At 43.9% G+C, this 72,089-nt stretch overlaps 1 protein-coding gene and 1 pseudogene across 2 annotated transcripts; both read right to left on the reverse strand.

Moving 5' to 3' along the window:
- Positions 1–10,478: 10,478 nt before the first annotated feature.
- On the reverse strand, positions 10,479–21,499 carry DBX2 (developing brain homeobox 2). The gene is given in 5 exon segments (XM_088456490.1): positions 10,479–10,588; positions 10,591–10,774; positions 11,681–11,868; positions 13,953–14,048; positions 21,172–21,499. Coding segments are annotated over 5 exon segments (906 nt in total).
- A 9,394-nt stretch (positions 21,500–30,893) lies between these two features.
- Positions 30,894–42,127, reverse strand: LOC148538075 (uncharacterized; annotated as a pseudogene). Its single transcript, XR_015872592.1, has 5 exons — positions 41,717–42,127; positions 38,315–38,352; positions 37,373–37,511; positions 34,899–35,099; positions 30,894–31,877 (listed from the first exon to the last, which is right to left on the reverse strand). The product of XR_015872592.1 is annotated as an uncharacterized LOC148538075 (transcript).
- Between the last annotated feature and the right edge of the window lie 29,962 nt (positions 42,128–72,089).

A 72,089-nucleotide genomic window follows, 5' to 3' on the forward strand; every position in this document is an offset into this window, starting at 1 on the left:
AATATGATGGCTTCACATGAAATTACTTATCATATGTATCAGTGATCTATATAAACAAAACTAAATACTATGGATGTTTCCTCCTCCATATGTTTGTATATTATATTGTGTTTAGATATGGATCCTATGTGTTAATTAAACTAGCCATACAGATGTTTGGAAACTTGCTAAAACACTTGCCTATATAGACCTGGTTATTTGGACTCTATGGAAACTTACCTCTAAGTCAGTGGTCCCCAAGCTTTCTTGACTCACGGCACCCTAGAGTATCAGCATTTTTTTCAGGGCACTCCTAGGTTCACTTTTGTTTGCCCACTTATTTTATGATTGGCAACCACCAGCTCTGGTTATTCCTATCACATGGAACATAAATAATTAGATTTGGTACTGGACCACCAACTCGTGGCAACCCTGCAAGTGCTCTTTGGCACCCAGGTTGCCACAGCACCCAGTTTGAGAGCCACTGCTCATAGGAGTTGCCAGTTGGGCAATGAAACACAAGAGATCTTTATTATGCACCCGCTTCTTGTTGTCACAACCCGGTCCTGTTCCCCTGCCACTGGTTGACATACCACTTCTGCTGCTGCCGAACTGCTTCCATGGCATTGTGCCCTTGTATTTCACCTACAAGATGTATATGCTTCATAATTTACGGCCTACTAGGCCTCAATCCACATCGGAGCCCGACCTGGAGTACTGCTGTGACAAGTCTCGATCATCTGACTACAGCACAGCCAATTGTAAGACAGCATGAGCTTCCTTGAATCACCTGATACCGCTCAGCCTACCCCAGCCAACCGAGGGATATATCATCCAGCCTCTGGCACCCAGAATTTGCCAGTACAACGTCTAGCTCAGTTCCCACTGAGCCTAGGCTACACGGAGTTCCTGGACTACTTTCCGTAAAGTAGTGAGTTCCTGTAAAGTGCAGTTTTGCCATATTGTAGTACTTCTGCTGCCTAACATAGTCTTCACTGGGCGAAGCTTTCCTGCATCCTGTACTAGTTTCCCTACTAGTATCTCTCCTAGTAACTGGTGAGCATTGCTTGAGACTGTGTGTTTGCCTGCTGTGAGTCTAATCATCAACTATGTGGTTCACCTGAAGATGGGCGGTAGAACTGCGCTCTCGTTGACCAGGGGGTGGTGTGTTGTGGTTTCGGGGTGCTGCACCTTTGTGTGGGAGTACCTTTCCCGCACTGAAAATGTATGGGGGTAGGGGGGGTAAGGTGCGCTCTTCCTGCTAGTAATGGTGATGACTTGTGTGTATTTGTGAGTGGTGTTAATTAGAATGTTTCTTCTGGTGGTGGTGATGTTTTGGGAGTGAGGAGGGTGTGATTGGGTATGGAGTGTAGTTTGGAGTAATGTGAAAAGGGGAATGGAATAGGATCAAAATGAGGCCAGCGAGACACAGTAATTTTGGGCAAAATCTTTTATTGAGTAGTCACAATGCTGCTCTGTTAAGATCCCGGGCAGGTGGGTGGGGTTCAGTGATGAGTGGTGATGAGACTGGGGAGGTAGGTGGACCCTTTTAGGGGGCTCCTTCCCGTGCGGTTCAGTGACCTTGCACGTCACCCCTGCTGGACCTATGGTCGACAGTCTAGGAAGTCTCGGGGGGTGGGGGGATTTGCAGAGTGGGTTGGAACACCTGTGCGGCGTCCCGCGTGTTGGTGTGAGTCTTGGCAGTACTTACCTACCGGTAGGTTTTTTGTTGTGGTGATGTAGGTCGACGTTGCGGCTGTTGCAGATTGGTTGGAAGCTGCAGGTTTGTTGGTGAGCTGGATCAGCGTGTTGCTGGTGTGCTGCAAGTGCACGGCTGTTCTGATTGGTCTGCGGAGGTCAGCGACCATAGTATGCAGCTGAAATTGGCTCTTGGTCGTGCCGCTGGTGGTGCGGAGCCAGAGGTGTGGATGGGTGAGCTGCTGGGAGGCTTGGTTGCAGCGTGTGTGCTGAGATCACCCCTGGGGGGTGGTCTGCCCGGGATACTGATTCAAAAAAAGCCAGGGAGGAGGCGGGATATGGAAAGTGTGACCGGGGTGGAGCTGGTCTCTGGCGATGTTGGCTGGGCGGACTTGCGGCCGGATGTGCGGGATGCTCTTATCACTGACGGTCCCTCGTGGAAATGGGGATCGACGGTGGAGACACCCCTGGCCAGGAGTGAGTTGCTGAGCACGCCTGGGAGCAGGGGGGGAGAGGGGCTGGTCCGGGGTGGAGCCGGTCACTGGAGGTGTGAGCGGTGCGGACCAGCAGGCGGGTGGGCTGAGAGCTTTCTGCACTGGTGGTCCCTGGTGGGGATGGGGATCTTTAGTGGAGGTCAGCCTGGATCGGTGTCGGGTTTGATGTGAGGGTCCCCAACACGTTTCGGCACAGGTGCCTTCTTCAAGGAGGTGTGAGAGGATCAATGCTTCTGAGGTTCTTATGTAGGGCACTTCCGGGGGTGGGGGTGTGATCAGATGACTCATGGGGCCAATGGTGTGTTTGAAAGGTAATGTGGTGCAGGTGTGTGCAGGGACTTGCTGAATGGTGATGCGGTGCAGGTGTGTGCAGGAACTAGCTGGAGTGATGAATTTAATTTCAGCTGCATACTACGGTCGCTGACCTCCGCAGACCAATCAGAACAGCCGTGCACTTGCAGCACACCAGCAACACGCTGATCCAGCTCACCAACAAACCTGCAGCTTCCAACCAATCTGCAACGGCCGCAACGTCGACCTACATCACCACAACAAAAAACCTACCGGTAGGTAAGTACTGCCAAGACTCACACCAACACGCGGGACCCCGCACAGGTGTTCCAACCCACTCTGCAAATCCCCCCACCCCCCGAGACTTCCTAGACTGTCGACCATAGGTCCAGCAGGGGTGACGTGCAAGGTCACTGAACCGCACGGGAAGGAGCCCCCTAAAAGGGTCCACCTACCTCCCCAGTCTCATCACCACTCATCACTGAACCCCACCCACCTGCCCGGGATCTTAACAGAGCAGCATTGTGACTACTCAATGAAAGATTTTGCCCAAAATTACTGTGTCTCGCTGGCCTCATTTTGATCCTATTCCATTCCCCTTTTCACATTACTCCAAACTACACTCCATACCCAATCACACCCTCCTCACTCCCAAAACATCACCACAACCAGAAGAAACATTCTAATTAACACCACTCACAAACACACACAAGTCATCACCATTACTATGTGGTTCACCTGCACTTCCACTCTGCTACTAAGGACCATATTAAATTTGGAGCGAAAAGCCGTTATCGGCGATACTTTATCGTCGATGACATCATTTTCACATTTTTCACTTATCCCCATATTCAATTTCCCCTACTTTTCGCCGGTTCGAACCCAGCGATAAAGTATCACCAATGAATAGGTGGCGAGAACAAGTGCAGAATTGGGGTTTTGGAGTGCAGACTTCCAAAAACCACCCAGAACCCCTATGACAGTCCCCCAAAGGTATTCTGTGCCAAAAAAAAATAAAAAAAAGGACCACAGGTCACCTCAAAAAAGGTACTTTCATTTTGGGGGAATAATAAAAGTTGGGGGATAAACTTCTAAACTAGCTAAATAGACTCAGGGGGGGTCCCCAAGTATGTGGCAGGTGTTTTTTTGATTGCAGGTGGTTGTGGCAGGTGGATTTTTCAAGATTTTTAAAACTTCAAATTAGCCACTTTAAAATATGCTAGTACCCATTTTCATGTACCCCGAATTTGATGGGACAACTTATTTTTCCCCAAAAAAGTTGCTAAATGCTATCCTTCACCACTTTCCCAAAGATGCTATACAGCACCTATTGAGACCATTTAAAAACCCCCACATACCTTTATCAGGGCTATTCCGAGGTACCCATTGTGATCCCCCATGTCAGAGCATCTTTTGGGGGGTGTCAGGCTGATTTCCTCAAAAATAACAGGGCTTTTCGCCGGGTCCCGTTTTTGCCAATTTCAAATTGAATACGGGGAATAGCGGGGACGAGCGCGATAACTTTTTGACGGCAAAACCTCCGATGACAGGGAAAAGTCCGGCAATGGACTTTTCGCTCCAAATTGAATATGCCCCTAAGAATCCTTAAACCGTGCCAGTGCAATTAACCTGTGGACTCCCAGTTATGTTTTAGTATTGTATTCATCTGTGACCTGACTGTGCAGTTTTGTTCCTGAAAGCTGTACAGACTCCTGCATCATTTCCAGACCTGTGTCTACTATACGTCTGGCTACACAGGTAATTTGTCTGCACCTAGTTCCTTATTCTGCTACAAGCCTGTGCTCATCATTCCCTAGCAGCATAAATAATTACAGATTGTTCCTCATTCTGGTTCTGCTTCACATCCCAGCACAACCTGTATAGCTGGTTCTGCTCCACATCCCAACACATCCGAAATAGCTGGTTCTACTTTGCGTCCTAGCACATTCTAAATAGCTGGTTCTGCTTGCATCCCAGCACAACCTGTATAGCTGGTTCTGCTCCACATCCCAGCACAACCTGTATAGCTGATTCTGTTCTGCATCCCAGCACATCCGAAATAGCTGGTTCTACTCTGCATCCTAGCACATTCTGAATAGCTGGTTCTTCTCGCATCCCAGCACAACCTGCATGGCTGGTTCTGCTCCGCATCCCAGCACATCTCGAAGAGCTAGTTCTGCTCCGCATCCCAGCACTACCTGTATAGCTGGTTCTTCTACGCATCCCAGCACATCCTGAATAGCTGGTTCTGCCACGCATCCCTGCATATCCTGTATAGCTGGTTCTGCTCCGCATACCAGCACATCCTGAGCAGCTGATTCTGCTCCTTACCTGTTTAACCAATCCACAGACTACACAGGTAATTCCAGTCCATTCCTGCTTCCTGGTTCCATTCCTGATTATCCACTACCATTCATTCCGGTGTTTGGTCTGCATTCTGGTTCTGCTTCCATCTGAGTGTGCCAGATCTTGGACTACAGCGACAGCCCACTACTAGCCTGGTTAATACCCTACCAAGCCTGCCACTTTTTACGGATTACAGTTATCAAGTAAGAAGAGTGTTGTTTATCTTAACTACAGTGCAATCCAGTATTCTGCCTGGCTAATCTACTGCCACACTCTCCTCTGCTACATACATCATTCTATCACCAACAGTGAGGTCTTTTATTATTAAGGTGGTCACGATCCGGCATTCTCTATGCTGAGACCCGGGTTTGATTCCTGATCAGAGAAGCATACCAGACTCTATCTGTATTTCATGCCAGGTGTTCAGGCTTGCCAGCTTCACCTACACTCCCCCAGACTCCTATACAAACAAACACAAGCCTGACAGTTGTGTCCCTACATATATACTTTCTAACCTTATAATTGGGTCTATTCAGTGTATCAGGTTCAAGTGCAAATATTTGCCGTGTCTGGACTTGTTTGCTAAGGACACAGCGAGTATTGGTAATATACACATTACATCATCTGGTGCACATTGTTTCCATGCCCAACTGTGCAGAATGTGTCTATTTATATAGTTCTACTCCATCTATATCTGGACACTAATGAGACCCACATTATTTACTATCCAGAACTCTTAACAGAGACATAAATCTTTGACTTACCAACTGCTAGTCCATTATTACACACTGCATCTATTTACTAATGTAACTGTTTTGCATTTTTGGTATCATCCTTGAGATCCACAGCTAATTTTTTTTATAATTGTTGCCTAATCAAGAGTATCCTTTTTGTCTCTATATAGGTTAGCACCCTCCTTATTGAATGCTGCTGATTAGGCTCATATACTTATATTATGTAGAACTCGCAATGTATTGTCCTGCACCTACAGGAGAATAGTTTTTTGTATATCCAATAATGATCACATCATCTTTACTAGGCTTTTAGTCATTTTAAAATAATTGTATACACTAACTTTCGTAACTTGCTGGGGTTTTTTTCTTCTTAAACGCGACTTTAAACTATGTACATCTAGGAGACCGAGATCAGGGTTGGAATGCAGTGACGGAAGGTAGGTGTACAGCTACAGCCAAAGTACAAAAAGAGTGTCCCATGGGAATGTAGACTAAAACTGTAACCGAAAAGTCTCCCAAGGCATATTCCTCGAGGGGACTGAGTTGCTGGTGCTCTGAACCAGGTGTAACTGTAAAGATGATAAATGCTGACTGCGTAGAATTAGTGGGATCACTGTGAAAAACACCCATTGATGCAAAACCCCTAAAACTGATGCAGCATTGCTTTAAAAGTGATTTTACACTGCAGACCACATTTGTTTTAAACACATAAAGAATGCTTGTTATTCATTTAGATAAGGAGAAGCCTGTACATATATTTTTAAGAGCTGACGTTAACTAAAATTTCCTACAGGTTCCAATTATTATCTGCTCAATTTTGCATTTTGTGAATGCACACTGACACCATGCACTCATTCAGAATTCAGCCTTTTCAGATCCAGGTAGACAAGGGGAGGGAGTTGCAACCATTGGGAAGGGAGTCGCAGCCAAGGGGAGGGTCACAGCTGGAGATTTGCATAGGCTACTGGCTAAATCTGTCGAAAAAAAATGCAAAATGTATCTACGATTACATTTTGCAAGTCCATATGCATCTGACTCTGTGTAAGTCCCCATGTGTGAGATTATCTCTACTGTCTTTTAGCCATATTCTGACTGCACTAACAGTTCCTAGCGATGCTGAAGGTGATCTCGTTGCTCTGAGAGGCAGAATGATAGGATTTCCTTGTCAATTAAGCCAGCTGTGAGTATGGACATTAATCTTGCCATCCAGTACTCATGATGAGTGGCAGCTTAAATTTTTTTATGATTAAAATAACCCTTATCATTATTAATTATTATTATTGTTTATTTATATAGCTCTACCATGAAGTGCAGAGAATATTTGTTATTTATATCATTCCATGCCCCCTCAGGAGGGTGCGAGCAAAAATGTGCGAGAAACCTGTGGTTGGGACGATCTAACCAGTACTTTAGTGGGGTTTAGACATTTTACACAGCTAAACCAGGTCAATAACGCATGAAGAGAGTACTAATTAATTAGCACTCAGAACAATTGAATTGCAAAACTGGGCGCTCATTAATTATCACCTCTCGCGCAACAATTAATTCGGCCCCCATAATCTCAGTACTTTACATTCATAATATCGACATGCAAGAGATCAGTAAGCTGGTGTTAGTAAACTGACAGAATTAAAATGCAGCTTCAAGCATTTTAACAGTGTTGCCAGTATAAGTGTAAACATGCTGATTTACCAGCATGTTTACAGTTATACTGCTGACACTATTAAAATGCCGACATACCGGTGCCAATCTCCTGCTTGTCAACACTATGAAATGAACAAAGCGTATGTATCCCTGATGCCCTTAGAAAAATGTCTAATTTTTTCAAAACTCAGATAACTGGAACTTCTTCATGAATGACATCATTATTGTTTTAGCAAGGTAAAATACACATTTAAAAAAACTCCTTTTTTAATATTTAAATATAAAGCAATCAAATCAGTTGATAAAGTAAAATACATCCTAAAATATTCAGATTGGTAGGTTAATGTAACACATCTATAAAAATATTCACTGATCTAGAAATATTAGTTCAATTGAAATATGTTCATATATATATATATAATTATATATGGGTGGAGCCACGGGGAAACGCGTCAGACAGTGTCACCTTCTCATTGGAGCGATCCATTTGGATTTGGACACACAGCAATTTCAGTATGGGCCACTGCGGCTTATGAGGTAACAGGACTCTACCTCTTGTGCCCACTTGTCACGCCAGTCCAGTCTGCTCAGCTACAGCAGCAAGCCAGCTCACTACACCGGAGGACTTCAGCTGCACAGAGAGCACAATCACCTCTCGCTCACAGGCTTCCTTCTACGGGATTCCGTCTAGCCTGCTAAACACGCTATACCTGCTCCCAGGTTATCGGACCCCAGCGGATGGTGAGCATACAGCGATTACTGTATCATCTTGATTACATGAGATTCCACTCAGCGTGACATTCTATATTACCATCTAACAGCCACACGATTTTGGGATAATATTGCCTCACTTATTAAGCATAAAGAGGAGACCTCTGTTTACGGAGGGCCAAAACTTGGGACTCCAGCTTATTAATACATATTTACCATCTTTCCACGTGGGCTTGAATATTGATTATTGCTTTGTGTATCATTTTGTATCTATATTCAATTAGACACGGACTGATCGCTCCTATCTTTAAATGTATATATCTTTATTTTGATATTAAAATTTCCTGACTTCAGGATTAATTATTATATATATCTTATGTATCTTTTTTAATACCCATTTTGAATTGGGTGTTATAAGCGCTGTGCTATATATTTTCAGTTTTTTGTATTCCTTGGGAATTATAGGAGGCTTGACACCCCTCCTCACAGACGCTATTAATCTGTTGTAATTTAAAGCGCCATTTCTGAGAGTTTTCTTTTTGTTATAATTATAGAAATACACTGAGCAGCCGTGACATTCAAACCACCTGCCTAATATTGTGATGGTGGCCCTCGTACTGCCAAAGCAGTTGCAAGGTGAGGCCTCCCTGCAAACTTGTTTTACCTGCATATCCCACAGATGCTTGATCGGATTGAGATCTAGGGAGTTTGGAGGCCTAGACAGCACCTTAAAAACTTTGTCATGTTCCTCAAACCATTACTGAACAATATTTGCAGTGTGTAATGGAGCATTATTCTGATGAAAAAGGCCACTACCATCAGGTAATACCGTTGCCATGAAGGGGTGCACTTGGTCTGCAACAATGTTTAGATAGGTATTACCTTTCAAAGTAACATCCATATGAATTGCAGTACCTAAGGTTTCCCAGCAGAACATTGCTCAGAGCATCACGCTGCCTCTGCCAGCTTACTTTCTTCCCATAGTGTACCCTGGTGCCATCTCTTCATGTCTTCCCCAGGAAAACAACACACATGCCTTACATGTGATGTAAAAGAAAATGTGGGCCTGATTCATTAAGGATCACTATTGCGATTGCAGCTCCATAATCGGACACAGGTCTGCTGCAAAAATATGCTAATGAATGCTATCGCAATGCAGTCACACTGCCAGCATAGAGACGCCCACTACCGCTATCTCAAATCCGTAATACCTTGCAGTCCTGCGCATACATCGGTAACATTAAGTACCATGGGCCCCTCACGCAGAATGACAGCAGCCCTGACCATAGAAATTGCTAACCTCATTGCATGCAGTAAGCACTCAAGCTGCATATGCCATCGCAATGGCTAATTTATGCACGTTCATGTAACAACGTTTCTCCATCCACTCCCCCGTCACCACCCCCAAACGCTGACTTCCTGTCACTCACTCTGCGATGGCTTACCGTGCTCTGCATAATCACAGCGCGATCACAGTGTAGCCTTCACGCACGTGCATTGCGATGTATGCGCAGTACACAACAATCGGCCAACTGTGTGCACTGTTGCAGTTGCGATCGTTAATTAACCAGGCCCTGTGATTCATTTGACCAGGCTCCATGGTCCAGTTCTGATGCCTACTTGCCTATTGTAGGCACTTTCAGCAGTGGACAGGAGTCAGCATGGGCACTGTGACCTGTCTGAGGTTACGAAACCCCATACTCAGCAAGCTGTGATACACTGTTTGTTCAAACACCTTTCTATCATAGCCAGCATTAACATTTATAGCAATTTGTGCTACAGTAGTTCTTCTGTGAGATCGGACCAAACAGACTAGCCTTCGCTCCCCACACTCATCAATGAGCCTTGGGTACCCGTGATCGTGGTACTTTCTTGAACCACTTTTGGTAGGTACTAGCACTTCATACCGAGAAACCCCAAAAGGTCTGCTGTTTTGGAGATGTTCTGACCCAGTCGTTTAGCCATCTGAGATCCTTACTCTTGCCCATATTTCTGCTTCCAAAACATCAACTTAAAGAACTGAGTGTTTACTTGCTGCCTAATGCATCCCATCCCTTCACAGGTGCCAATAGGATGAGATAATCAATGTTATTCACTTCACCTGTCATTTTACTATTATGGCGTGCATGCGTGTGTTGGGTTCCCATGTGTCTCAATTTTCCCAGGACATTTCCTTTTTTTACTACTGAACATCTGTAACTTTGACAAGACACCAATACTTTTGACATGCCTGGGTGCTAGAGGTGTGGTTCCTGGTTTGGGCATGGCTACATCTCCTACCTATGGTGTGCTCTTCCGTGGAGTAATGTCATGAGCACCAGGGGGGAGGGAGGCATTAGCGTGGCATTGTGGGGGCATTGTTACAACTTCCCTGCACTTCTGGGCTCCTACAGAGGCCCAGGTAATATGTAACTGCACTCCCCTTCCCTCTCTGCGACCCTGAATTTGGAATGTAAATATTCCAATAATGTAGGTTCTGGTTATTGCTGGATTAATTGGTTGGAAGTAAACCATGCAATGTTGTTATAACTGATTTCCATTTCAGAAACATCAGATCATTAGGTATGCTTAGCACTACACATTAAACAACCTTCCTATTCAACAGCTGCAGTTTGCCTCCATGGCAATTTATGTCTGTATCGGATTGTTCCATGCAGTGCAATGTGAATGGCTGTACTAATGTACTGGCGTCTCCTTTCTCCTGTTTGTGTGCAGCATGTCAGATGAATTATTTCCACTACAACAAATAGGGGTGCTTGGTGATATCTGTGATAATTTCGGTTCTACATGTCCTTCCATTAAACAGCGATTTGAAAGAACTTCCTTTTCTTTTGAGTTTCTCCATTTCATTCTTCTGTTCTGAAACCAGATTTTAACCTGTTGAAATACAGTGTAATAATAATTATTTTAAGCAGCATTAAATTAAAGGATGCTAAAAGCTAATCTAGTTTCAACTCAAAAACAAAATGTAAACTTCTGCAGGTATTTCCTCTAGAGGTGCATTATAAGAGACACTGGGGGTGCTGGCTGGAGAGACACTGGAGAGACAGAGGGAGCTGATTGGAGAGACAGAGGATGTGCTGTCTGGAGAGACAGGGGAGTTGGATGGAAAGACAGAGGGGACTGGCTGAAGAGATACTGGGGGTACTTGCTGGAAAGACACTGGGGGCTGGTTTGAGAGACATTGGGGGCTGTTTGGAGAAACATTGGGGGCTGACTGGAGAGACAGTGGGGGGCTGACTGTAGAGACAGTGGGGGCTAGCAGGAGAGAGTGGGGGCTGACAGAACAGACACTGGGGGCTGGCAGGAGAGATACTGAGGCTGGCTTGAGAGACAGAAGGGGGGGTTGCCAGGAGGGACAGTGGGGGCTGACTGTAGAGACACAGGGGACTGACTGTAGAGACAGAAGGGGGCTGACTGTAGAGACAAAGGGGGTGGCTGGAGAGACAGTGGGGTGCTGGCTGGAGAAAGAGGGGAGCTGGCTGGAGAGACACTGGGGGTTTCTGGCTGGAGAGACACTGGGAGCTGGTTGGAGAGATATTGGTGCTGGCTGGAGAGACAGAAAGGGCTGACTAGAACTAGAGAGACACTGGGGGGCTGGAGCAAGCCAGAGTCACTGAGGGGAGGGACACCACCATCTATATTGAGGCTCCAGGCATTTTAAATGAACTTACGCCCCTGCTCTGAATGTGGACCAGCCCTTTTTTGCTCACAAGTCATTGAATTTTAATTTTTATGATATACCCTAATATTTACTATCTGCATTTACTGTATATACTCTACCTGAGATTCCTTTAACATAAGGTTAACGGCAAGTTTCTTTCTGTCAGCTTTGCTTATGTACTTTTGTTTCTGAAACATCTTCTCAAGTGCTTTCCTCTGATCATCAGAAAAGACTGCACGTCTAAGGATCACTCGTCGCGTCTTGGAGTTTGATTCCCTTGGTAACAGAGGCATTTCTCTTCTGTCTCCTTTTTGCAAATAAATCATGAATTATTGCTTTGGACAGTTAATAAGCCAATCATTTTAAAGTGTACCCTAAACTCAGAAATAGCCATTGTATAGTATACACCAATATGTAACAGAATGAGCCCAATTCACTAGGAACCAATGACAGGTCCTTGGACTATGATAAAAGTAAAAAGTTGAGTCTGCAGTCATTTGAGTTACTGTGACATCATTGGACCAGGCCCTGTATATGAATCAAAAAAGCTGTCAGTCAAGCTGTACAGGTTTTATGTTAAGTAAATACCAATAGTTATGATGACTAGAAAGGCCCCAGAGTGCACAAGTACAAGACAGAATATAAATAAATGTGAAATAGTGGATTTACATGCCCTTTAACAATAATCACTATTGTGTCATCACTATTTAATAATGGAAATATTACAATCCAATTATTTATCTCAAAATATGATGTTTCAAATATTAGAATAAGAACACGTGTACCCTCTATTGCAGTTAACTGTGCAGCTTAATTACTCAAACTAGGTCAATGACTTGGGATATATTTTCTTATAGTCTAACACTTTGCAACATTTAATTACAATATGGGATGTAGAGGAGTTTCTGAATAAACAGAGATATTCTGACAAATACAAATGTGTAGATTGAGCACTACTACAGTATAGAACAAAATATTAGTCCAGAAGTCCTTAACATCCTTTATAAATGGCTCCTTATAGTCACAATGAGATGTGTCTCCTTAATCTGTACAACAATATTGGTTTGACTTTTGTGGAAGACCACCTTGGAGTGAGGAAAAGGTTTAGTCATGGTTTTCATTTTTCTATTGTCATTCAATACCTCCTTGTTAAATGGACAATTAATAGAACACTTTCAAAACTGTGCATCAGTCCGAGCTAATAAACAATCCTGCCAGTTGATAATGTGACCTATGTATTCAACCAGTTTCTCTATATACTCATCTCATGCTTTTAATCCCTTTTCAGGTAGTAGAGGTTACAGGAGAAGATGAGCTTAAAAGAGTCTATAAAAGTCATTTTCATTCACTGCTTTATTTTTCAGTCAAGTGTTTAAATGGTGTTCAGAGGTCCCGCTGGAATGTGACACAGGATAAAAGATTGCATATAGATCCCTGCTTTATGGTTGTACAAAAGGGCAAATGACCCTTGCAAAGGCCTTTTCAGCATGAAATTGTTCCTAAAGTTCATCTGCACGGTGAAAAATTGTGGTTAAGTCGCGTGTGGATGAGTAAAGAGAAAGTGCAGATTGGTCACGGTACTGTCAACCATTCTAATGCAACCCAAGCCCTGTAAGATGCTCTGTGGGAAAGTGTCAGCCCCCTCAAGAGGTGCCCATAAGCTTGCAGCTCATTAAACTGCCACTATTTACTGCCTCACTTGTCACAAATCATTCCCTTTAACAACGCTTCCCCATTCAGGAAAGCCTGCAATATTAGCATGTAGTGTACTGAAAGGGCTGAAAGTTACTATACCAACTAAACACTCTGAATTCAGTTTTGCTCTACAAAAGACAAGTATCTAAGGGTCCTCATCCTATTATATATTTGTATTGGAATGATGATGGACACTATTTGCTTGTGGAAATAAAATCACTAGTAATTAATATGTGTGTTTGTTATAATTCTGCTATATTAGTTTATTTTATTTTTCTAACTTTTGTATTATAAACCATACAAATATTTGAATACAATTTCAGAATGTGAAACCATGACTACTGTTAAAAAAGGAATATGTTTTATATCATTTTCTATATTTGCATCTTACGCAGTGGAAGAACATTAAGCATTGTGTCAATAATAAAGAATACAAGAGTTCCACTTATTTCGGTAACAAGGAAGCTATTAGCCTCTTGTCTGACTGGTTCAGTTTCCACTGGGGCATTTTCAATTGTTCAGAGCTACTATCTAGGATAAATCTTCAGAATGGACACTGAATAAGACTGCTGTGATTTTTCTTAGGAATTAGCTCCTCGTCATTGCATCACCAATTAGCTTTCTAGGACCCATTAAATCCTGCTGCTCTGGTTTACAAAATAACTGAAGCATTACTGATGAAGGCTAAAGACTTACTTGGAAAAGCAGTGGGGGAGGCAAGGTGTTGACAGGACCCACCGCAGCAAGCTGGGTAGAATGGCAGGGGCTGGAGAAATAAGTATTTTGAAACACCTGCAAAAAATATACATAGATATACTATTATTACATTTATTTAAACAACACCTACATCTGCTGTAGCACTTTACAATTGTATTACATTCGTTATCCTTTAATCCGTCAATGAATTACAATGTATAATGAACAGAACATAATTACATAGTTAGACTAATTATAGCAAAAAATACATGATGTAAACAGCAAAGGCTCTAAGAATAATACTTACTAGTCGAAGTTTATTCTTTTCAAACAAATTTGGTTAAGAAATGAATGTAAATGATAATTTTGCACAATAAAGGTACATATATACTGTTACTATATACTAGTATAAATGAGCAGAATGTATGTAATGTGTAGTTATAATGGCCAGGGCAGACACAGCACTTTTCAAAAGTGTACCCACAAATCACATCATTGTGTCTGCATTTTCAGCGGGTTATTCTACTGTTCCTCCAAATTTTCAGATGCCTGCCCTCTCCTAGACACGCATGCAGAAATTATATTTCCATGATTATTCTTTTACTTATTACTGTCTGTTTGTACTATTTATTTGTTACACATGATCTTTTATCTTTAAAATAATGATATAGGGGGAGATTTATCAAATCTTGGAGAGAGATTGCAGAGACTTAAAGTACCAGCCAATCAGTTTCTGTCATTTTTCTAGCACAGCCTGTAAAATTACATTAAGTCACAATCTTATATGTAGAAAGCATAGTTGTTCTATAAGTGGCAAATAATAAATATACATAGAAACAAGGGATAGCATAATACAAGATAGAATAAGTAACTCCATATATAGGACAAAACAGAAAGTGAAAAGGTTGTCCACTTATCGGCCCAATCGGCTCATAATCAGCTGATCAGGCCAATAATTGAACACTGCATTGCCGTGACTGATCAGTTATTATTGGTCTGTCAGACATGAAAAATCGTTCAGCATATCCGATAAATACGATAATTGGTCAGCCGCATCTGGCAGTGTATGCACCTCCACTGCTGACCGGCCAACAGTTCCCCTGTATCTTCACAGGGGAAAAACGGGGAACTGTTTCCACAACATATCTCACAGTGTATGATCATGATATCTGATGGGTTTCAGGCTGTCAGATAAAATGTCTGTCAGTCTGAAAGACATTTTATCTCACAGTGAATACCCAACATAAATAGATTCTGTGATTGTGCTAATGGACAGAAGACTCAGTGGACTCTGGTGGTAGCGCCTCTTCCTAGAGTAAATCAAAAAATATCCCATACTACATGAAATATTAATATAATTAACTATCAGGGGCCAACATGCAGCAGGCACATAGTAAGGACAATCTAGAAGCAACCAAGGCAGTGTTTGTGATTGTTAGTGTATTTTAAATAAAGATGTTAGTTTTATTTCTCGTGTTCTTACATTCTTTCTTACAATTGTAATTTCACTGATATTTGATCAAATTAGCAACAATCAATTTGCTGGATCAAGAATATATATCAATGTAGATAACATTAAATGAATCAGAAATACATTCTAAACATTGTTAATGTGGTAAATGATTATACTAGTTGCAAACGTCTGGATTTTAAAGGTATATCTACATAGGTGTATAGAGGCCCATTTCCAGCAACCATCACTCCAGTGTTCTAATGGTACATTGTGTTTGCTAACCACGTTAGAAGACTAATGGATAATTAGAAAGCCCTTGAAAACCCTTGTGCAATTATGTTAGTATAGCTGAAAATGGGTTTGCTCATTAGAGAAGCTATAAAACTGCCCTTCCTTTGAGCTAGTTGAGTATCTGGAGCATCACATTTGTGGGTTCGATTATACTCTCCAAATGGCTAGAAAAAGAGCACTTTCATGTGAAACTCAGCAGTCTATTCTTGTTCTTAGAAATTAAAGCTATTCCATGCGAGAAGTTGCCAAGAAACTGAACATTTCCTATAATGGTGTGTACTACTCCCTTCAGAGAACAGCACAAACAGGCTCTAACCAGAGAAGAAAGAGAAGTGGTAGGTTCCGGTGCACAACTGTGCAAGAAGGCAAGTACATTAGAGTCTATAGTTTGAGAAATAGATGCCTCACAAGTCCTCAACTGGCAGCTTCATTAAATGGTACCCGCAAAACGTCAGTGTCAACGTCTACAGTGAAGAGGCGACTCCGTGATGCTGGCCTTCTAAGCAGATTGGCCAAGAAAAAGCCATATCTGAGACTGGCCAATAAAAGGAAAAGATTAATATGGGCAAAAGAACACAGATATTGGACAGAGGAAGATTGGAAAAAAGTGTTATGCACAGACGAATCGAAGTTTGAGGTGTTTGGATCACACAGAAGAACATTTGTGAGACGCAGAACAAGTGAAAAGATGCTGGAAGAGTTCCTAACGCCATCTGTCAAGCATGGTGGAGGTAATGTGGTGGTCTGGGGCTGCTTTGGTGCTGGTAAAGTGGGAGATTTGTACATGCTAAAAGGTATTTTGAATAAGGATGGCTATCACTCCATTTTGCAACGTCATGCCATACCCTGTGGACAGCGCTTGATTGGAGCCAATTTCCTCCTCCAACAGGACAATGACCCAAAGCACACCTCCAAATTATGCAAGAACTATTTAGGGAAGAAGCAGGCAGCTGGTATTCTGTCTGTAATGGAGTGGCCAGCACAGTCACCAGAACTCAACACTATTGAGCTGTTGTGGGAGCAGCTTGACCGTATGGTACGGAAGAAGTGCCCATCAAGCCAATCCAACTTGTGGGAGGTGCTTCAGGAAGCGTGTGGTGAAATTTCTTCAAATTACCTCAACAAATTAACAGCTAGAATGCCAAAGGTCTGCAATGCTGTAATTGCTGCAAAAGGAGCATTCTTTGACGAAAGCAAAGTTTGAAGGACAAAATTATTATTTCAAATAAAAATCATTATTTCTAACTTTGCCAATGTCTTGGCTATATGTTCTATTCATTTTGCAACTCATTTGATAAATAAAAGTCAGTTTTCATGTAAAACACAAAATTGTCTGGGTGACCCCAAACTTTTGAACGGTAGTGTATATACATACATACATACATACATACATACAGAATGGCAATTATGTCCATTCAGAAGACTGGATAGGTTTAAGACTGTCATTATGTATTGAAAGGATGTTTCAATTATTTATTTCTATATTTTCATATTATAATTCATGAAATTCACACACTTGAGTAACACCTGATAATCTATTATATGAATGTATTTAGGTTACTTAATTGCATTTTCTTGTTTAGTTTATTAATGTAATGTATATTCAGTCTGTGTCAATAAAGGTTATTAATGGATTATTAATGTTTCCTGTTTCCTACTTAAGTGAAAAATTACTATAAGTATGTCCCCGTATAAATTGCATAGTAATTGCCATTTGGTATCAACCTGAACAATGGTACTGGCAGTACTGTATCTGAAACCTTGTCGCTCAATGCATAATGATGTTGATTATATTATAGAGCAATGGTGTGGATTTGAACAAGAAGTCTTAGTTATAGCCTGCAGCTGTGTTTATAGTGGTCAAAACTTCATCTGTTGGCCAGGCCATAAATTGAGGATATTTTAGAACAGCACTGATATTGCTAAGAAACTCGTTACTCCCCATCCTCCCCTTCTTAAAAAATGACCTGCATTTGTATAATTATCTCTGTGACTTCCACCTCTAATACCATCCCCCCAAAGACAAGCATTGTCTAATTTCGACACTCCATGGAATTGTTGTATAGCTATGTGTTATACATAGTACAGTAATCATGACGAGGCTGAGAATGTGGCTTGGAAGTGACAAAAGAAAGGTTTAAAAAAATCATTCATATGAATGTGTTTTTTGTTTGGGGAAAAAAATCAGATAAGCTTTTTATAGGGATTTCTACAAAAATATGTTATGTTTATTAGATACTCCTTGAGAAAGTATATAATGTTTAAAGCCCTAAATTCTCCCTTAATTATTACCTCTGTAGTTGTAAGCAAAGTGTTCTTAGAACACCTTGTAGACTAAATACTGTACAGTGTCTCCACACTGGTAGGCATGGGCTACAAACAAGCATGCAGTAGGTGACGGACAGTATTCACAGTATTCATATAGTGTTTTGTCTTAATCCCATCATGGAAAACCTGCACCTGTTGAATAAGGCCAGTTGTGTTGTTACAACACCATAATTGCAGAACTGTAACTAGGTATTTGGCATAAGCTTCATGTTCCAGCCATTTACTCCAAGAAACACCAATTCCACTAAATCCCCTATATGCACATACAAAGAAAATTTTAGCATGTGACATTACTTTGCCATCTGCTGTGTGACCATGCAGTTTCATTATTATACCCTTGTTTGAAATCAGATATTTTAGTTCAAAATAGAATTATATTGGAAGTGGTACCCAAAATATGCAGATATGTTATTTGTTTTTAGTGTGCTTAGATTCAAATATATTATTTTATAATGGAAAAGCTACAAAAACACCAATGAGAAAAAAATACCCTTTCATTTAAAATTATAAGTTAGGAATAAGTTTGGTGTAAAAGGTCATTAAAGTCAACTCCAAAATGCCCTTCCCACTAACAGCATCACATTTATTTTGCAATTAAATAATTTTAATTTTGATGCAGACATGACCTTTATATATGTCTCATAAGTACATCTTGATACAATGTAAAGATTATCATTACTCACAACAATTAAATTATTTAAAAAAAAACAACTAACTCCCATGAATTTAGTTATGTCTGATGGCAGGCTTCTGAACACAGATAAACACAAAAAGCCTCTAACCAAACAAACAAAATTTTTTTTTCTTTTCTCTGGAATACATTGAATTTGTGACACACAAGTGAAATATGTATGAAATTCTAAAATACATTTTGCATACAATTCATGCATTAATAATAAAATATGAACTGTTTTATTGTAATATTTAAATTTCATATAACAACTATATTGTGTCGGTTCCAAAATGTGGACAGTTTCTTATTATTAGCTACATAATCTCTAGAATGTTTGAAAGCATAAAACTTGTTGTGCACTGTAAATGAAACATTTATAATTGGCTACATTTCTGTTTCTTTTTTTTAACAGTTTTCTTAATTAAATAAATTGTGGTTATATAGACAAGTACCAAAGAACACAACTACACATGATATGTTTATAAATTTAAATCAATTATATAGTTTTAATAAAATTATAGCATCTAACCACCTAACTAAATATTGTGTTTTATAATGTCTGAAAACACATTTTCATATAAATGTAAAAAAACTTTCACCTTTTACCACGAACATTTCTTTAAAAATATTTAGTATCTATAGATCAAATCAATGTTAATAAACGCTAAGAGTCACATCGGAGGCCTAAGGTTATTATCTTGCAATTAGATGTGAGTAACATATTGACTCTGAATGTAATACTAATATATATAATTATATATATATATATGTGTGTGTGTGTACAGCACAGCATGCCATGTCTACACTACATAAATACTGAGTAGACTGGTTTTTTTTTATAGCACTATATCAGAAATGGTCAGGTAGTATAAATAAATGACATCAGAAATGGTCAGGTAGTATAAATAAATGACATCAGAAATGGACATGTAGTATAAATAAATGACCTCAGAAATGGTCAGATAGTATAAATAAATGACATAAGAAATGGTCAGGTAGTATAAATAAATGATATTAGAAATGGTCAGGTAGTATAAATAAATGACATCAGAAATGGTCAGATGGTATAAATAAATGACATCAGAAATGGTCAGGTAGTATAAATAAATGACATCAGAAATGGTCAGGTGGTATAAATTAATGACATCAGAAATGGTCAGGTAGTATAAATAAATGACATAAGGAATGGTCAGGTAGTATAAATAAATGACATCAGAAATGGTCAGGTAGTATAAATAAATGACATAAGGAATGGTCAGGTAGTATAAATAAATGACATCAGAAATGGTCAGGTAGTATAAATAAATGACATCAGAAATGGTCAGATGGTATAAATAAATGACATCAGAAATGGTCAGATGGTATAAATAAATTACATCAGAAATGGTCAGGTAGTATAAATAAATGACATCAGAAATGGTCAGGTAGTATAAATAAATGACATCAGAAATGGTCAGGTAGTATAAATAAATGACATCAGAAATGGTCAGGTGGTATAAATAAATGACATCAGAAATGGTCAGGTAGTATAAATAAATGACATCAGAAATGGTCAGATGGTATAAATAAATGACATCAGGAATGGTCAGGTAGTATAAATAAATGACATCAGAAATGGTCAGATGGTATAAATAAATGACATCAGGAATGGTCAGGTAGTATAAATAAATGACATCAGGAATGGTCAGGTAGTATAAATAAATGACATCAGGAATGGTCAGGTAGTATAAATAAATGACATCAGAAATGGTCAGGTAGTATAAATAAATGACATACATAAATAGTAATGAATAACTTGCAGCTACTGCTCTCATATGAAAGTTTCTTGGTGCCTGTCCACAAGCACACAATTATCATTACAGAACAGATGGTCTATGCCAGATGTTACATTGGCTTGTTTCCTGAAGATGATAAATCATTGTCTCATTAATTACTCAATCAAATTATTGTTTAATTATGTGTGAATTACTTTGTTATTAGCACTAAATGAATAAACGTATAATCATTGGAACTCTCAGTAGTGGATTAAATATATATTTCTCAGGTCTTCTATGAAGTATAATTATCTACCTCCATCAATATCGAAGACCTTTAATAAGCTATTTATATTTGTCTGTCTCATTAAAATAATACGATACAATCATAGATTATTGCAATTGATTTGTCAATCTCCTGCAAAGCAGAAGCAATTATTAATTTGAACAGATATATACAGATAGATAACCAAAACATAATAAACAGCATTAAACCATAGTACTGTACAGGATTATACTATATTGAGTTCTTGCACACATCAGTATTATGTATATGGCAGATTGTGTTTTGTATACAAACTTTGCCATCCAGTTACCTGTGGGTGGGTGTATGTACTCAGCATCAGTTGGTTATATGGGCTGATGCAGGTAAGTATCATTCCCTTGCAGTTAGCTGGTGGCGGTAGTGAGAGGAGTCAGTACATGGGCTGTGGCACCTACCTGCTCTGTGCTGGAAGTCGGCCCCTGTGTGTGGCGGAAAACGAACAGCCGGGCTAACCAGATGTACAGCCCATGTTACAGGATATGTACCTCCCGAGGGGCTGATTTGTTCCGCTGCCGGACACAGATTGACTGCTGGCCAAGTGCTGCCTGCCACAGGCACATATTGCACAGCAGGCTGCTCCTCATCCCTCAGCAGGTCATCTATCAGGAAACTTCTCCCCAGACCCCCACAGCCAGGAGGTACCGAGGTATGGTGGAGGGAAGCAGGATGCCTCTCCAGGTCCCATCTCACAGCAGGAGGAGATACAGCTGCTCCAGACATCATCCTAAGCACCAGGCACAACTTAGGCAAAGTTTCCTGCAGTTGTTATCTACTTTGCCTTGTAGAGCTGCAATGCTGGGGAGCACAGGCAGGCTGGATAAGTCAGAGAGTAAAGAAATGTCATTGAATACAAGTTACAGATGCAGCCCCCATGTGCACTCCACATCTCCACCGATATAAGACAAGGGGCTCTTCTGGGAGAAGGTGTGTCCAGCTCATTCATTATGTCAAGTGCCTATGACATGGACAACAATTAACTCATGCACATAACTTAAATAAAGCCTAGAGCTTTACATTGAGTTCTCTTACAATATATAGAATAGCTGCTGTAAAAAAAGTGTCCAAGTGATGTTTGCTGGGAATGTGTCACAAGACATACATAACTTGTATTGTGATTTGCTAGTGGTAGCAAATATAAATGTTTTTGTTTCTATTTTCAATGGTTATGAGAGAGAGTTTAAGAGCTGCAATATTTATTTTATATGTTGTGCATGTGTTACCATTTGTAACAAATATATGAAAATAGATCCTAAGCAATAAATTGATTGAATTTGAAGAAGACTATTGTTAGTGTATAACCATATTAAATAGCTGAAATAATGACTGAAATCAGTAAACATATTTAATTTTTTTTATGAACTGCATATTATTCCAAATGCAGGTGGTATAGCATAAACACTACTGTTCATAAACCCTGTGGTCTCCAGTCCGAATCATATAACAATGTATACCTTTAGTAATATGTCATTTTAACTCACTGCACTAGAAAACTTCGTCATTAGGAGTATCCAAGTGTCTTAGAATTCCAAGTCATTATTTGACTACTGGATCTTTGAGACTGATACCTGTACTGTCAGTCAGAGGGTTCCAGCTTAAGGCTGGCAAGGCAGTGGCCACCGAGTCTCAGATCCTTATAAGTGAAACCTCTCACCACAACTAGCTTTGCTCTCCTCTTCCCAAGTTGGAGGGAGTGTAAGGCAACAAGTGTTGGAATCCAAACTAAAGATACTAAATTGGGGCCTGTAATCAACACAACAATAAAATGTTAAATTCATTGGTTTGTGATTTTGTTTTGAATCACTGACACACTCTCTTGCTTCAAGACTGTTTCATAGCATTTGGTATCAGGTTCATGCTAGTATCTTGTCTTAATTTACCAATACCATGTAGACAACATTATCAGACCACTAATGACAATGCAGCACAATAAACTATGAGAAATGAGTGAGAATGGGAGGGAAAACAGCTACAATGAGAACTGTACTGCAATTATAATTAGACATTAATCCCATAAATAGTATCACAATATCACTAGGTGCAAAATGATTTTTATACAAAATAACAAAGTAATAGTATTTAAGAGCTATAAACATGAATACATTTGCATCATAAGAGTATCCCTTTAAAAGAAAAATGTTTTTCTTTAACTGGTTTTATCTAGTCGACTTTAAACACAAAGTGAACTATGAGTGTGTGACCTCCAACTGCCAGCCAAAAATGTTGTCTCATTAAAAACTAAAAACAAAACTGTAGTTTCAGATAAAGCTCACAGACACAGTGTGAGTATGCCCTGGCCATGAACATGGATCATTATTATTTAAACTTTGCAATGAAAATGAAAGCTTGTTATTTCCAACTACTTTCTTATTGTAAAAACCTAATTAAATACATAAGTGAAATCATGAGCAATACAGGACATTCATTTAACTGTGATTTATTAAGCTTTCCCAGGGAGACTGCTTAAAATGCATAAACAGTTCTGAACAGTAAACAACCATGTCTCTGGATGGCCAAACAGGACCCACATGCTGTGCATGGAAATTGCCCTTAACAACATTGCCTATTGTCTAGCCAATTGGAAGCCAAAGGTTACTTGTAATGAAATTTCAAGATCTCATCATTTATAAGAAGCATCACTTCCATAGGCAGATGTTTTGTCTAACACATTTCTGATTTTGTCTGGGATGAAACAAGGATTTGTAAATTGGTAAATAGTTTGTTTTCTATGTCATTTAAGCATTTGGAAACAATAGCAAATGATTGGACACATGCAAATATTTGAGACAAATAAATGAGTAACTCTTCAACCTGCAGAATATAATAAGGAGGACCACTGATTGTGGATACACGGCTCAGTTTGTTCTCAATAGCTTGTGCAAATTACACCACATGTAGATTGGGTTTTACAGTACTTGCTGTTGATCACCTGATTTACATCTGTACGCTATGACAAATATAAGATCTTTTTAAAATAGTTTTAAAGAATAGTATTTTATCTAAGGATAAATTCAGACCTCCCTGTTAACACAATCAAGCCTAGTACAGTCTCTTTGGCGGAAGAGATTATGTTTAGGGAAATAAAACTGAATTAGTGATGTCAATGATTTCATCTGGGAACTAGGAGTTTTCCTTGAATTATGTTACAAAATGATTGCAGTAGATGGAAAAGCAATGATTCTTATTTTTGCTTGAAGCATGAAGATACTGATTCTAAATGGCTACTCTAGAGACTGGCTGATAGGCTGCACAATTGTGTGCACTGAATCTCTAGGTGAAAATAAATAAACCTCTACAGTACATGAACATGTCATATTTCCTTACAATCACTATTGACTGCATGTGACAAATTTGTCTCAATGTCCTGATTTTGGCAGTTGGAAAAGATGTCCTATTCTCTGCTGTTCTACATAACAAAGCAGCAGTGAAAGGGTGTGCCATGCACAATTGCTACTAGAGAAGCAGCCAACACTTTTCGGGACACTATGCCTCTGGGGATGTGGTAAACCCCCTGTCTCCAATCCTTGCGCTCACAATGCTGAGAGGCATGGCTAATGCCCCAGAGTTGGTGAAGACATTATGGGGGAGATGTATCAAGACTTGGAGAAAGAGATAAAGCTGAGTTGTCTAAAGCAACCATCCAACTTCCAATTGTCATTTCAAAGACTGTACTAGATAAATGACAGTTAGCAGCTGTTTGCATTGGGTATATTCTCCACTTTATTTCTCTCCGAGGCTTGATACATCTTCCCCTAAATCTGAAAAAGACATTGATCTAAAAACCTTAAAATTAGCATGAAGTACTTACAAGAAAATAAGATTCAAATTTTGAATTTCCTTTACATCCGTATTATTGAAAATCCGTGAAAAGATCTAAAAAATCCAGAACATACAAAAAGACTTTTGCCTATTTCTGACATACATTATAATTGGATAAAATATGCCTGTGTTGCTCCAAGGAACATTTGAAAGCTGTGATTTCTACCACAGGATGTGTTTAAAGCGTTAACAACATTGTGCAATATTTTGCCTATATGCCACATGCAGTCTTTTATTTATTTATATTTTAAATGTGTTAAATTCAGCCAATAAATAGTAATTATTAGCAAAAAAAATATGCAAAACCTCAATGGTGCTAAAAACATGGTCACTATTGTGATCCTGGTATCTCAGTGATTGGTTGCACTGTAGTGGGTGATTTACTCCTTACCTGCTGCCAGACCATAAGGCGTTGGCTTGGTGAAACCTGTTAGCAATTATTAACTTTTTTTAAAATAAAAGTTATAAGTACAATAAGCGTCGTCTAGTAACAGTATAGTGACTATGGGTGGGATGTACTAAAGTGTGTAATGTGGTCAAAACTCTGAAAACCCCCGTTTTCACAGTTTTGGACACATATCCATATGTACCAAGCTCCAGAATGCAATTCATTCTGGAGCTTGCACCCGATGGGTAACGCCATCTTTACATGGTGCTACCCAATAGAAGCCTCTGGGCTTCTTGCGAATTCCCCCTGAGAGAAATCCAATCGTATACCTCCCAGCACCCCTTGTCAGTATAAGTAGTGGAATGTACAGCATCATTGATGCAATGCTTAGTACATCCCGCTCACAATGAGATAATAAAACAATACATTTATTGTAACGGAACTTTGTAATCTGTAGGCATCCTGTAACTAAACATTAGTCACAGAAATAACAAACAGTAACACACTTATATACCCTGCAGGTCTCACTAACATTTAAGGCCCTCAACTTACCCTCCAAACAGGGTATTATTAACACATCTCACTATATGCCTTGTTAGGGTCATTTGTTCTTAACCTACACATAAACACAAAACTCCCTTCTAGACATTTCCCACCTAACCCAGCATTTTTTTATGGGCCCACTCCCCTGGGGAAACCAGGCCTGGTGCTAACTGGCCTACGGCTGGTGGAATCACTGAGGGTCTCCCCTTTATGGTACAACTAGCCCTGTTTGGTCAAATCTAGTGCTGGTAATGGAAACAACTTTGTCCCCCTGATTTACCCAATACCAGCCTAGGTAGCAGCAATAGTGATGATACTTTTTAATAATTTCTAGCAAACACACAGGAAACATGCTGGAATGCTAGCAATGTGGCCTTCATAACACATCGCTGGTATGTTGGGGATTCAGTCTCCAAATCTCGGGCTATTGCATCCTGTGACCTGGATACAAAACTCACACACAGCGAATTTAGGCCCTCATTCAGAGCCGTACGCTCTGAGCTGAGCGCACGCTCTGAATGAGGGCCATCCTCCATAACTATGGAGCGTCCTCCTGGACGCTCGTATAGCTGTGGGTCACCACCCACAGCCTATACGAGCGTGCAGTTTGATGGCCGCGATGGTCTTGACCATCGCGACCATCGAAACTGCGAGCCGGAGCCTGCGGTTGAGGTTTTCAACCGCAAGGCCCGGAGTGATTTTGGCTCTATCAGAGCCAAAATCACTCCCACTGACATCACTAGTGATGTCAGTGGGCCGGCTTCTGACGGTAGGCGTTCCCTTAGGAACGCCCCCGTCAGGGAGGCACGCCCCCGGCACGCCCACCAAAGGGGGCGTGCTGTCAATCAACATCGACAGCACGCCCCCTTTGATCAGACACAACGAGCGAAGGAAAGTCCTTCGCTCGTCGCGTCTGGCGCATGCGCACGACGGAGCTCCCTCCGTCGTGCGCATGCTCAGTGCAGAACATCGACCCACTTGCGAGCGGACAGCCGCTCGCGAGTGGGTCTGAATCAGGCCCTTAGGCGACTTTAAAAGTGAACTCCCTTCATTGTATCTAAAGGTATGATATATTTAAATCTTAGCTCCTACAATCTACATAGCAGGGTTCCGTGGCAAAATATATGGGGTCTTTTTATCTGTTTTTGCAAGACCTTGTGTGTATATATATATATATATATATATATATATAGTGGCAAAGAGGGTTCTTTGCTATGTTCTGCTATAAAGGACATGACTTATTCCCTGGAACAAACAAAAAGGCTGGATACCTTTAAAACACAGCTGCATCACGTGTGTGTGTGCGTGCATGCGTGTCATAAAAGGTTCTGGAATTCAGGGGGAAGGTGCTCCTGACACTGAATTAGTCGGCAAGGTGATATAAAGCTGGTAATGTTTAGTTTAGTGTCAGGTAGCCATATGCTGAATGTAAATGTGCTGATATAACACTTTGCATCAATAAAAATTAGGGATGTGCAGGCTCGGATAGGTTCTTTCATGGACAAACATCATCTTCCGTGGACTTTTGTCAAGGAATAATTATGTTTGTCCATGAAAGATGACGTTTTGTCTCTTTCTGAGACCTGATTTTTGGAGGGAAAAATCAGAACTCGGCGTGCAAATTCGAACCTATCCGAGCCTGCACATCCCTAGTAAAAATCCATCTGACAAGGGCAACTGCTGTCAAGTGTGTTCTTTGTAAGGAGAATACAAAGTGGTGTAATTCGTGGGATCATTCTGCTAGCCACGATTCATGTGGCAGAGTCCACACGCTGTCTTGTTGGGTTGGTGAGTGAGGTTAACCAGCCTGTAAAACTTGGTTTATTTGCACATGTGGAAAAGTTGTGCTGGGTGCAAATGTATAAAGTTTATGCTGTGTTATTTGTAAAGAGAAACAAGTGTATACACAGTGCGATTATTTTTAAACTAACTCAACTGTTTCTGAGATTAGTTGCAGCAGAAAAAAAAAGGTCTTTATCTGGCTGAAAAGCACCAAATGTGTTTCTCTGTGTTTTTACTTGGTCTTGCTAAGTTTGGGTGTGGTACAGATATATAAGCACAGGCTGCTAAAGAAAGATGTATCTGTGTTAAGCTGGGTACACACGTAAAGATTTTCTGTCCAACCATCCAACTAGTTGATTGGTTGGAATGAAAATCTGGTAAGGTATGAAAGCAAATGACAATCAGCAATTTGCTCCCAAACGCTGAAAAATGGACAAAAACTGTTGTTTGAACAAATTGTTTAGATCAAACATTTAACAAACTTGTCTGAACGACCATTTTCATCTGTTTTCTGGCATTTAGGAGCAAATTGCTGATCATCAGTTACTCCCATACGTTACCAGATTTTCATTCCAACCAATCAACTAGTTGGATGGTTGGACAGAAAATCATCTGTATAAGCCCAATTAAAGACACAGTGATTTGCTTTTTGCTGGTTATTGTAGTGCCACATAAAGAAATGTTTTGACTGTATTGAAACACAATGTGATACAAGTAAACCAGGGGAGTTTGTTTCTGTGTGTATTGTGAACAAACCATTAATTTGCAAGACTGTTTAACCCCACTTAAAGGGAAAGTTATTTTTTTTTGTGTGTGTTGTGCCTCTTTAGCGGGTATAATACAGGGGCCACTGGCAGCTAGTTTATATTAGTGCAAAAACACTGGCTTGCTGATGCATGATAAGCAATTGCTGAGGCCCAGGTGAAGTGCAACAAACTGTTACAGGCAATGCTCAGTCAGCTGCGACTGGGTGAATGGGGGCCTGCCGGGATACAAAAGATGACACCATCAGACAATGTTAAGCCATTTCTGTTGTGCTTTGAGAGGACGGCAACTCGGCTTAAATGGACAATAGAGGAGTGGGTGACACAATTCAATCCTTATTTGATGGGAGAAGCACAGCTGGCCTATGTAGATATGTCCGAAGCCCAGGTGATAAATTATCGGCATGTAAAAGGCGCAATTCTGGTGTGGGTAGAGGTGACAGTGCCTGGGAAGGCACAGCGTTTCTATGACTGGTGATATAGGCCTGGATCCTCAATGCATGCTCAGCTAGCCGATCTGGCAAAGTTAACCCACAGTTGGTTAGAGCCCGAATGAAACCCACTGGCCAGGATCCTGGAAAGCCTGGCAATCGACAATAGTGTGCGGAACCTAAAGCAGGAGCTGCAAAGGCGGGTTCTACAAATCAATCCGTAGACATTTCAGGAGCTTGAGGTAACCATTGACCGATATTATGCCCAGGGAAATATGGCCCAGACAGCAGAGAAGGTTGTCAGGCCGATCTTCAGACAGCTTGTGCCGGCCAATGCTTCCACTGCCTCTAGGAGTTAAACCACTGGACAGTGCTGTAAGAGTTCTTCCCTGTTCTCATTAATATTAAATTTAAAATGCATCAACATTTCACGGATGGTCTCCCCATCATCAGGATAAATGTGAATAAAACAGTGCACATATGTTTTATCCAATGATCAAATGGCATTAGATCATGTTCTATTCTACAAACAATAAAACATATTTAAATGTATTTCAATCCATACATAGCAACCAGTCCAGAACCAACTTCTACATCAAATACAAGTTTTGTCTTCTACCTTTGCATATAAAAATTTACTGTACTAAGGCCCTCATTCTGAGCCGTATGCTCTGAGCAGAGCGCACGCTCTGAATGAGGGCCGGGCTCCATTTTCATGGAGCGTCCTCCTGGACGCTCGTATAGCTGTGGGTCACCACCCACAGGCTATACGAGCGTGCATTGTGATGGTCGCGATGGTCGAGACCATCGCGACCATCGAATTTGCGAGCCGGAGCCTGCGGTTGAGGTTTTCAACCGCAAGCTCCGGAGTGATTTTGGCTCTATCAGAGCCAAAATCACTCCCACTGACATCACTAGTGATGTCAGTGGGCCGGCTTTTGACGGGAGGCGTTCCCGTGGGAACGCCCACGTCAGGGAGGCACGCCCCTGGCACGCCCACCAAAGGGGGCGTGCTGTCAATCAACATTGACAGCATGCCCCCTTTGATCGGACACAACGAGCGAAGGACTTTCCTTCGCTCGTCGCGTCTGGCGCATGCGCACGACGGAGCTCCCTCCGTCGTGCGCATGCTCAGTCCATAACATCGACCCACTTGCGAGCGGACAGCCGCTCGCGAGTGGGTCTGAATCAGGCCCCAAATGCGGTGCCCAGAAGCGTGGACGGCGGGATCCTGTGCTATTGGTGGGGGTCCAGACCTAAAGTATTTATACATGCACTGTTTTATTCACCTTTATCCTGATGATGGGGAGACCATCCCTGAAATGGTAATGTTCAGTAAACACTTCTATTTCACCTAAAGTGCAGTCTTTGAGTGCCGCCTTTCTATGATTACTATATGGGGACTGCATTTTAAATTTAATATTAATGAGAACAGGGAACAACTCTCATAATGCTGGCCATACACTAGTACGACCAGCATTAGATGCGATTCATCATATGATTTCCCTTGAACTCCCAGGAACTCCCTGGCAGTCCCAGCCGCATGATTTGCTGCTTTTTTCACACAAGATTTACATACGATCTGATGTACGATCACTCTCGCCCCTATACAATGGGTCATGATACGATCGATCGTGTGCCTCAGCAAAAACATTCTGTCCTCCAATAGATTGGGCCTTAATTTAAATAGAGGGCTGGGCTTCACTGTGGGGTATAAAAAATGGCAGCCATTTTAGCTCTGCACACTTCTGTTTGTTCTGTGACTAGTGAGGCTTGGTTTTTACCCTGCTGAATGCTCCACATTGCTAGCTACTGTGCATTGCCTGGCTTTACAAAGTGCTTTATTCTGCTCTATCTCCTGTGCTATATCCTGCTTTTTGTGGTGATGGATCCCTGCCAATATATAGCTCTGCTGTCCTATGCTGTGGTAAAGCTGAATGAGGAGAGCCCAGCATAGGAGGAGAATGAGGTCCTGCTGGACCAAGGATTGGCTGCTGGAGACGGAGATGAAGGAGAATAATTCAGACGACTACCGCATCTTCCTGCAGATGGATGACACCACCTTCCAGGAATTTCTGCGTCTGGTGACCCCCTATATCTGGAAGCAGGACACCAAGTTTTGGATGGCCATCACGGCCGAGGAGAGGCTTGTGGCTACACTGAGGTACCTGGCTGCGGGACGCTCCTTTGAAGATCTAAAGTTTGCGACCCATATCTCGGTTCAAGCTTTGGAACGCATTATCCCTGAAACCTGCAAGGCTATCGTGAAGGTGCTGCAGTTCCATTATTGTAAGGTAAGATAAAACACACACCACACTTTTTATTATAGTTAAACCAGACGAATGTTTTATTTAAACTTTCTATAGTTTGTGAAATATTAAAGACTCAACAAAAGTTTTTTAGTTTTTTTTGTGTGTTTCTGTGGCCAACATGGCCTATAAAATGTATAAAACATACATACTTATTTTAAATATAATATATATATATATTTATAAAATGCAAAAAGTTACTTCAAGTTACCTAATCCATGATAAGTATGGTGCTGTATGAGCTATGGTGTTTGTGGCACAGATTTCAGGGCTGCAAATACATGCTGCAAGTGCAAACTCAGTGGTCCAGGCCCCATTGAAATGCACTTCCAGCATGTGTTCATTAACCCGCCTGAGTCTGTGTCACAAACACCCTGCTGCATACAGCACCATATTTATCAGGGAGTATGAAACTTCTTCATTACTGTGCTAAACTATGCCAACATGGCGGATTTTTGGTAGAAAACAACTGTATAAAATGCAGAAAGTATAATTACGGGGGGGGACCCAACATCACAATTGTGCGAAAGCAGCATTCTCCTTATGAGCTTCAAGTATTACAGAGAAAATACTGGGCTGGAAGGGTGGACAACTGGGTTGGTAGGAGGAGGTGGGGAATATGTTGAAAGGAGGAGGTGGGTGGGGGAGCAGCATGGTAGGAGGAGGTGGGTGGGGAGGAGTTTAGAAGGAGGAGGTGGGTGAGGAGGAGGTTGGTAGGAAGAGGTGGATGGTGGAGTAGTTTGGAAGGAGGTGGGAGGAGGTTGGTAGGAGAAGGTGGGTGGGGGTGGAGGTTGGTAGAAGGAGGTGGGTGGGGGAGGAGTTTGGTAGGAGGTGGGTGGGGGAGCAGAATGGTAGGGTGGGTAGTTGGCTGTTGGTTGAAGGTATGTCTGTGTTGAATAGTAGGTGGGTGGCGGCAAGGTGAGTGTATCGGGGGCAGGAACTGCGGGTCAGGTTACAATGGTTGTGTCAGATGTGAGTAGAGAGTTCTGAGCTTTAAATATCAGTTCGGACGTCAGTCTTTCAAACTGAATCCTTTGGTCCTTTGGTCTTGGACCATTGCTCTCAGTGCTGCGCTCACATAGGCAGCAAGGTGGTCAAATTCATCTGGTGGTTTTAATAGTAGTGGGTCCTCCTCCTCCTGTGTATGTTTGGTTTTTCAGATGTCGGGTCTGTTAACAGACAAAAATAAAATAAATGTCATATAGTAATTTTTTTTCTATTCTTTCACAGTTCCCTACAAGCAGTGGATAGCCATTGGGGATGAATTTGAGAGCCGGTGGCAGTTCCCTAACTGAGAGGGAGCTATTGACGGCAAGCAAATTAGGATTACCCCACCTGCCAACAGCGGGTCGTACTACTACAACTATAAGGGGTACTTCAGCGTTGTTCTGAAGGCGGTGGTGAACGCTATCAGAATTGTATTTGTTTGTGAACCAGGTGTCAGATATTAGTCTGTGTTGGTGTGTGGAGGCGTGTAAAGAAAGCTGGCAGGCCTCCTGGCATATAATGTAGAACATTTCCCTGACCAGGAATCGAACCCGGGTCTCGGCAGAGAGATGCCGTGTTGGAGACAAGTTGGTATGTGCAATCAGAGGATAGTGTGGCAGTAGATTGACCAGGCTGATACTGGATTAATACTGTAGAAATATAATAAACACTCTTAATGTAAACCGGAATGCTGGAGTGGTAGATCTTGGCAACGTATTCACCAGGCTAAAACTGGGTTGTCGCTATAGTCTAGGATCCAGGAGCACTCAGATGGTAGCAGGACCAGATGCAAACCAAACACCGGAATGGGTAGTAGGTGATGATACCAGGAACAGCATCAAATGGAGCAGGGACCAGGAACACTCACCAAGTAGTGAGAAAAGTATACACAGGCGAGTTGTAGGTTCGGGTAACAGGAACAGGTAGAGATTCTCTGTGCAACTAGTGGGATAACTGCCTCAGGCATAGACAGAACCGGATGCAGACCGGACACCAGAATGTATAGTGGATGATGATACCAGGAACAGCATCAATGGCGCAGGAACCAGGAACACTCACCATGCAATGATACACAGGCAAGTTGCAGGTTCGGATAGCAGGAACAGGTTGAGATTCTCTGTGCAGCCGGTGGGATAGCTGCCCCAGTTGTAGGTGGGATAGCTGCCCCAGGTGTAGATCACTTGCAGGAATCCATATAGCAGGAGAAAGCAAAACTGCACAACAGGATACAGGTAAGCAACAGGAGCTCAGTATAGCTCACTCAGTAGGAACTGAGGTTAGACATTGTATTGGCGATTTGGTAGAGTCAGCAGCTGGGAGATATACCCCTGGGTTACCTGGGATAGGCTGAGCAGAGACAGGTGGTATGGAGAGGCTCAGGCTATCTCTCGATTGGCCGCTACAGTCAGGTGATTGGGACTTGTCAATGCAATACTCTGTAGTAGGCTTAGATCTCACTTTGGACCTAGCAGGTCGAGAAACACTGAAGCCTGTGCATCTGGGATGTGACAGAAAACGCTGGCAGAATCATTAAGTGACCCTGCGGCAGGGGAAACAGACCCGGGTTGAGACAAACGCCAACTACAAGTTCCTGTTTGTAGATGTGGGGAAGAACGGCCGTGCTTCTGACGGTGGCTCCTTTAAGACCATGGCATTCTACCAACGGCTCACCACGAACACCCTGCATTTGCCATCGAGAGAGGCTATGAAACACGGCCTGAACTATGTCTTCGTAGCTGACGAGGCTTTCGCCCTTCATGTGTTAGGTTCTGGTTTTGTTGTCTGCCCGGGGTGGTAATAGGACCAGACACTGAAGCAGATTAAAAGTAAATGTGGAGTTTTTAATGAGTGGCTTAACAGACATGAATATGGCAAAACAGAAAGTCCGGGTTTAGCACTAAAGTGCACTTGGGAACTGTAGTGATGCAATGGGTAAAAGTCCAGGTAGTGGTAACAGAAGGCAGTCCAGTATTCCAGGTTTTGTGAGGCTGAAGTGAATTGCAGGCTGAGGTGAATTACAGGCTGAAGAGAAAATATCTAGAGGAAATGTAAGTGGAGGCAGGGTGCAGGGTAACAGCTGACACAGGTACTCAGGCAAGGGAGAGGCAAAAGGAGGAGGCAGGGGATTCCAGCAGGGTATGGAGCAGGTCAGGTAAAGCAGGCTTAGGCAGAGATCCAACAGGCAGGTGAATGAGCACAGGAACTCTCTCTCTCAGCTCTCGCTGAGAAACACTTTGCACTGGCAATGAAAGGAAGCTCTGCACTCCCTTAAATACCCAGTGCTGCACTGTGACAGGCCAGAGAGAGCATGTGACACACCAGGATAGGGCAACTAGGTCACATGTCCAGAGGCAAGATGGCGGCGCCCATGCCAGAATGGAACGAAAGCACCACCAAGCCTAACCAGACCAGAGTGACAGTATGTCCGCACAGGACTACGTGTAGCCAATGCACCCCGCCAGACACCAGCGCCACCTCCAGACGCCCCTCGCCATAGCATCCTCACAGGTATTACCCGTCATCCCCTATGCCGGGAAACCCTGGTCGTGACATCATGAGAATGTAATGAAGTAATTCCCATAGAGGGCACTGAATCATGAGAAGCGGGTCTTCAATTACCGGCTATCTCGGGCAAGGCGTATTGTGGAGAACACCTTTGGGATCTTGAGTAACAGATTCCAGATTTTGCATACCCCTATTAATTTAAAGATGGAGATGATTAACTGGGTGGTCACTGCTTGCTGTGTCCTGCACAACTTCCTGCGCAAAAAGCCACCCAGCAAAGGTTATTGGGCACAGCTGCAGTGGAAGACCTAGACCATCTGGAAGAGGTTGCTCAGTTTCTCTCAGTGTCTGTACCACCAGTGATTGAAACCAGGAGTGCTCTGGCCAAAAAGGTCAGAGAGGAATATATGACATACTTTAACGGGGACCGTGCCGTGCCGTGACAGGAGGAGTATATCTGAAAATGTGTTGGGGACTGAGTATTTCAAATTGCTGACATTCCACATTGCTGGGTCTCTACTTACCAAAGATGCCTCTGCTGATTCCCCCACATCCTCTTGCTGTGAACTGCACTGCTCTGTCTCTGCCATCACCTACACAGATGGATGGACAGGATCCTGCTGCACCAAGAACATGAGCTGCTCATAATACCAGAACTTGCTTTTATATATGCTGTCGGCCCCAGCGCCCGATTGCTTTGAATTTTCCACCTTCTTGTACTCTTTGATGAAGGCAGTCCACAGATTTTGAATCTTACTGCGCACCCAATCTATGAACGCCATAGGCGAAACTAGAGATCTGGTAATGGGTGGTCCAAGTTTTAGCACCATGTCAGATATTGGAAAAAAAACACTAGTGGCGTCCTTCCCCATGGTGTCACCCGATGCAGAAGGCATGGCCTCGTGAGCAGTGGGCGTAGTCACTTGAGAAGGGGGAATGGCTTCGCAGCCCGAACCCCAGTGGTCGGGTGTGTGGAAGAAGTACGGGTGAGCACTGTGCAGTGCCGGCTCCCTCACACTGTCAGGAGCAGAGTGCTGCATTTAATGCTACAGTGCAACACCCGGCTTCTGTCACCTTGGTGTCACCCCTAGGCGGGTTTTTGGGGCCCCAGTCAGTTTGAAAGTCTTTTCTTACCTATATGGTGGTTTCTCTGCAACGGGGAACCTCTGAGGAATTTTATCCTCACTGGGGAGCATCTTCAGCCGATATTCACTATTCATGTAGGAGATCACATTGTCCGGAAGATGCCTGTTTAGGTAGAAATATAACCCACGTCAACATCATAATCTAGATAATATATATATATATATATATATACATCATGTCATCAGATAATATATACTATAGTAACAGAAGCTTTTGTGCAGGAAAAATGTGAATTTCCCTGATCAAACTTCTGTGTCTCTCCAGGCTCCCCTTCATTACTCCAGACCCCCCAATGCCTCCATCGCCAGGCCCTTCTATGGTTCTCCAGGCTCTCTGTGCCTCTTTATCTCCAGGCCTCCATGTCTCTCTATCTCCAGGCCGCCTTGTCTCTCTCTATCCCTAGGACCCCGTGTCTTTACATTCTCAGGCCCACCTGTGGCTCTCAGTCTTATTCTACCAGCCCCAGTGTGCATCTCTCAGCCCCATCCCCCCCAGCCCCAGTGTCCATCTCTCTGCCCCATTCCTCCAACCCGTGTATGCCTCTCAGCCCCAGTGTGCATCACTCTGCCCCAGTGTGTCTCTCAGCCCCGTTCCCCCGAACCCAGTGTGCGTCTCTCAGCCCCAGTGTACTTCCCAGTGTGTCTCTAAGCCCCATTTCCTTGACCCCAGTGTGCGTCTCTCAGTCCCAGTATGCATCTCTCTGCCCCATTCCATTGGCCCGTGTGTGTCTCTCTGCCCCATTCCCCCAGCTACACTGTGCGTCAGCCCTGTGTCCCCCAGCCCTGTGTTAACTCCAACACTCCCAGCCCTTTGCAGTCAGCTCCAACCTCACCCCCCAGCCCCCTGTGCAGTCAGCTCCAATCCCCCAGAGCCCTGTGCAGTCAACTCCAACCATACCCCCAGCCCACTGTGCAGTAAGCTCCAATCCCCCCTCTCCCCTCAGCCCTGTGCAGTCAGCTCCAATCCCCCCCAGCCCTGTGCAGTTAGCTCCAACCTTCCTTCCCAGCCCCCTGTGCAGTCAGCTCCAATTCCCCCCTCAGCACTGTGCACAGCTCCAATCCCCCCTCAGCACTGTGCACAGCTCCAATCCCCCCTCAGCACTGTGCACAGCTCCAATCCCCCCTCAGCACTGTGCACAGCTCCAATCCCCCCTCCCGCACTCAGTGCTGTGCACAGCTCCAATCCCCCCTCAGCACTGTGCACAGCTCAAATCCCCCCTCCCCCCTGTGCACAGCTCCAATCCCCTCAGCACTGTGCACAGCTCCAATCCCCCCTCAGCACTGTGCACAGCTCCAATCCCCCCTCAGCACTGTGCACAGCTCCAATCCCCCCTCAGCACTGTGCACAGCTCCAATCCCCCCTCAGCACTGTGCACAGCTCCAACCCCCCCTCCCCCACTCAGCACTGTGCACAGCTCCAATCCCCCCTCAGCACTGTGCACAGCTCAAATCCCCCCTGTGCACAGCTCCAATCCCCCTCAGCACTGTGCACAGCTCCAATTCCCCCCTCAGCACTGTGCACAGCTCCAATCCCCCCTCAGCACTGTGCACAGCTCCAATCCCCCCCTCAGCACTGTGCACAGCTCCAATCCCCCCTCCCTCCCTCAGCACTGTGCACAGCTCCAAATCCCCCCCTCAGCACTGTGCACAGCTCAAATCCCCCCTCCCTCCCCCCTGTGCACAGCTCCAATCTCCCCTCAGCACTGTGTACAGCTCCAACTCCACCCCCCTCAATGCAGTCACTTACCTGCTGCTCCTTTGCTTTGCTGCTTGTGGGAAGTGCTGCTGCTGGGCATGCGCAGCAGCTCCCCCGGTTGGCATTTTTTTTTTTTAAGCGAACTGGGCTAATTGATGATCTTGTGCACCCCCGAACCACCCCCCAGTTTCGCCTATGATGAATGCAGTATTGTGGTATGTTTACTGTACTCAGCCAGCTCCGCATAAGCCTGATACCGTTTCTATTTGTTGCTGTACATTTTGGACTTTGTGTGCCAAAGACAGTCATGGCGCCTGTATAGCTCAACAAAGCCAGTTATAAATTCCGGTTCACGATCCAGAGACATTCCTATAAAAAAAGAAAAACATGGATATTTAAAAATAATGGACTGTAGCTGAAAACTTTATTACAGGCAATATGATAAAGTGGTCTGAGGGTGCTATATAGAGCTGATGAGCTTCTCGCAGTAGAACCATCACCATGAAAACATGAAATACTTTTACAAATGATCCCTCACTTTAGTCAGGCTATTAATTGTTATGTGGGCTGAAAACTGAAGAAAACAATGACTACCTTCTTGCACCAGGCTGTTTGTCTGGTGAATATTCCTCAGAGCAAGTGTTAGTAATGGGTGAGTATTTATTGTATTTCTATAAAGACCTAATGAGCTCCATGGGAGAGAGTAAAGTCTTTTGCTTCTTCACACTGTGCCCAAGACCCCTAGACTTCATTGGGTCAAATCTAAAGAAAGGGTAATGGACCATGAGGTCTTGCTTAATAGACCCGGCATTAACACACTAGCTAGAATGGCACACAATGCAAAGTTTAGGCCAACAATGAATGCATCCTTTGTTATTCTTAAATAGTTTACAAAGACTCTAATAGTCTAGCAGTGCTCTATCAATGTCACCATGGCAAAGCCCAGGAAATGTTATGAGTATGCAATACCTTTGTCATATTATGTTACTAATATGAGTTGCTGATCTATCTGCTGACTTAAATCAAACTAGATTGCTATGAACACAAACACTTTTCTGCTTAGACCTATTGGCAATGATTTATAGACTGACTCCATTCAACGTACCCTGAGATAATCACTGTACAAGAACTGTCCAATCCCTGCACATGTACATTATGGGAATGGGACTTACATGGAAAAGAATCTCATCCCTTGATCATCATTAGTTTTCTATAAAAAAAAAAAAAAAAACTTGTGTGCTCTCATTGTCCATCTCAGTACAGGGACCAATCATTCTATGTGAAGCTCAGTTAGCACTCTGCTAGTTAGCTGAGCAGTTTATGTAACACAGACTAAGCAGGACTATAAATATGTGCACAACAGCCTGTAATGGCATGGAAATACCTGAATGTGTGCAGAGATGATGTATATGTACACTTACATATCCACTGCATGACTGGGTGGTTTTCCCCCTTATTGATTTAACTAATATTCCCAATGGCTGGTTTCAGGTTAAGCACAGATCAGGTTAAGCACAGATTTATCTAATATTCCCAATTGCTGGTTTCAGGTTAAGCACAGATCTAAAGACAAAAAGACAGTGACTGTCATTTAGAAAGGTCAGTTAGTATTCTCTATAGTTAAAAGGAAACCCAACATTGTACACTGTGTCATGTACAAAATACTTTTTTGCACTCTATTCTATTCAGTGTCAAAGACACCTTGGGCAATTTAATAATGATGTCCGCCAGTGGTTTTTATACAACAAAGTGGCACATGGTGTACGACTGGGTCGGGTCTGATATCCCGGCTGTCGGGATGCCGCTGTTCAGAATACCGACATCCAGCATACCAACACCCATAGGAACGCAAGGTAAGTATGTTCCCTACCACTACCATAACCTTCCCTCTCCGGTGCCTAAACCTAACCCCCCTTCCTAGTACCTAAACCTAACCTCCCCGTCCCTGCACCCTAAACCTAACACCCCCTCCCTGCTGCCTAAAGCTAACCTCCCCACCAGTGCCTAATATTAACCTCCCCCCCCCACACCCTAATCCTAACCCTCCCTCCCAGTGCCTAACCCTACCACTCCCCCTAATGCCTAAACTTAACCCTGCTACCAAATGCTACACTCCCCGTGCACCCCGATACTAACCATTCTGGATGCCGACGGTCGGGATACTGGTGCCGGGATGTAGACTACATCCCGTACGACATGTTGGATATATGTTCTATTTTCTACATTCAATAGGTTTTTTTTGTGGACTATGGATGCCCAAAGACAAATAGAACACAATAGTAGTGTACACTGCATGATTGGATTTATATATTTTCCTGCATGTCAAGCCTTGGATTTTCCTTCTACGGGGGAACACACTGAAAGGGGTATAGCTGCGATATTCTGAGAGGTGGTGGTTTGTTAGTGTGCAATACAGTACACAGATATGTTGGCACTGTTTGTACAGCATGTAGCATGCAATAAGAAACACAAATATGTTGGCACAGTGGGACAGTGCTTAGCATGCAGTAAGATACACAAATGTGTTGGCACAGTGGGAACAGTGCTTCGCATGCAGTAAGATACACAAATGTGTTGGCACTGTGGGAATAGCGTGTAGCGTGCAATGAGAGGCACATATGTGTTGGCACAGTGGGAACAGTGCTTCGCATGCAGTAAGATACACAAATGTGTTGGCACTGTGGGAATAGCGCGTAGCGTGCAATGAGAGGCACATATGTGTTGGCACAGTGGGAACAGTGCTTAGCATGCAGTAAGATACACAAATGTGTTGGCACTGTGGGAATATCGTGTAGCATGCAATGAGAGGCACATATGTGTTGGCACAGTGGGAACAGTGCTTAGCATGCAGTAAGTTACACAAATGTGTTGGCACCATGGGAACAGCATGTAGTGTGCAATGAGAGGCACGTATGTGTTGGCACAGTGGGAACAGTGCTTAGCATGCAGTAAGATGCACAAATGTGTTGGCACTGTGGGAATAGCGCATAGCGTGCAATGAGAGGCACATATGTGTTGGCACAGTGGGAACAGTGCTTAGCATGCAGTAAGATACACAAATGTGTTGGCACTGTGGGAATAGCGTGTAGCGTGCAATGAGAGGCACATATGTGTTAGCACAGTGGGAACAGTGCTTCGCATGCAGTAAGATACACAAATGTGTTGGCACTGTGGGAATAGCGTGTAGCGTGCAATGAGAGGCACATATGTGTTGGCACAGTGGGAACAGTGCTTAGCATGCAGTAAGATGCACAAATGTGTTGGCACTGTGGGAATAGCGCGTAGCGTGCAATGAGAGGCACATATGTGTTGGCACAGTGGGAACAGTGCTTCGCATTCAATAAGATGCACAAATGTGTTGGCACTGTGGGAATAGCGCATAGCGTGCAAGGAGAGGCACATATGTGTTGGCACAGTGGGAACAGTGCTTAGCATGCTGTAAGATACACAAATGTGTTGGCACTGTGGGAATAGTGCGTAGCGTGCAATGAGAGGCACATATGTGTTGGCACAGTGGGAACAGTGCTTAGCATGCAGTAAGATACACAAATGTGTTGGCACTGTGGGAATAGCGTGTAGCGTGCAATGAGGGGCACATATGTGTTGGCACAGTAGGAACAGTGCTTAGCATGCAGTAAGATACACAAATGTTTTGGCACTGTGGGAATAGCGTGTAGCGTGCAATGAGGGGCAGATATGTGTTGGCACAGTGGGAACAGTGCTTAGCATGCAGTAAGATACACAAATGTGTTGGCACCATGGGAACAGCATGTAGTGTGCAATGAGAGGCACGTATGTGTTGGCACAGTAGGAACAGTGCTTAGCATGCTGTAAGATACACAAATGTGTTGGCACTGTGGGAATAGCGCGTAGCATGCAATGAGAGGCACATATGTGTTGGCACAGTGCTTCGCATGCAGTAAGATACACAAATGTGTTGGCACTGTGGGAATAGTGCGTAGCGTGCAATGAGAGGCACATATGTGTTGGCACAGTGGGAACAGCACATAACAAGCAATGAGATACAAGAAGTAGATGCAATAACCATGGAGCTCATACCAGACAGCGAGTGTATCAGAGTACACACATGACATAGATCCTAAATACAAACACATGAAATTGACACAATTAAATACACTGACGTGGAGTCTAAGACTCCCACCGGGGATCCCCGCAAGAGGATAGGGACTTCACTCAGTGAGGACCCAGGTCATGTAGTTGGTTCCATGAAAACAAGTGGTTCTAACAGCACATAAGTAAATTTTGACTCAAGCTGAGTGGCATGTGGTATACGTAATTTGTGAGCAAGTGAGAGGCATATGGGACCATTTGGGGATAGGTGATTGGGCTGCATTTTGGGGCCGATTTTCCATTCTTAAAGTGAGTTCAAAGTATGGGCAATAGATGTGTGGGTGGTAGGGGGAGGGCATAAAGAAGATCCTGCCTGGCAACTCTGGTGGTGTAATCCTCAGCCTTCTTCTCAGGCACATACGTGCAGCACACTGATTGGTGGATGACCATTGAATGAGTGAATGATTAAGTGGGGCTATGCAAACCTACACAAAAACACTTACCATCGCCCCCTCTGGATCCACCACTGTGTGCGGGCCTTTAAGAAGATGAAAGGTCGCACATGCCGTCCTTCAAGTATATCAGGTTGTCCATCACTGACTAAGAATATCAGTGTTGAGTATATCAGTGTCGAGTATATCAGGTTGTCCATCACTGACTTGTGCTCTCAGTGTATGAGGAACAGCACCATCCACTTCAAGATAGCTCATAAATACTGCTGATGTGATATTGCAAACCTAATTTACCACAGTATAGTAAACTAATTTATGTAGGTAGATAGATCGATGGATCGATAGATACGAGGGCTGATTGAAAAATAATGAGACTGATGTTTTTGATCAAAATCAGAAGACTCTTTTTCAAAGTAGTGTCCTTCACATTCAATACACTTTTTGCAGTGTTTCAACACTGATTCAAAGATGTGCAGGAGACTGTTTTGTGACATCAGGGTTAGTGTTGCAGCTGTGGCATTCTTCATCTGTTGAGAACTTCTTTCAGCGCAATTGTTATTTCAGGGTTGGGAATGCCCAGAAATCACAGGGCGCTAAGTCCGGGCTATATGGAGGGTGATCCAGTGCTGTCCCATTAATTTTAGTAAGTGCTGCCAATGCATCAGTAGCAACATGAGGCCGGACATTGTCTTGGAGTAAAAACCATTGTTTCTTCAGCAAATGTGTTTTGTTCTTTCTCATGGCTGCACGCAAATGGATTATTAGGATGTTAGCATAGTAGTCACCATTAATTGTCTGTGCACAGGGAACCCATTGCTGTAGGATCATACCATGTGCATTAAAGAACGGCAGAAGCATGACTTTACACACTGAAGGAATCACACAGAATGTTTTGGGCAGAGGCGAATTGGTGTGTTTCCATACACTGGACTGTTGTTTGAATTCCGGATCATAGTGACAAATCCACGATTCGTCACACGTCACAATCTATGTCAGGTAAGCAGGTATCCTCTCTGACATTCAAACTGTGTTCTTGCACAATTCAACTTGTTGTCGTATCTGCTCTTCTTGAGATTTCTGGATACCCACCTGGCACACATGTGATGCATTTTCAGTTCCTTTGCCAAAATATGCTGAACCCGTTGGAATGAGATGCCAAGTGAAGGTGAAAGTTTGCGTAAAGTTAAGCTTCTGTCATTTTGCATTTCCTTAGCTTTGGTAATGTTGAAATCTGTAATCGCGGTGGATGTCTCCCAGAACGCGCTTCGTCAGTCACTCACATATTACCCTCTTGGAAGTGTTTCCACCACCAAAATACTGCAGCACAATCGTTGTTCCAAGTTTAACACAAAATTCAATCACACATCTCTGACTTAATCTCACAGACACCGCCATGACGAAACAAACGAAGACCTTCCACTCGCTGTGACCAAACAAAGAAGACTACCGTAGTCCAACCGCAGGTTCAGACACATCGATGTATGAGCTTCACAATATCCAGCATAGTTTTGCCATGTTTACCTATGGGACAGAAAAACAGAGGCAGTCTCATTACTTTTCAATCAGCTTAGATAGATAGATAGATAGATAGATAGATAGATAGATAGATAGATAGATAGATAGATAGATAGATCTATGTGGAGTTTTAAATCAGAGTAAGTTTATTTATTTCACTAAAAGTAGAACGATTATGATTACTGCTATGTATATATCTAAAATAGGGATGGCAACAACTATCTATTAATTTATTAGTAACCATCAATGCCTTTCTACCATAAATAGTTTTACCAACAACAATGAGCAGTTCTGATGACAAAATACCATAGCTTCAGTACTGCGAATATGTGGCCTCGGACCCTATTCCATTGCTCATTCGCCGACCCGAACCATAGATGGTCCTCCCCCATCGATGTTTAAAAGCCATCGACTATATTAACCCGTCAAAGTCATCTCTAATCTTAAACACATGCAAATATAAAACTGCATATCCTACTAATGCCCACCAGAGGGCAGAATTTCTCATTATACACTATAGTATAACCTTTGTAGTTACAGTATTCTCAGAATATTGTACATAAAATTAAGCAATACATTTAAAACATAATTTACAACCTGACAAAATATTTATCTTGTTTTAAAAACACAAAAAAGTAAGCCAAAAAATGTTTGTCACAAACTTATTATATAAAATATTACAAAATTAAAACTAAATATTTTCTTATGCTATCGCTGAACCATTACATATTAAGTCATATGTTAAACATGATATCCTGTGTTTGTATGTTTGGCTTTGGTCCATTGTAAATCTATTAAAGGCACAAGGTTATTATTAGCAAGTGACTGCAGTACATCTGTCTGAACAAGTAGCAGCACTTCTTTGGGATTCACAGTTTCATTTGTAATGTAGAATAAAACGTTAGATTTTAAAAAGGGTACACTTTATATAATGAGCATGCAAAACCAGAAATGCAAGTTCATTATGCTGTATGCTTGTTCAGTATAAATTCTATGATTAAGGCCGGTATCCAATTAGCTCATAAAAAATTTCGGACTGGGTTTTTTCGCCTTTATTCGGGTCCTTTTCGCCAATGTTTTTTTCATGGTATCCAATTGAACCTCTTTTTTTAATTCGAAAATGTTCTGTTTTTCTCACGAAAATACATAGGATCTGCGAAAAGTCGCGGACCTATGTAATTTCCCTGCTGCGCTCGGGAGAAAAAAGGCTTCTTATCATGGATTTGGTTTCGCTAAACAAATTCCCCAATAAGTGCTGGCATCGGGCTTATTGGATAGCCACAAGCAAGGTAATTAGCCGCTGTAATTAGCCGCGGTAATTTACCATGGCTAATTGGATACCGGCCTAAATTCTAAGCTGTCTGCAGAAGCCACCTCTATCTTGCAAATAAAATTGCACAGAACGACTGTTTGTAATCGTGATTTGTTGCATATAATTTTTTTAGGCCTTCTTTCATGTTTCTGCTACTTAATAATTAAATACATTACACTTCTTTTATGTGAAAAAAGAACATTAGTCATGTTGCTGCAGTGTAATAAGCAGCTAGTACACCTATATAATAAAATCAAATACCTCCCAACATTGCGTATTAAGGGCCTGATTCAGAGCCGGATGCTATTTGCGAACGGTCGTTCAGAAAAAGGGGCCGGCTATTTAAATTGAGCGCTTGCTCTTTGCGGTCTGTTGACGCCTCTATGTCTGAGCGAGCGAACGAAACATGCACTCGCTATTTTGTAAAGACGCCCCCTTGGCCATTCGCATCATATGTCATCTCCGCTATTTATTAGATTAATCGAGTACATCGAAATGCGTCTGAACTGCTCGCAGTGCTTGTGGTAGGTTTTACTTCCCGCAATCACTGTGAGCAGTTCAGGATAAAAGACAACCAAGTGACGTGATCTATGACACTCCCTTACTAACTATGCACTCCCATTAAACGCCCGTTTTGACCGTTTGGCAAGCCTGCGTTCGGATCACCACTCCCCGTTTTCAAGCACCTTCCCCTGTTACCACCCACAAATGCCTCATTCTGTCACTCAAATTAGCAGGCTCTCGCTGTTTTGCGAGTGCACAATTTCTGACCGCAATGACTGGTTGACGCATGCGCATTACGACCCATATGCATGCGCAGATGTGCGAACATCGCTCAGAGCGAACGAGCGGCCGCTTACGAGCGGCTCTGAATCAGGCCCTAAGTTGGGGCTTTGCCATGCATCACACCCGTTGCTCATCATGCTAGGGACCTCTCCAGGCTTTCAATGCCGCAAGCAAGCAAACAGCTTCCAATCATCTCATAGCAAAGCAATAATGATAGTGACCTCCCAACCTTTCCCACACAGGTGGACGGCGGGGACAGTATCCAAACAGAGGGACTGTTCAGCTAAAATCAGGATAGTTGGGGAGTATGGAATTGACTGTTGATAAAAAATTATGCCATCACGTTGGCATGTAATGAGAGTTGGTATGAACTCTGGGCCTGATTCAGACCCGGTAGCAAGCGCTGAGCGCTTCCAACCGGGTTGATGGTGGCCCAGAGCACATGCACACGACGGAGCCGGCTCTGTCGTGCGCATGCGCGAGACCCAGATAGCGACGGGCAAGCCGTCGCTCCGGGTCTCGCACCAAAGGAGGCGTGCTGCCGATATTGAGTGACAGCACGCCCGCTTTGGTGGGCGGGCCGGGGGGGTGGCTGCCCAGACGGAGGCATTCCCATGAGAACGCCTACCGTCCGGGGGCGGCCCCACTGACATCACAAGTGATGTCAGTGGGAGAGCTTTCGGCTCTGTGTGAGCTAAAAGCTCTCTGGGGCTTGCGGCAATGAGACCCTACCACAAGGGTCTCGCCGCAAGCCCGATGGTCTTGACCATCGCGACCATCTTCCTGGCCGCTCGCTATAGCTGTGGGTGGTCACCCACAGCTATGCGAGCGGCCAGGAGGCCGTTCTAAAAAAAAAAAAAAAGACCGCCCCTGATTCAGAGCGAGCGCTCTGTCAGAGCGTCCGGCTCTGAATCAGGCCCTGTGCCCCCTCCCACCAGTGTCAGTGATGGACAGGAGAGAGTGAGGGGGCAGTGATAGTTAGAGGCAGTGCAGGAGGCAGGAGAGGTGGGAAAAAACTTAGGACTCAATATACTATGCAGCACTTTCCATCTTCACCTGTTTCGGCTGCTGAATTTAAAGTGATAATTATATACAATATGAGGCTTGTTTGGTATTGAATATAATTGGCCTTTGAATCCTGCAGCTGAATTACACGCCTATGAAGATGCTGTATAGTAAATTAAGCCCCTAGTTACTGTTTGTAAACACTCACTACCAAATACATAATCAGCTAATTCCATTCTGGCCCAACTCATTACTAATGGTTAAACTCTACTCCGGTTAAACTCTCCTACTGAACGATAATTATTTGTTAGATCAGGTTTATTATGATTATTTGGAATATTGATATCCTACTATATTGTTCATAAGAAGGAGGTGAATTTGAAAAAAATCTCTGCATCTGGCATGTGAATATGGCCCATTTATCATTGAATATTTGAGGTATAATCCCTAAAAACACCAGTTTTCGGGGGTTTACCTCAAATATTAAGTATCCCCCTGATGTATTAAGGAGGGACTGCAGCAGGTCTCCGATACCTGCTGTGATCCCACCATTCCCCCTGGCAGCCGCATCCTCCATAGGTTTTTATGGGGGATGCGATGCTGGCAGATTTACCAATATCTAGAATGCGATGCAGGCCAATATGGGCTACCACCGCATAACTAGCCGGCGGAGGGATCGCCCGGAACCCTCCCCTGGCAATGGTCGCCAGTAACCAGGACTGCGCATGCGCGGCAGCCCCTGCACTGGCCGGCAGCTCTCCATAGACATCGCAAGGACGGCTAATACATCCGGACGAAATGATCACATATTGCAATGCGATCATGGGTGGTACAGACATGCCCTGATCGCATTGCAAATGCGAATATTAATAAATGGGGGCCTATGTATTTTCACTTAACCTAGGGATGTTTAATTCATTGGAAAAATCAGATTTTCTCTATCATGTCAGATTTATTAGACACGCACAAATGACAAAAAAGGTCATATCTATATCTGAAACAAAGTAAGATAAGTGAAAATTTTAATTAATCTCTATAGAATTGAAACATTCTCATCATATTAATTTATAAAATACTAATGAAACTACAGAAATGCTTAAAACGTCAGAAACTAAACTTCAGAAACTCTTACCAATCCAATTTACCGTAATATAATTAACAAAGGACAAAATGTAAAGTCACTTTGCTTTAGTGAAATAGGATGTTGATGCTTTCCTTTTATACAGTGTCTCATTGATCTCTCTAAAAGGAACCAGCAGTAGTCCCCCATCATTGCAGGGTCCCAGTGTCAGTAGCATAACTAAGGGGGGTCGAGCAGGGCTTGTGCCCTGGGCGCCGTGGCAGGTCCAGCAGAGGGGGGCGCTGCCAGCCAGGGCATTGTATCCACACCACCCACTAAGCCGTGACCCCCCTCCCCCCCTGCGCCATTGTGCTTTGACCGACGAGATCTACTGTACAGTGTAATGACTTGAGCAGCAGGCAACTGTGCCTGCTAGTGCTGTGGCTGACTGTAGGGGGAGCTGCAGCATAAGTGCACAGCTCCTCCAAGGCAGCCCTCCTATCATTCTGCATGCTGATCCCGAGAGCTGCCGCCGGCGCCTGGTGACACCTGTCAGTCCTCCTTCCTCAGCGCTCTGGAGATGCACCGAAGGTGAGTATTAGTGTGTGGTGCCAGCAGGGGGGGGTTTGGGGAGTGGAAGATGCCAGTGGGCGTGTGGAGGAGTGGAAGCTGCGGGGAGGATCTGGGTAGGGGATGACTTTTGCATCTGTTATATTTATTTGGCTCAGGCTCACTGCATTTGAAAGAGGTGTATGTGTGTGTCTGTGTACTAGGCTTTGTCAGGGTGTGTGGGTGAATCTGTGTCAGCGTGTGAGGGTGCATCTGTGTCTGCATGAGTGCATCTGTGTCAGCATCTGTGTCAGCGTGGGTGCATCTGTGTCAGCGTGTGTGTGTGTCAAAGTGTGTGAGTAAATCTGAGTCTGCATCTGTGTCAGTGTGGGTGTGTCAGTATGTGTGGGTGCATCTGTGTCAGCATCTGTGTCAGCGTGGGTGCATCTGTGTCAGCATGGGTGTGTTAGCGTGTGTGGGTGCATCTTTGTCAGCATCTGTGTCAGCGTGGGTGCATCTGTGTCAGCGTGTGTGTGTCAGCATGAACATTCCTTTCCATTATATATGCACCTTACGTATATGGTGGTTTCTCACAATGTGGAACCTGTGAAGAAATGTATCCTCCCTGGGACGAATGGCGTCTTCAGTCGGTATTCACTATTCATGTAGGTCACATCGTCCGGAAGATGCCTGTTTGTGTAGGAATATTAATAAGGTCATCATCATACAACAGCGGTTCACCCAGATGTGTGTCCCTGTGTAACTTCCTAACCCCATGCGTCTCTCAGCCACACCATCTCCCCCTGCGTTGTCTCTAAGAACACCAACGTTTCCCCCCCCCCCGTGTTCATCAATAACACTACCCAGGTTGTCGTGGGAAAAGTCTAGATGAGAATGTAGAAAGTAAATCTTAAGTGACATTCTACAACCCATATTCGTGTAGTTGTCCAATAGCGCTTTCACGATGGACGCATATTTGGCTCTTCTCTGCTCCCTAAGAATCCATGCACAGCAGTTTTGAAGGAGGACCAAGCAGCTGACTCAGGGCCTGATTCAGGTCCGGTCGCTAGGCTGCGCTCCCTCGCTGCCAAAAGGGACTGGGTATGCAAATCCCGCACTCGCACTGTCTGGCTTAAAGACGCCCTCTATGTCTTAGAGGGCGACAGCAGTGAGTGTACGCAGGAGTATAAAGCCGGCCACCTTTCACATGTGATCTCCAGGAAGTGTCTGATTAATCAGTAACATCGAGACCCATCGGAGCTACACGCAGCACTTGAGGTAGCCCCTACCCCACCGCAAGCACTGCGATCAGTTCAGGCTAAAATACAACCAAGTGACGTGTACAATGATGCTACTTTGCTAATTATGCACACCCATTAAACTCCGTTTTGACGCTCAGACACGCCTGCGTTCGCAAATCCACTCCCCCGTTCACAAGCACCTTCCCGTCACCACCCACAAACGGCGCTGTCACTCAAAGTAGCGTCCAGTCTGTGTACTACGAGCGCACGATTCCTGGACGCAGTGACTGGTTCGCGCATGCGTACTTTGACACATACGCAGATGTGCGATTATCGCCCCTAGCGAGCATTCGCTGCTTAGCGACCGGGTCTGAATCAGGCCCTCAGTTTTCATCAATGTAGCATTAAACATTTCATCCATAAGCGGTTTCCTTATTTGGGGGCCAACAAATAAGTCTTCTTTTATCTTTGCTTCGCTTAACTTTGGAAACCTTTCCCTCAGATAACTGAAAGCCCGGTCTTCTTTATCCAGAGCTGTCACAAAACTCTTCATTAGGTCCAACTTAATGTGAAGCGGAGGTAAAAATATTTTTTGCAGCTCAACCAATGGAATGTACTAAACATTTTACTCTCCAGCAACAAAGGTTTCTCTCTCTGGCCACTTCTTTGTGACATACTGATTTTTAGTGTCTGCTGTCCCATAAACACAGAAAACAACAGCACTTTGTGAATCCACCTCGCAAACCTAACATCAGTGCAACTACCTTTAAGTCCAGGGCCAGATTAACAATGGGGCGGATGGAGCTCCAGCTCCAGGCCTCCACATAAAAATAGGCCCATTGTCATGACAACATGATGATGACTGGCCATCTGCTCTCTGCATGGTCAGCCATAAATCATAAGTAGTAACATTGTATTTCTATTTACCTCACAAAATGAAGCATTTTTTTTTCCTTTACATATTTAGGGAGACATTGGGCTGAGAGTACAGGGGTGTACACGCCCACATGGCACTGGCCACACCCACTCAGCACTGGTCACACCTCCTCTGCTTCTCATACTAGGCCCTTGGTCATTTTCAGCTCCAGGCCCATGTAGCCCTCAATCCGGCCCTGTTTAAGTCACAACAAAGATTCTATCCATGATCCTTATACTTGAATCTCTCCAACAACACAAGACATAAGGCCTGATTCAAAGACGGAGGGTAATGCAAACACAACTGCATTCTCACACGGATCGCAGTTGCTAAAATATGCTAATGCCTGAACATAGGGACACCCACTGCTGCCTTCCCATATCCGTAAGATGACGTGCAACAGCGTAAACATCGGTACCATTAACGCACATTGGGAAGTCAGGCAGCATGTGAGGCAAGTCTGACCAGCCGCAAACACTGCAGCTCTCCGGATAAGCCAAGAGGTCTCATGCTGCACAGATCACAATGACTAAATTATGTTTGCCCAAGAAGCTTTTAAATGGTCAGACACTGCTGCGTTTTTCTAACCACCAGGGACGTGCAGGCAGGGTCATACTACTGAGATTTTATATAAAAATGATTAGAATAATACAAAGAAGATATTTATAACTTACAAACATCGTCTTTGTTTATTGTAATAATTTTTATAGTTAACACTCACCAGCTTTGTGGAGCTCCCTGGGACTACAGGGAGACAAGAGATGAGGCAGCAACAGCTCAGCCTCCCTTCTGTATAGTCAGACACTGCTTGCACAGCTGGGGTCGGGGCCACACCACTGACAGTAAGCTGCCCAGAAAGAGAGCTAATAGAGGCATGCCCTGGAGCACTGATAGACACCTTGGATGTGTCACCAGGTTACTTTGGATGTACTAAAACTAAGACTGCTGTTTTTGGTGGTTTGACTGCATTTCCTATATGTATTAAGCTCCAGAAAGCAAAACATTGCAGAGCTTGTACCCGATAGGCAATGCCATCTAAAGATGGTGTTGTCTAATAGAAGCCTATAAGCTTCTTTTTGCATAATTCCCTGAGGGAAAACAATGCGAAGTACTCCAACGTGAAGCTGGAAGTCTACATGCATACTGCGTTAAGAAACGCTGCTATGCATGCGGTAAGTGGCGAGTTATATCGTCTCCCGTTATTAGGCCACACCCCCCCCCCACGATAGTGATGGGGCCCGGGGCAGCTCTCTATGGAAAATAAACATTATGCTTTGTGTTTTGAGGGGAGGGGGGTTGTAAATAAAGTTATATACTTTAATGTAGTTGGGTATGAATAGCCGGTAGCTGAATTGCCACCGGATCAAATCCCGCCGGAAGCCCGAAGGTCCAGAATCCTGATAGGAGCGGTAAATACCCTTACCCTACCCCTCTCCCCCCCTAACCCTCCCTTAGTGGTGCCTAACCCTAACCTTCCCTGGCGGTGCCTAACCCTAACCTCCCCTGGTGGTGCCTAACCCTAACCTCTCCCTGGTGGTGCTTAAGCCTAACCCCCCGTTCCCGGACCCTAAACCTAACGCTCCCTGGGGCGTGCCTAACCCTAACTTCTGCCCGGTGGTCCCTAAATCTAACCCACCCATCCCCGAGTTAAGAGTAATACTTACCCGTATACTTACCTTCAGGATGGCGGGGGTCAGGATGCAGACGACGGTATCCTGATGTCTTTGGGATAGCGGTGTCGGCATTGTGCCAGGCGTCTGGTTTTTGGCGTCGGTATATCAACGCCCGGGATCCCATCCGCCGGCATATTAAACATATCCCAGTTTAATGTGCAATACTACAGCTCTTTGTAAATATGCTACAGGAAATGTATTTTTAATGTAGAAATTCAGACCTAGGGCAATAGATATTGTGTATTAAAAACTAACTACAGTTTCAGGAACATGTGCAGGGATACAAAACAATGCAGCATAGGGGGTATATTTACTAAAGTGCAGATTTTTAGAGTGGGAGATTTTGCCCATAGTAACCAAAGACAATGTTATCATACCTAATTTTATACACAATCAACCCGGCACCCACCGGCCAGGGGTGTCGGGGATAGCCATGGGCTATCAGCCCAGGCTTGGGGTGCCCTGCAGAGGAGGACCCCTTTATTGGGTTCCTCCTCTGCAGGGCACCACATCCTCAGGGATCCCTGGCCTGGGCTGACTAGCAGTCAGGTTTAATGCTTTGGCCAGGGGACCCGGTGAAAAGGTTCTTCTGGCTGTGGCATTACAGCCCCGCTAGAAAGAGTCCGGTGATGGTTTTGGAAAATACGGGGAACCCCATGGCTTTTGTCCCCTGTATTTCCAAAACCAGGACTGGCTCACTGAGCCCAGTGCTGGATGTGCAAAATACGGGGGACCCCTATGTCATTTGACCCTCGTATTTACACAACTAGAACTGGCTCTGAAAAGTCCGATGCTGGTTGTGCTTTTAGGCGGGTACCCCATGTCATTTTTAATTTTTTTATTTTAACACTTTACAAGCTTTTTACACACCAAAAAAAACATGCACAGATCTCACTGATCTGTGCATGCGTCTGTGTAATTCATACCTGCTCATACTAAAATTGCCAGCATGAAGCAGGTCTATTATTTTGGAGATTTTGAAGTTCGAAATAAAAAAGGAATAGAGACTCTATGGAACAAAGCAGTAATTGGGGAGAAGTGATTTAGCAGTATACTCAAACAAAACTAATTGACTGCATAAGTGTAGTTTATTCACTTCAGTTGGGTATTTTTAGTTGTAGTGACTTATATTTTTGTTTTTTGATTGATCAGTACATTTACCAAATAACTGGTATGGCATTGTCTGATGAATGTTTATATTACATTGCAGGAATATAACTTGAAGACCTGAAGGGAACTTTACTAAAGTGTGGTTTAGTGATACCACTGGTTGTCTGCACTTTTTTGGGTGGATTTTGGGCAACACCAATGAAAAACGCTGTTTTTCAAATTGGCATATTAGACTTTGCCATGCTGAAAAAAAAAATAAACTTTACATTTATCAATCTGCAGCTTAACAAACAGCATTTTAGATGACAATTGTTTGTTACTAGAGAGAAGTAATTTTGGTTTGTTGTTTGTCTCAGCATGTTCAGTGTAGCAGATTTTGTGATATATGCAGATAAAACCTGTATGGCCCTAGGTAAAAGATTCACTACAGTGTCAACTTTGTAGGCAATATTTTCACTGTTAGCAAACTACAATTTACTAACATTTCAGAAGAGTGGCAGTCGTGGGTTGTCCGGGCTGTGCAGCTTTATAGCAATAAGCTACACAGCACCTGCACCACATGGAGGAGGAGGTGTAATGTGCCTGTCTTTCTTCCTCCTCGGTGCGGTGCAGGGGCTCTGTAGCCTATTACAATAAAGCACAGCCCCTGACAGTCCGCAGCCGCCGCTTAGGTAAGATGGAGGAGAGGGAGGGGGGGGGGTGCCGTAACAATTTTATGTTGCTCTCCCCAGCATAAAATCGTACCAATGCTCCTGGTGGCAACCAACCTTTGCATCTTATACACATTAAACTCTGAAATCACATGTAAAGTGCAGCAACCAACCATAGTGGACACTCTCTTACACCTGGGGTAGATTTACTAAAGCTTCTAAAACAGACAAGTGGTGATGTTCCCCATAGCAATCAATCAGATTAGGGGCCTCATTTATCAACGAGTGATATTCTTGTTATCACTCGTTACCAATCTTATATGGTGCTCCAACCAATCAGCTCCTAGCTGTCATGTATTTGAAAATGATAGAATTGGATTGGTTGCTATTAACAACATCAACATCACCAATTGTCTGTTTTAGAATCTTTAGTAAATCTACCCCTAGAACTCCAAAAAATAATGTCAGCTATTGGGCCCTAATAAACACTACCTAACAAGCATTCATTATGCCTTGTTTTCATTTGGAAAGTTGCCTGCAGCATTTACAATTATTAATGCTCTGTAGAATATGATGTAAGAGCATTAGTACATATAGCCTAATTCAGAGATGTATTCAAACCCAGTGGTTTACGTACATCTCCAATGTTTGGCTATGATGCATGGCAGGATCTGTACTGCGCATGTACAGATCTCTGTCTGTGATGACTGTCGCAGTGTCCCTTAAGCTGCATGATTGACATGCTGTGGCTGTTTAGGGGTGGGGAATGGACAACGATGGCCAATGTTACAGAAAACAGGGATGAACTGGAGGTGTGGGGGGTGCAGCTAGGGTGGTGAGACCAGTGCCATGGCACAGGGCACCGCAGGCAGTGGGCACTGTTTGGGCCTGTCAATTTTCCTGTTTGTTATCATTCTCACTTATAGCTTACTCTTCTTTTATCCCCAGCATCTCCTGGCCTCCCCCATCTCTTCCCCATGAGGCCATGGCCCTTTTTTAGGGATACTATTTAAAAAATGGGGGGGGGGGGGGGGCAATGCTCTTTCTGGCACAGGGCATCAAAAAGTCTAGTTACGGCTTTGTAGGCAACAATGGGTGTCACCCTCCGGGAGGGTGACACCAAATGCCGGCTCCTCCTTAGTGACTGGGAGCCAGATGCTACACAGTGATGTTATTATGCAGTGCCCGGGTCCCAGTCACTGAGAAGGAGTAGTGCGGGGAGAATCTCAGAGTGATGTAACAGGGACTGGGTTGCGAGGCCATGCCCCTTCCCAGTAGACCACACCCTATTTTCAGCCGTGTAAGTATGGGGTGTGCTTGCAGCATTGGGTGTTACCAACTCCAGTGACGCCACTGGGTGTGCTGAGGCCAGAGTCTGCATCCTTGGGCAGAGCTTCACTGGCTCCGTCAGAATGAAAACACCATCCATGCGGAGTAACCTGAGAGTTACTCATATGATCCGATTCTACGTCTTCGGATTCAGCAGTGGATCACAATATGACACACCACCGTTTCTCGTCACTCTGGGAACATTCCATTACATTCCAGTATGAATCCCAGGTAACACTGTATTTTAAATTAAGGAGAATGTGAAGTAGCTTGACATAGTTAGAATTCACAGGCTTTCACTATAATAGCAGCAGGGCCGGCAACAGAAATCCCGTGGCCCAGTACATTTATACCTCGGCAGATGGACTCCCTCTTTACACACACAGCAGCCGTAGAAACAGGACACAAGTCTGGGGTTCTCGTACAAACTGGTCGGCGCCAGTCTTTATTGTGCCAAATGAATATAACAAATCAAACCAAAATCCTAGCCCGTCTGGGTAATAACTAAATAGTAGGTACCCTCGCTACCAGGATGGTAGGGCCTACTGCCCACACCGTCAACAACAGCACATGCACAGTACTTACAGGGTTGTCATAACAGTGTCTCTGGACATACTAGCCTGCATGCCTACTTCCCAGGTGTGAGACACTCAGCTATAACTGAACACAGCTTATATCAGCCAGTTCCAGCTGTGTGCTAATGAGCCTGCCATCAGACTGAAAGGCCCAAAACCTGGAGTGGTCTGTGGGTGGAGCCCTCCCTCTCCTCACATCCACACCCCAGGACCCAAACCAGATATTCTGATCTGCTTACAAAACAGACTTCTCCTGGTGGTTTTTAGAACACATAGGCCAAAAACCTAGGACAACTGTACCTGCCATTGACCACTTTACCAATGTTTCTATCACATATATATATATATATATATATATATATACACACCCACACACATATACATTTATAATCTATTTGTTTGGTACTTTCAGTGTGCAAGTTAGGGTGCCTTCCTAATCAAGCATAAATAGAAGTATCCTACAGCACAGCACAAGTAAGGAACTGAGGCGGCACTGCTAGATATGTAGTTCAAAAATTCAAATCATAAGTACAGATGTAATCGACGTTTCAAGGTCGGCTTTTCATCAGGACTGTAAATATGCAAAACCAGTCCTGATGAAAAGGTCTTAGGACCATGAAATGTCGATTACATCTGTACTTATGATTTGAATTTTTGAACTACACTTCGTTATCACCGTATGTATGAGTACCGCCTCAGGGCCTGATTCAGACCCGGACGCAAGTGGGCGTTCGCTCGCCCGCCATACGAGCGGAAAAATTTAAATTTAAGCGCTCGCTCGTAGCTAACCTTCCGCCCCATATTCTCAGAAACCCTCCTCTAGCTAGCAAGCATTCAAAATAGCGAGCGTCCGTCTCCTCTTTGGTTGCATTGAGCGCTCGCACAAGTCAATTCCGGAAGTGGCCCTGTCATTTTTCGATTGCCTGCTATTTCATTCTGCAAACATACTTGAATCGATTAATGTCAATCACTATATTAATTACCTTAATTGTTATTCACATTTGCAATCCTGTTTTTTTTTTCAATGTCAATAAACTTTATTCGTGTGAGTCATTTCTTCCGCAGAATACGTACGGTTTGACCAAGGGGATGGTTTTTCGAAATGAATAGTTTGTTAGAATGCTGCTATTGTTTTGCGTTTTATTTTTATAGGCAGATTTTAATACTTTAATTTTGAGATTTAAATTAGCTTACGCATGTCACTGCATCAAGCCTATCATAACTCACATTATATTTGTGAGGGTGTAGGTCACATGACTCATACAATAATCAATAAAATTGTTCCTGTTAATTTACAAAGTACATTAGCCAATCAAATTTTTTCTAGGACCTTTATTAAAACTGTTTTGTGTAAAAAAAATCATTGCCATCATGAGAGCCGCCACTTTTTGTCGCCGTGAGCTACTGGTCCTCACTGAGGTGATAGACCAGCGAATTACTGACCATCCGCACCCCATCACCAACCTCCGCAAGCGGCTGGCCTACGCGGAGGTGCGCCGCCACCTGCATTCCCTCGGCTATCGCCGAAATATCGGCCAGCTGGAACGCAGGTGGTCGGATCTGAGGCACAGATCCCCACGCCTGCTGGCCCGTTTGCGTCTCCAGATAGTGCAAAGTAAGTGTTTCTGTGTGTTTAATTTTTTTTTTTTCTCATACCTGCGTGTGCATGTTTACAGTATAGGCCTGTTTGTTTATTTTGGACATACCTGCGTGTGCATGTTTACAGTATAGGCCTGTTTGTTTATTTTGGACATACCTGCGTGTGCATGTTTACAGTATAGGCCTGTTTGTTTATTTTGGACATACCTGCGTGTGCATGTTTACAGTATAGGCCTGTTTGTTTATTTTGGACATACCTGCGTGTGCATGTTTACAGTATAGCCCTGTTTGTTTATTTTGGACATACCTGCGTGTGCATGTTTACAGTATAGGCCTGTTTGTTTATTTTGGACATACCTGCGTGTGCATGTTTACAGTATAGCCCTGTTTTAAAAAAATTTTTTTTGGATAAAATCAAAAAAATAAAAGGCAATTTGTAATTACAAATGTTTTTCTCCATCATTTAGGGGCAGAGCGGAGACTCACACGTCGCAGATGTGTGTCTCGTCCCCTATCCCCCACTCCCACCCAAACATCCTCCGCCCACTCTTCCCCAAATTACCCCTCCACCCCAGACCTTGCCGCCAGTCAGTCCCCTCCCTCTCCTCACATTAACATCCGTCCAACTTCCCCCTCCACTCAAACCCCCCTCTCTTTTCCTCACCCTCCACTTCATCCCACATTACCCCTCCTCCTTCCCTGAGCCACTGGCCCACCTCTGATGAGGAGGAATTCAGGGCTCCAGGCCCAGTCAGCAGTGTGCCCAGTATGTTTACATTTTAAACTATGTTTTTTTGTTATGTTTGTTTTATTTTGGTTGATGTTGTCCTTTTGCCTGTGCAGTTCAAAATAGTAAAGTAGTTCAATGTTTTTGAAATATATCTTTGTGAAACAATGTCAAGGATGTTTTCCCCTTACACATATGACACATGTCCAAACACTCACACTTGTGTCTTTCTTGTTTACGCTACCAACAAATGTTGTAGTTTGGCTTAGTTTTTTTTGTTTTGTTTTTTGAGGATTTTTTTTCTTCTTTTTGGGCCCTTATTTGTTTTAAATGTTTTCTTTTTGCATTGTTTTGGACGTGTTTTGGTAACTGATGTATTTTTTTGGTATAGTCTGAATTTTTAGTTGGTTGTTAAAATCTAAATGAAGGTGTCATTTTAGTAATCCACACTTTTTTTAACCCACAGAGGACCAGAGGCGTAACGAGGCAATTGCTGCCGGATTACTGGATCTACGGGGCCATGTAATTGCCATGCTGGTGGCATTGGACCATCTTTTGGCGATCCTACGCCACTAATTTTTTTACATGACAAAAAAAAATTACCCTAAAAATAAAGTTTATTTTGAATTATTTAAGTCTCATTCCTTGCCTGTAAATCTTAGATTGTTGAATCTTACATAAGTCTACTATTTGGCCCTGAGTTTTTAAGTAATGTACATTTGTTTGTAGAATGCTCAAGTAAGTATGTAAGCTTGCACATTAAACACATAACAATACCAATAGGTTTGTAGAATTAACCTCAAAAAGAGAATAATTTTTTTGTGGGGTAATGTAAAAATTAAAGCTACCTGCTTAGGCCTAGAATGGAAAACATACTGATTCACCATAATACCTTTGGTGTTTGTTTTGAGCAACAAAGCAGGGTACTCAAGTTTACAAATTAAGAAATTACAGTAATAGGCATTAAGCAACTTTGCATTTTTTGGAACAGGTTACACTTGGTTGTAATTTATGATGGAAATGGTTGGGTAACATTAAAAAATTTTTTAATGCACACAAATAATAAACACCAAGTGAATTGACACAATAAATTCACACATTGAAAACACACACAAAAGTCCAAAAAACACCAAACCCCCCCCCAAAAAAATCAGGAACTGTTTGAAGTAGCATGCCAACATGAATCCACAAAACAGGAGAAGAAATCATTGTTCCCGAAGTTATATCCAATGTGTCCACATAAAGTCATTTGTGTTGATCAGGTAGTATGCATGGATTTTTATGGTCATTTTAGGGAATAAAAAAAATTAAATAAAAAAAAATTAAAAGTGTACATTAAAATATTACATGTCTACATTGTGTCAATTAAATAAATTTGTGGAAATAATTACCTAAAAAATCTTGCAACAACTTCATCGCGTTTGGCCCCCCCACATACTGACCTCCGACCAACCTCGGGGGGGGCCGTCCTCAGGCAAGGCATCCTCTGGCTGCAATGGGACACCACTCCTTATGGCGATGTTGTGAAATATCCCACACAGGACCACAATTTTCGAAACCATAGCCGGCAAATACATGAGGTCGCCACCAGAGCGGTGGAGGCATCTGAATCGGCCTTTTAAAAGGCCGATACAGCGCTCCACCACCTGCCTGGTGGCTGTAAGTGCGGAATTATACTGACTTTGTGGCCCTGGTGTGGGAACCAAATAAGGAGTGAGCAGCCAGGGCGTGCAAGGGTAACCACTGTCTCCTGTGAAAATATAAAAACAATATCAGGACCATTGTGTACCAAGCTTTGTATTGGTTTCAACAGAAGGTGTCAAGTTACCCAGAAGCCACGCATCACCAGCTTGTAGGTTGTTTAATTTGTGCCAAATCCCTGATAGCCGGATGACGAAGGAATCATGTGCACTGCCTGAGAATTTGGCATTCAGGGACAGGATCTGGAGGGAGGCATCACATACCACCATTACATTCATCGAGTGAAAGTGCTTTCGGTTCCTAAATATAGCCTCCAGCCTTGCTGGAGGCTGAAGTGGTATGTGAGTGCCATCCACAACCCCTATGATGTGTGGGAAGCCAGCAATTTGGTAAAAATTAGCCTTCACCACATTAAGGTAACCCATATCCAATGGCATTTTAATAAAATGATGGAGGTGTTTAAAAAGTGCCTCCATCACTGCCTTCAGGATCCTTGAAAAGGAGGATTGGGATATTCCTGCCACTATTCCCACGGTGGTTTGAAAGGATCCTGAGGCACAAAAATGTAACACCGACATTAATTGCGTAAGTGGTGGTATTGCTGTAGGACTGTCAATTTGCCGTTCAAGATCACTCTCTATTAATGAGAGAGTGTCTATGATGATTTGTGGCGGAAGACGGTATCGTCTTAACACCTCATCATCTGGCATTCCAAAAAGGGTGACACGTGTTCTATATATCTGGGGCCTTGCACGCCTACGAGGCCTACGCCTGGGACGAAGTTGAGGTTGGTCAGGTTCTGGAACCATGGCCAATATAATACGACCAACATCAACCTGAAATGTTAAGCCAGGTAGTTATTGTTTTAGACAAATGTGTTAAGAAAAATATACTTATCTTTTCAAAGCAAACCAAAGATTCTTACAGGCCTGGGTCGTGTCATGTGAAAAGCAACCTACATTTCAAAAGTAGAAAAATATTTTTATAATTAATTTAATAAACTAGGAATTAAGCCAAATATAGTTGTCGAAAATTTAGAGAAGGGAGCACACATCAGTTCGCAAAATAGTACGCTACATTTAGAGTTAAGACATGATTTTACACAGAAAAACACACATTAGTTCGCAAAATAGTACGCTACATTTAGAGTTAAGACATGATTTTACACAGAAAAAAACACACATTAGTTCGCAAAATAGTACGCTACATTTAGAGTTAAGACATGATTTTACACAGAAAAAACACACATTAGTTCGCAAAATAGTGCGCTACATTTAGAGTTAAGACATGATTTTACACAGAAAAAACACACATTACTTAGTGAAACATATGCTAAGACCAACACATTGAATTTGTTAATTCATAAAACCAAAAACACTTACCAAAAACAGACAAATATCCCAAAGTTAGAAAAGGTCACTTGGTCACTGCCAAAATAACTAAAAAAATTAAAAAACAAAATACAAAAAATTTAAACAATTTAATAATAAATTTTTAGGGGAATTTTTGAAATACTTACTCAAAAATATAAATAAAAATAGAAAAAAAAAATGCAAAAATGCTAACGTAAACAAAGTAATAAAAAAACAAAACTCCTCAAAAATACAAACTACTCCTTCACGAAACCACAAACCACGAACAAACCACTACACCGAAAAACCTCCAACAATCCAAAAATGCCACCTCAAATGGAGTCACACCAAGCCATAAATAGGCTTTATTTTCCCGCTCAAATTAAGGACCGACAATAGGAGCGCACAAGGAATGATGCGGCCGAATAATGCTGACGCATGTATAAAAAAAAATGTCACTGAAGGTCAAAATCGGTCTGCTACATTGAGAAAAGACAATGAGTATAGAGCAGCAAAGTACTAGCCAAGAGGCGCCATGTAATTATTTTAAAAATTATGTGAAAATGCTTGTTTAACATTACATTTTGAAACATTTAACTTTTAAAATTTTTCAACCATTTAAAAAAAAGGTGTGGAGGATGCCATGGAAGAGGCTGCTGGGCCTAATAGGCAAACTAGGGCCAAAAAAAAAAGACAGCCACAATTCACAAGGAAGGAGATGGAGGATTTGGTGCAAATGTGCAACGACAACCTGGCACAGGCACCAAGGAATATGGGTGCAACCCAGAGATGGAAACTGTGGGACGACATAGCCAGTGCTGTCAATGGGGTGGGTGAGTTGGAACGTCCAACCCGGGAGGTCAAACGCCGGTACGTACAAACTACATTTGAATAAAAAATGGTTACAGGTCCAAATACTACAGTAATAATGCCAACTGTTTAACCAACAGATGGAGCGACTTCAAATATCGGCTTAAACAAAAAATGGCTGATAGGGCTAGGCATGCAGGGGGAACAGGTGGGAGTCCCACCCCTGTGTCACTTGAGCTCACGGATTTGGAGGAGCTGGCCCAGGGGTGTGTGCAGGATGAGGAGGTGTTTGGCGTGTCGAACATGGATACCGACATGCCAGATTTTGCGGCTCCTCATGTTGCCCCAGGTAAATGTAATGTTAACAACTCAGAAATGTGTTTTGTAAAATATCTCGTTTTGAATTTGAATCTTTTCTCTTTTTTCTCACAGAGACACAGGCGGATGAGTCTGCTCCAGAGGTGAGCTTTGGCCGCAGAATTTCTTCTGGCTCTGTAGGGGAGGAAGCAGTAGATCCGGCTGGGGACCCTGTGGCAGACAGTCCAGGGCATTCCCCCTCGCAGGCAGTGGCCCTCCTCACTGATCTCAATGTTAAAACGGATCAGCACACCGAGATTCTGCTGAGGATGGACGCCAATCTGCTACGGGTGGCGGACGCCCTGGAGCAAAATACTGCAGCCAACGTGAGAATTGCAAATGCCCTGGCGGAAAATACTGGGGCAAACGTAAGAATTGCAAATGCCCTGGAGCAGCTCGTTCGCCAGCACATGTTGGAGCCGGCCTCCCTTCCTGCTGGAACATCAGGACCCTCCACCTCTGGCACAACACCCATCCCTCCAAATGTGCCTAGCCCTATGCCTAGTTCAGAGGCAACAACATCTGCCTCTGGCCAGGCCAGCCGAAGGAGCTCCCGGGCCCGTTCCGGCTCCCTCCAAACCCCGGCCAAAAGGCCTAAAAGGCGATGACAGCACTGGCTAATTACCCCACAATCCATCTCTGTGTTTGCCCCATATTCCTTCATGATAACAACCTTCCTCTCCTTTCTTGTGAATTGTTTTTTTTGGATTTTTTAAAGTTCAAATGCCACTTATTTTGTGTGTGTGTGGGCCAAATCATTTTTAAGTTTTTTTTCCTTATTAAAAATATGTTTATGGCAAAAAAAACAAACAAAAAAAAAAAATGGACACAATCATTTAATAAAATTATTATAAAAATCTGCAAAATTCTATTGATGATTTATTCCAAAACGGGATAAAAGGTAATCCCTCAAACAAACTTAGAAACAATACAACGGAAATAGAAACATTTAATTTTGTAAAACAAAACAAGGGTTAAACACAATTTATGAGTTTGAATTAACACTTAGCAAAAAACAAAAGGACGATTGGTTTCTTGTCCTCCAAAAAAATAATAAAAAAAAACCATGCGTACAATATTGTTTCCCTAAAAAAGAAACACAAATATTTTAAAAGCCCCAAAATAAAAAATATTTGTTAGCTAATTGATTGTATGACCCAGAAATTAGCAGCTGAGTAGTTCACCTGCTTTCGGATTTTAGCTACTAAAAAAATATGAGATATGGTAAGAACTTACCTTTGTTATCTCTATTTCAACGAAGTCCATAGGGTTCCACAGGATACCTTGGGGTATAGGTGTGACGTCAGTCATCGGGCACCATAGAGTTAAGCTTTCAGCCTCCCAGGATGCACTAGGGTCCCCCTCCTATACCCCGCCCCCGAGCCAAGGCACCTCAGTTAGTTACCAAGCCATAGGCCGGAGGAGGAGAAGGAAGAGAGAGAAAGAAGATCTGGATACACACAAGAATCACACTGTCACCAGAGGGAGATGGAAAAAACGGTGACCAGAACAAAGCCCATTTGCAGCACAGGTGCGACAGGGCGGGAGTCCTGTGGAACCCTATGGACTTCGTAGAAATAGAGATAACAAAGGTAAGTTTTTACCATATCTCATATTTTCTACTTCAGGGTCCATAGGGTATCCACAGGATACCTTGGGGATGTCCCAAAGCAGTATCCTTTAAGGTGGGGACGCTCCTGTGCTGAAAGGAGAATCCGCCGCCCGAAGGAAGCATCCTGAGAGGCGAAGGTGTCAAACCTGTAATACCTCACGAAGGTATGGACAGAGGACCACGTAGCAGCCTTGCAGATCTGGACTGCAGAGGCACCACGTCAAGCTGCCCACGAAGGACCCACAGACCTAGTGGAATGAGCCTTCAAGAAGGAGGAACCGGCAGACCTTCATGAAGATAAGCTTCAGAAATAGCCATACGGATCCAGGCTGCCAAAGTTTGCTTTGAAGCAGGCCAACCCTTTTTATGGAAGCCATAAAGGACAAACAAGGCGCCGACTTCCTAAACGAAGAAGTGCGGTCAACATAAGTCCCGCACAACATCCAAAGTGGCCTCACTCACTGAAAGGCCAGGTGAGTTAAAGGCCGGAACAACTATTTCCTCGTTATCATGAAACTGGGAAACAACTTTGGGAAGAAACTCAGGCCGAGTGCGGAGCACTGCCCTGTTCCCATGAAATATCAAGAAAGGGGGTCTACAAGAAAGAGCCCGTAAATCAGAAACACGTCTGGCCGAAGCTATGGCCAGAAGGAAAACAGTCTTAGCTGTTAGCCATTTAAGATCCACTGAGCCCAGTGGTTCAAACGGCGGTCCCTGGAGAGCCCTCAGGACCACAGCCAAATCCCAAGGTGCCACAGGTGGAACAAAGGGTGGCTGAATGCGGAGAACACCTTGCATAAAGGTGCGCACGTCCGGGATTGTAGCAATCCTACGGTGAAACCAGAGAGACAGGGCCGAAACCTGTACCTTCAAAGAAGCAAGGCGAAGCCCATGATCTAGTCCCGCTTGTAGGAAGGCGAGTATCCGAGACAGACGAAACTCCCGCGGTGCATAACCTCTCGGTCGACACCACTGGAAGAACGTATGCCACACGCGATGGTATATCCTCGCGGAAGACGGTTTCCGAGCTCGTAACATGGTACGCACTACAGAGCTGGAAAAACCCCTGGACCTCAACATGGCTGTCTCAACAGCCATGCCGTCAAAGACAGCCGAGTCAGGTCCGGGTGAAGACAAGGACCCTGCGACAGAAGGTCCGGTCGTAGCGGCAACCGCAGAGGACTGTCCACGGACAGACCCTGAAGGTCTGAGAACCAGTGCCATCTGGGCCACACGGGAGCTATCAACAGGAGTGTCCCTCCTTCCTGTTTGAATTTCCGGATTACCCGTGGCAGAAGGGAAACCGGAGGAAACAGGTAAGCAAACCGGAACGTCCACCGGACGGAGAGAGCATCCACCAGAGACGCCTTTTCGTCTCTTGTGGGAGACCCGTACACCGGCAACTTGTTGTTGTGCCGGGACGCCATGAGGTCGATCTCTGGAAGACCCCACTTGTCCACCAGCAGTTGAAAAATGTCCGGGTGCAGGGACCATTCCCCCGGATGAACGTCCTGGCGACTGAGAAAGTCCGCCTCCCAATTTACCACTCCCGGGATGAAGACAACTGATGCGGCCGGAAGATTGCGCTCCGCCCATACCAGGATCCGAGACACCTCTACGAGAGACGCCCGACTTTGGGTTCCTCCTTGCCGGTTTATGTAGGCCATGGTGGTAGTGTTGTCCGACTGGACCTGCACTGGGCGACCCTGGAGAACCCAATGTGCCTGCTGGAGGGCATTGAAGACCGCACGGAGTTCCAAGATATTTATTGGAAGCTCCGCTTCTGTCGGAGTCCACCTGCCCTGGAACAAAGGTGGACCCGAAACTGCTCCCCAGCCCCGAAGATTGGCGTCCGTTGTCAACAGGACCCAATTTGGTACCCAGAACGGACGTCCCTTGTTGAGATGGGTCATCTGCAACCACCAGGCAAGGGACAGGCGAACCTCCAGGTGAGCACTATCGTCTGGGATTTTAGAGACTGAGGCAGCCCGTTCCACTTGGACAGGATCAGGTGCTGCAGAGGTCTGGAGTGAAACTGGGCATATTCCACCATGTCGAACACCGACACCATGGAGCCCAGTAACCTCATCGCCGAGTGTAGAGACACCCGGCGGCTGTGCAGACAACTGCGCACCCTCGACTGTAAAGCAGAGATCTTTTCCCCCGTCACAAAGATTCTTTGCTGTCCCGAGTCCAATAAGGCTCCGAGGTGCAGAATCCGCCGAGACGGGATTAGAGTGGACTTCTGCCAGTTTATTAACCAGCCGTGCCGTTGCAGTAGCGCAATGGTCAGGTCCAAGTGGTGCAGAAGGAGATCTGGAGATCCTGCCACTAATAAAAGGTCGTCCAAGTACGGCAACATGCGGACTCCCTGCAGCCGCAGAGAAGCCACCATAACCGCCATCACCTTGGTGAACACACGCGGTGCTGTCGCCAGGCCAAAAGGCAACGCCCGAAACTGAAAGTGGTCGCTGCGGATTGCAAACCTGAGGAAATGTTGATGGCGCAAAAGAATAGGGACATGCAGGTAAGCGTCCTGTATGTCCAATGACACCATGTAGTCCCCAGGTTCCAGCGCCAGAATGATGGACCATAGGGTCACCATCCGAAACTTCGGCACCCGCAAAGACTTGTTAAGAGCTTTGAGGTTGAGAATCGGACGATACGACCCATTGGGTTTCTGTACCAAAAAAAGATTTGAATAGAAACCCTGGCCCCGCCTCCAACGAATCCGCCCAGCGCTCCATAGCTCTGGCAACCCAGCAAATGGCCATAGCCAGCCGCGCTGCCCCCCCGCAAGGGAATAAGCGGACTTCAGGCAGATCTCCACATTGCGGTCCGTAGCATCCTTAAGGGAGGACCTGGATGGCATTGGTAATGTGGCACTACGGACAAGACGTGTCACATGAGAATCCACCTGTGGAGGGGATTCCCACTTAGCAAAATAATTATCCGCGAATGGATAAGCCACCGCCAGGCGCCTCTGCGGCTGGTATCGCTTGCCAGGCTGTTTCCACGCCTCCTCTAAATGGTCCACCAACTGACCCGAAAGAGGAAAGACTGTGGCATCACCCTTCACGTCCTTAAAAAAGGCATACTTGGATTTAGCCGCTGGGGGAACTTCGTCCTCAATCACCAAGGCTGTGCGGACTGCCCGAATAAGTCCAGGAATATACACCTTGGACCTAGCGTCTGCGTCCTTAGTATGGAGAGGTTCCTGATCGTAAGGATCCAGAAACTCCCCATCATCAGACGTCCCTTCGTCATCCTCATAAGGAGCCGACAGGGACGCCACCAGCCGTTTATGTGGCCGCATCACAGTCTCCCCCTGCAACACATCCGACAAGTGCTGTACAGAACTCGTCAGGGAGTTAACCCACGCCGGCTCCTGAGAAACTGGGAGAGGGGAAATAGGGAGACTGCGGAGTACCACCAATTGTCTTGGGAAACCCTGCATGGGTGACGACACCACTGATTGCTGGGACAAACCCATCTGAATAAATGCGGGCTGCGGAGCTAACTGGCCCACTAAGGTTGTAAGCGCCTGAGCGAAACAAGCCCAGGGCGGCTCCTGTACCGGTGCTGTAACCGTAATAGGCCGCGCCATTGACAAACACTGCCGGCAGAGGCCCTCCTCGCTACCCTCCCCATCCGCTAAAGGTAGTTTACACGTAGTACATTGTAGCCGGAGAGGAAAGTCACTTTCAGACATGATAGTAGAAAGTATGTGACCCCTCTCACCAATTGTTTTAAAAAGGCGAGAGACCACCCTGCAGCACCGCACCGCAAGAGCTTTAGCAGAAAGAACAGTAATAAGGCTGACAGTCAGAAAGAAAAGTACAGGCAGCAGCGCTAGCACAGTCACATACAATGCAAAGAAACTCAATTCCTGCACTAACCAGCGCTGATCAATCAACTACACAGACACAGAGTCTGGTAGGACACAGCGCTGCATACACAGACCTGAACACAGCGGAGGAGAGGTATGCGGGGGGACACAGACCACGGTGCCTCCGTCCAGACTTCCAGCAGCGTTCACCATGCGTTCTTGAAGATGGCCACCGAGGAGCAGAGAGGAGGCTGGCCTGGGGGAGGAGCGCTGCCACAGGGCCAGTCGGCGTGTTGCAGAGAGGGCTGTGTGCAGCGGGGGAGGCGCCGGCTGTGAGACAGGGAAGGTGCGCTCCCCTGGCATGCATTTAACCCCCGGGACGCCGCAGCGCTACCGCTCTACTGCGGTCCGCTTTCCCAGGGGGGTAGTGGAAGCGCAGGTTATATACCTGGCTCCACGCTGCAGCCAGTCCCCAGGGAGCCCCCTGCCTTGGGACTCTGGACCATGTAACAGCGGGGACCCACCGCGGGACCATGGTCCGGAACATCTGGGGTCACCGCTAGCTGTGACCCCAGATGCTCACCAGCATCCCTGGATCGGTACCGGCGTTCTGGTACCTGCGGGGGTGTAGGGAAGACAGCATGGACGTCAGGTGCATGCAGAAAACTTCAGGGGCTCTTCTTAGCCCCCCACTCCAACAGGTGCACCCGACTCCGGCCGGGCACCAAACTAAACTGAGGTGCCTTGGCTCGGGGGCGGGGTATAGGAGGGGGACCCTATTGCATCCTGGGAGGCTGAAAGCTTAACTCTATGGTGCCCGATGACTGACGTCACACCTATACCCCAAGGTATCCTGTGGATACCATATGGACCCTGAAGTAGAAAGGTCTATTTGCTAAACACCTTACAAGCAGATTTGCAATTAAAAGATGATTGTTTTTGTGGCCTCAATTGATAAATCGCTACACCATCGATGAGCCCAGGGAAGTACGAAGAGACCATCGTCATTGTGGTAGACTATACCAGACCACAAGCTGAGCGAGCAGTCTTAATGGAAATTGGATAAGACAGTGACGTATCACTTGTTCCGTTCACATTTGGCGCTCACATAAGATAATTTATTTACGCCCAAAAAACGCCTCGACACGCCTGCGTTTTCCCATCTCCACCCCCGTCACCACCCCAAAACGGACAATTCTGTCAATCACATTTGACATGTCACTTCCTGTTCGCTGTGTCTACGATCGACTGAAAAATTACCGCAATCAGACGTACGCACATGCGCACTGTTACACCGACGCATGCATGGTTGTACAACATCTACTGACTACGAATGAGCGGGCGCTTACGAGCGGCTCGGAATCAGGCCCTCAGTTCCTTATTTGTGCTGTGCTGCCATGCACAGCTATAGGATACTTCTGCACAGCTAGGATACTTCAATATATATTTTTTTTTTTCCACAATAAACAGCAACCACCTGCAAAATCACATAGTCCCATGATGGAGGGACGGAGATGGAGAGAAAATGAATGTCAGTGTCACTTACCAGACTGCTGCAGCTGTCTCATGGGTGTCTGTAGGGAGCTGAGCTGACGATACTTAAAAGCTTGTAGCTACTTGTTTGTGTGGTGCTGCCTGCCATCTGCCTGGCAGTTCCATCTTCAGGGCTGCATGTTCCAACTTCCTGCTCCGTGACAGCCTCTTAGGTGGACCGCGGTTGCAGGGAGGAAGGCAGGGACGGAAGACAGAGTTGAGTGCATTGCAATATCCTTCATATGGTCCAGGTCAGGTGACAGGGATAACGGGGGGAGGGGGGCAGGAATAGGTGGGCAGCTGTGCCAGTCCCCGTTAGTTTATAAACTACAATTAGGCGTGGCAGACCCATTTTTGCCTCTCTAAACTTCGGGGCCCTCTGAGCCTCGGGGCCCGGGACAGGTGTAACCCTAGTCGGGGCCCGGGACAGGTGTACACTGTCGCCGGGCCTGAATAGCAGATGGCTCCACTGGTAAGCTGCCTGACTGCAAAGCATGAGGTGACATGTTTGAGTCCCAACTATGACTGTATTTTGAAATGTGAATATGACTGAAGAGGAGGAGATGTGATTAGATGCAGATGGGAGATGCCGGGACTCATAGAGCAGGAAGCTACATTGTCGAGGGTTGTTTATTCTATAACGTCAACTTTCGGCAGGCTGGGCCTGCCAGTGCAAGTGCCATGCTTGCCCTGCCCTAGTAACGTCACTGCATCTGCCCCACCTGCAGTTCAGCATGGTTTTACCAAGATGCACAGTTACTTGCTCTATCTTACTGTATTCCCAACTCTGAATCAGGCCCATAGTACAATACACTCTGCTGCAGGAAAGCGATGAGAAAATACTTACAATGACCTGATAAAAGCAATGACAAAGCACAATGATTTGTCTGCAAGTATAATAGTAACTGGTAACTTGTAATATGCAATGCGGACAGATTGAGTGGATTTCAGCTCACTGCACATATGCCAAAGAAAGAAATTGGCAACTGCACATGAACCAAATCAGACTTAAACACACAGACGGAGTTTATGGGTTGATAAACCTGTCGTGGACCACACTATCTGTCAAATGGGCGTTTATTGGTGGTAACTGGGCGAAGACCATACAATCCGCGACATCGGCGTGTCCTGGCAGTGTCATTCGCAGTGTGCTGGTGGAGATGGGATGTCTGATACAGACAGATTTCATTTATACCCATGCACGTCTAAATATTATTTATTCATGCTATTATTTTAATCTATATATACAATTTATTACATATTAAATACGTTCTAATTTAAACGTTGATTATTTCCTATATATTTAGTTTTAGAAACAAACACCTAATTTGCCTTAAATACCATCTGTGCGCCCTTCAAGACCCTATCTGCTAATTATGTTTATATCATAGTGATTCAGGAAGGGATCACTAAGGTCTGTGGCAGCCAAAGAGTTACACCAAACCTAACATTGTTTTCCATTTACTCTGCCATTTTCTAACCCCCCCCCCCCTTTTTTCTTTCCCTCCTCACCGTTTCCCATTTCAACTAAGGAGATAGCGCAGGTACACCTGCATTTTTCTAGACATTCAATGATGGCTCTTTGTTTCACCTTGGATTCCATTGTATTTCTTAGACTACCTAAACAAAACTACATATATAGTTAGCAGATATATTAAAGTACAAACTGACAAAGTTGCAATTAAATGTTGCATATTATTTCAGATGTATGAGCATTTAGGCATTACTTTTTGAACAACCCTCGTACATTCAGATGCACTGATGTACACCCAGGAAGGGCTTTGTACCAACGTTAAATGAAGTCACAGACGGGCGACCACCAATAGATTCAGATACAGATGCAATTATATCCGACTCAGAACCAGCTCGTGTTTCCTGAAATAATCTGCACTGCTTTTATTTCCATTTGCTACTAGAGATTGCAGAGATGGCAGCTTTGCCCTCTTATCCACAGAAATAACCAGCACTGTAACATCTGCTGAGGGGTCAGTTATTTATAGCTCTCTGATCTGATTTATTCCGGAAAAGAGAAATTAGTCTTTTTAATCAATGCTTGCTAACAAATATACATACATCATTCTACAACCAACAAACCATTCAGTCAGCTCTCATTTTAGTTTAACTAACAGGATCTTATTGTAACATAATAACATATGATAAATCTGACCTATATCTTTACAATTTATTCCTCTGTAGCCAATAAATAATGTTCTGCTTCAGAGTCTGATATATATTCTTCAGTTTGATGACAATATAATGCAATACTTCTACTTTCCGGGAGTAAAATATATGGAATCTGTGATGTAGCCATATGGGAATATTACAATAATAATGGGATTATCAGTGACAAGCATATAAATATAATAAGTATTTATAGTGGCCTCTGCAATGCTGGGATACACTAGAATAGAATATAAGATTAATAGTCCTAGGAAAGTTTACAATGGCTGTAATAATCATGGAGGATGGGTGGGGATTTACTAAGCAGTGATTTGGTCAAAACAAATATTTTCTGCATGTTTTTGGGTGAGCTGCAAACAGCATGTTTTTTAAAAAAAAAAGGCAAAACCAATAGAAAATCACTGTAAAATCAGCATTATCCACTTGGATGAGTTGCGTTGGTGAAGGAGAGACCACCAAAGGGAGAGTGCAGCAGGGCAGGCATTGTCAGAGAGAGATTCAGGTTTTGGTAAGAGCTAGGGAGGGCAGTGCAATCGGTGCCAGTGCCTAGGATGCAGGGCCGGTGCAAGGTGTCTGAGCACCCTAGGCAACATTTCACCCACGGTCCCTGCTCCCTCCAATTCATACTATGCCACACATTAGTGACGCCAATTTATAATATTCCACAAGCAGAGCCCAAAAATCATACTGTGCCTCAAAACACTGCCCTTAATTCATATGTCATACATCTGTTCCACAAATTCATTATATGCCACACAGCTGTATCCCCAATTCATAATTATGCTATACATGTGGGCCCCCAATACATATGACACACAGCTGTGCACCAAATTTATTGTATGCCACATAGTCATGAATTATGTAAACCCATGCCCCTAGTGCATATGCCACACATGTGCCCCAAATTATTTATATAATACAGCTGTGCCCCCTATTCATTATGCCACACATCCATGCCCTAAAATATTTATGCCAGACATCTGTGCTCCAATATATGTCTGT

The sequence above is a fragment of the Taudactylus pleione genome, unplaced genomic scaffold, assembly GCF_031769625.1.
Source record: "Taudactylus pleione unplaced genomic scaffold, aTauple2 ptg000041l, whole genome shotgun sequence".
Taxonomy (NCBI): domain Eukaryota; kingdom Metazoa; phylum Chordata; class Amphibia; order Anura; family Myobatrachidae; genus Taudactylus; species Taudactylus pleione.